The following is a 72,089-nucleotide window of genomic DNA, read 5'->3' as shown; positions in this document are numbered from 1 at the left end:
GCATATCTATTCTCTAGAAAATGAATGGACAACATCAATTAGTTGCCTTTGCTATTACAGACCAATAAAATAATGCACCCTGAATAAAATATTACAATCTTGACCATGATAAATTAGAATTATGTAATTGTGCGCACCCCTTTTAAAATGTGTCAGCATAGGTCCTAATGTCAATAGACCATGATATGACCTTAGACATAATTTTTTTTTTAAAAACAATATAATAATAAGTATAACAAGAGCTCTGTGCGAGCAGCAGTCCCTGCCTTTTGGATTCATTTGATGGATGTGTTTTGGAATGAAACTTGCCTGTCTTCTAGCCCTCTTGGCCTCATTTTCTACCCAAAGACAATGAAATAACAATTTTAGTTCTAGAGAGAAGAATAACAACATCTGCGTACTTAATTGTTTAAGATATGTGGATCTTGCAGGGTTAGTTCCGAGCTTTAAAGAGACGAAGCAGGAAAGAACTTGCGCTCTATTGTAATAATATAGAGATTTTTAGAAATTGTTTCACCTGAGTGACATAGATGCCCTGGGGTTTCAATTTAGGCTTAATAACGAGCTCGTAGAAAGATTTAGTATACAGCTGATAGCAGGGGCCTCCTTCCACAGGGTTAGCAAGGTCTCCAATTATCACATGAAACCGTTCTTGTCTGCTCTACAGCTCAGTCCTGACAATTTCACAACATATACGTCAGACGAAACTCTAAGCTCTGTTTCCGACGAAGTATCCGCATATAGAAATTTTGCACATAAATTACAAGTAAATCTTCAGCTTTCAACATTTATTACCAGCTCCAGTCGGCTATTACTAAAAGCTTCTCGGTTGACAACCAGATTTTTTTTGCAGAAATCGACAACTTCCTGCACATGAAATAATAAGTTAGTTCAAAGGCGGCGGGAGAAAGCGAAATAAAGCAAAACCAGAAAGGGGAAAACAAGAAATACCTTATCAATATCACACATGACAACTTTCTTGACGCAATTGTGTCGCAGTATCTCCCGTGCGGTCGATCCTTCGCCGCCTGCCATTATGAAAGCACTTTGAGGCGGTAAGTGCTTTAGGCCACATGCCTTTTCCGAGATGCTCGAATCTAGAAACTTCGGCCGCCTTACAATTTTTTATTTATTTTTGGCTCACGAAATTCGGAGTAAACCTCCAGGAAATTGTCACTAACCAATCATAAAATGAAAAAAGTATTTAACAATTAAATTTTAAATCAGACTTTATATCAACCTTTATGAAACTTTGGAAAATATCATAGTTTATTGGCATAAATTAATAGGGGGGGGGGGGGGGTAAAACGAAAACATTAGTTCCCTGCCTTTAAAAGGCAGGGACTAATAAAGAGCCTAGGCGCCCAAATGCCTAGCCAGGAAGTACCTATGTTCCCTCATAAATTAGAATGAAGAAAGTTTATTGTAGTAAACAATTCTTAAAAAGTTTATTGTAGTAAACAATTCTTTTTTAACAAAGCTGAACAACAACAAAGCATAGAAACATCTCGTGCAAGAGCCTTTAGTAGTGATGGCCCACCTAGGCGACCATGGCTTGGAGAATTCCCTTAGTCACATAAAATATTATGATTTAAGCCTGCCACAAGTAAAAACAAAAGTACTAATCGAACCAAATTTTGAAAGGGGAAAGTAAGTCTTTTAATATAGTCTTTGATATTTATTCAAATGGTACCTACCCCTCCCCTAGGCGGCTTGATTGCCTTGGGAGTATACTTGGTATACATGGCATGTTTTTTAATGCTTTTTCTACTTACCTCCACTCACCCACCCAAGCGCTAGCATAGAAAAGTCAATGTGGCAGCAATTAAACCATTTTTATGTGCTTTGTTATGCAACAAAAATCTGCCATACCCAAGTCACGTAGAAGGGAAAAGAGGAAGGGGTAGTTGGCATTAATTTGAGTGATAAGACATATTGCAGCAAATTTAATCATGTAAGGACATTGAACTTTATATATATTAGGGATGTGATCAAATTTAGGTGGGGAAACATTTTTAGGATTAGGTGATAAAGACTAGCATGTTGTTTCAAAATATAGGCTGTAATCAATATCTTGTGGAGTTAAATGGGAATAAGACATAGAAAGTTGGAGGTGATTTAAAAGAGAAACTATATATGTATTCATAAAAGGGTTTATATATTAGTTTTATTTTCTTTTGACTTTATTTTGACACATGAATTTGCAAATTATGCTTATAGTGAATATTGATATATAAGCTAGTTATAGTTATTTAAATATTTCAATGGTAATATTGATATGTCATTCATTCTAAAATATTTGACTATAGCATAAAGGGATTATAGATATTTGGGGATGTAATGGGTAGATATATATATTATATTATTTAGTGATTATTTTGAGTGAGAGTAGTATATATAGGATAAACAAGAAAGGCACTCAACTTTAAATATGTTGATAAATAATTTGCCTGGTCATTACTAATGTTATTAGCCTTAATTGATGACAATCTGAGTTTGATGTAAGGAGGTATGGGATTAGAGGATAATTTGATTTAGTTATTATTGTACAATAATTTTAAGTATAGTATTAATAATAATGTTAGCATTTGGATTAATAATTCATGTTTGCATTGCAATCCTCAGTGCTATCACCGCTATGTTAACATAATTTGAATCACACCTGCACATCTGAGTGTCTCGGTTTGGGTGCAGAAGAATAAGGGCTCATGATCTAACTCCAAGTGGAGCAATCTTGATCCATTAGCGAACTTAAACAACTCCAAGTTTAAGCATGAATAATGTATCCTCTTATCGAATCGACAAATTCAGAATAGTCAAGCAATTTCTGAATCTTCATCATAAACTGTAATATTAGAATGCAACTTACACATTTAGCTATACAGAGTAACATACAAGTATAACTGCAATTGGATAGGAGCGTAAACCCTTTCATAGTGTACACCAAATCGTTCAACTAAATAATAAGCGTTAACTTATCTTTAAAATAAAAAATAAAAAATAAAAAGGGTTGTGTTCCTCCGTTAGAGTTCAGGGCATAACATTGTGTGTGTTTTCCTAGTCAAATTTAGGGCATGCCAGGTTTTTCCCATGAGGTTTTCGCTCTTTCCCTGCTTTATGGGAGATTTGCATCTTCATTATGTACATGGGTACCCAACATGGCCTAGGAGCTGGGACCCATTCTGCATCTTCATCCTAGTTTTGTAAGCTTAAGGGCATTCCCCTAAGTTTCACTTAAGGGAGGGTGTTGGTGTAAATAAATATTTACATATTACATTTACTTAAGTTTACTTAGGTTAATGCATTATTTATTTAATTTGCATTATTTTATTTGTGAGACACTTAGGAGTTTGTGCACTCCTGTGAGTTGTCTTGATGACATCACAGGGGTCCGCACCTCTTTTAAGCACATGTTGTCTACAACACAGGAATCTTCTACACACATATGACACTTAGTCATTCTTATCCATTCATCTAAAATGTTCGATAAGGTGCTTAGTTGTCTTATCTTCTGGTTGTTTCTAGAGACATTCTAGGTGCTTCTTGAGAGGCCTTTATATACAGGCACTCCTAATGTGTTGAATATCACATTCTAAACAGAGAAATGTATTCAGACATACTTTGATTAATTGATCATATCCTTTTTTGGTCTACTATGTGCTTTTGTTTGAGTTCTTAGTTCCTGGGTGAATTTTTCCCTTAGGGAAATTCTTCCACTATCAATTTCAGGTGAGTTGAAATTTGAATCACTCTAAAAGAGAAAATATAGGTCTAAAGTCAATTTATATTTTTGATTGTTCTAGCTATATGTACTATCTATAACATAGTCTGAGTTCAAATGAAAATAAGTTTATTTCCATATTTTTGTGGTGGGAACTAAACCCCTAATTTTTAGCATTTTTTAGCAACTAAAAACTTATCTATAAAAATTAAGAAAATGTATCATTTCCTATTCCAAATAATTATTAAAATTTATAATGCTAAACTTTCACCATTTCTACACATTCCATTAGTTCACTTCATTTTCAAATTCTAAATAATAATTTTAATTTTATGTCATTGAAGGTGAATAGTTATACTTTTGTTAACCTTTTCCTTTACAAAAGGGTGTCAAGTTTGTGCTTTTATCTAGGATTGGTGTCCAAAGATATACTAGGCTTTATAAATGTGTTGATTTTTTGGTTTGGTATCAAGATTGGTGGAGAAAAAGTTGGATTATATTTTGAAATGTTTTGAGTTATTTCAGAACTACATATTTTTTAGATCACCACATTTTGGCACAACATGATCTTGCATATACCTAGGAATTGGTATCTATTTCTGTATTGCAAGTATTGTCACCACTACACATAATTATGGGTACTAAATCCATGTAAGTGGAAAATACACATATAACAGTGGATACAAAGGAAAACCCATTTTTAGGGTATGGAACATCCATTGTTGGGAACATCACAACTTACTAAAGCTCTGATTATGAAGAAGAATAAAAGGGAAAGAAGAAATGGGCTAAGGAGAGGAAGAAAGAAGAAGAAAAGATAAAAGAAGAGAATATAAAAGAAGATGAAGAAGAAAGAAAGAAGAATAAAGAGGAAGCAAACAAGGAAGAAAATAGAAGAAGTTTATGAAATTAAGTAGAAGTGGAAGATTATAATGCAAGAATCAACATTCTTTTCCAATCTAAAACATGTAGAGTTAGACCTTCAGAGGGTAGTGTTTCAACATGAGGCTGACATAAATTATGTAGCCTTAATAGTTATACCTATTATAGCACAAACAAGTAGACCATCAACAATGATTAAAGTATTGTTAGCATTATATGATGTTGATGGTGAATTGAATGGATTGATGAGCTCATTGAGAAAATTGTTCTAGAAGAATAAATCTATGAAGTCTCTAGAGAAGACTCTAACTAAAGTCTTGGAGATGATGCAGAAGATAGTTAATGCAACTATAGTTAATCCAAACTTGTAGTCAAAGGCTAAGAAAATGGTGAAGACCTTTGATTAGGAATTCAAAACAATGTTTTGGGTATCTTCAACACAAGCACAAGTGAAGCATGATGCAATACATTTTGATATAGTGTGCACAAGTGAAAGAAATGATTTCAAGGAACTTGATGTATGCATCAAGGAGTTAGGAAAACACATTGATGAAGGTGAGAAATTGCATGGATAGTGTGTGTTGTCAAACAATTAGTTAGCAGATTTTTAGAATTAGATAAATGGTTGGATGAGTGATCTTGACACACTTACTATAAAGATATAGCTCCCTAAGGTGAACATTGAAGATTGTGGAACAAAAGTGCAAAAGATCCATAATCTGATTAGAGGTTTGGAGTCTAATAAATAAAATGTACTATAGAGGTTATCTACTCTTAGGGAGATCTTGTCACCTAAGATCAACATTTTTGAGAAGCAACTGGAGGAATGTCTTGAAATAAAGACTTCCTATGATGAATTTTCTTATATTTACTTGAGAACAGTCGAAGTGGCATCCTATGCACTTTGCACACTAATTAGTATTTTTGATACAATGAAGGAGAATTGGAAGAAGGAAGTGGAAAGACTGAAACTTGTATATGCATATTGCTTTTTCCAAAATATCAAGTTGACTAGTAGTAGGCCACCTAGTTTTTGTAGACAGTTTTTGACACCTTTTCAATTGATGTCAAAGGGGGAGTATTAATATGTAAGGAAAATTGTATGATTGTATTTTATATGTAATTGGTAGTATACTTATGTATCAATCTAAGGAGTGACAAGGAATGTAATGATCCATCAAAACATGAATAAAATTTTTATGTTTTGAAGGCAATTTTATGTAGTTACTTTTATTTGTTTTATTTTTGTATGACATCATTTTGGGACAGCCAATTTTCCTAAATGTTGCCATCAATTTTAAAGGGGGCAATTATTGGAAATATGGTTAGTAAGATGTCTTCAGTGCTGTCATTTATGGAAACATATAATCAATATTTCATTTATGTATTTAGAGGTAGAAAATTGTCTGAGTGTTAGATAGTTAGCAGAAGCACAAAGACATATATGATGTGTATAGACAACACATTTTGAATTAGATTATGTCCAATTGAGGATAGCTCTATAAAAATGTCATGATAACACGGTTAAGTATATAGATGTATATGTAGAGTATGACACATGTTACAGTTTAAATACCAGTATAGGTATTTCACATAGCAGAACTATTGTTAATTTGTGAAGTATAAGTAGAGATCTTATCTTGGGAAAATAATAGGAAGTTGATGTGATAATATATGACGTGTGAACTATTGTATGGATAGTTTTAAAGATATATAAGTCTTATGCGAAGTGAGATCTAATGTATGATTAGAGAAAGTGTGAATTATAATAGTAAGAAAGTATTGTACGTGTATCTACTCTTGTGAAGAACATATCTATATAATTGCATGTAAGGAAAATGGGCTCTTCTTGCATGCATTTTATTTATTCTATGAACTCCTAATAGGGTTGAAGCATCTTCTAATAGGGTTAAGCAACTCCTCATAGAGTTTAGGCTTCTAACAAGGCCTATTCCTCTAACAAGGACTTGAGATACTATATATATTTCATAGACTCCTAATAGGGTCAATATCCTTAATAGGATACTTTTTTCCAGTAAATCATCTTGTGGGTACCATTTCCACTAGGGTTTTCCCTTAGTCAGGGTTTCCCTAGTTAACAAATAATGGTGTTATGAGTTTTCTATTTTTATGGCTATATTTATTGTTCAACATTGTTGGTTTAATTTCATATGTAAGTTCTAAAGCAATTAACAATATTTAGTTGTGGGCAAAAGATTATAGAATACTTATTCAACCCACCTCCACAACCCCCCCTCCTCCCCCCTCTTATTATTATCTATTTCTCACAAATACTTCTATGCACTAGCATCAGAAATCACATCAACACTATGTATGGACTAACCAAGGACATAAATAATAGTGACATGAAGATATAACCAATATCAACAAATAATAAAGCACATAAATGAGAGCACAAGACACAAGGATTTAATGTGGTTTAGCCAATTTCTAGGCTACATCCACCAACAACAAGTTTATTGTTATTTTTATTGAGTGATTACAATTTTCAATCCCTTAAAACACAATATTACCACATAAAATATTACCATACATAATAAAATCCCTAACCCTAAGCCATTTTATAGAAGCTTTTTCCACTTACAAAATTAGGGCTAGAATAAGTTGTCTAATAGGAAAAATAGCAGCTCATACCTTTTGCAATATAAGGTCACTTTTTGCTTTGGGGTTGTCGACCCTAAAATCTCCCATAGGGGCATTGCCCCTCAATCCCATCGTATACTACAACATGGAGCGGACTTGGGTCATTGCCCCTTAACCCCATCTTGGGGGTGTTGCCCTTATACCCTTGTAGAAATGATCTGGGGATAAATTGCATCAAATAAAACTCCAAGTCTAATAATGCTCCACATCACAATAATCTCCCACTTGGAGACTAATTAGACTCCATAATAATAACCTCCCACTTAGAGACTAATCATAGCATCACTAAGCCTATACCTCTCACTGAAATATCAAACCTCCCCAGACTCTATTGTTATTTTATCTTTTTCAATCTAGAAGATCAACCGAAGCTGAAGAGCATTTTAGATTCTCCCTTGTCACTGCCTTAGTAAACATATTTGTTAGATTATCATCTATATGTATCTTCTCCATCTTTAGTTTTCCATCATCGAAAACTTATCAAATGAAATGGTTCCACAACTGTATGTGTTTTGTCTTTTAATGTACAACAAGATTCTTGGCATCATGAATGACAGTCTAGCTATATCTGAACAAATAATTATCCCTTAATGGGTGCCCCAATTCTTCCATAAATAAATAAAGCCATATCATCTCCTTGGTTTCCTTTGTAGTGGCTACATACTCTACCTCTATGGTGGATAAAGCTTTAACCTTCTACAAATGAGAAATCTAACTCATTCTTGTCTCACCAATAGTAAATTTAACCTATAGTACTCTACTTGGTATCAATATCCCTTGCCATATCTAAGTCAATATAGCCTTGCAGATCAGTAGTAGAGACCCCAAAATGTAAACACTTTCTATATGTTCCTCTCAAATATCTAAGAATCCATTTGACTTTATTTCAATGCTCAATTTCTTGATGATTAATATACATTCTAACAACTCCCACTACATTTGCAATATCTAGCCTAGTACATACCATAGCATACATCAAGTTTCCTACAACTGAAGTATACACCTTGGACATCTTATCCTCCTCTTCTTATTTCTTTGGACACATCTCCTTATTCAACTTCAAATGAATAGGTAAAGGTGTGCAAAGAACTTGGTTATTCTCCATAGAGAAAAATTGCAACACCTTTGCAATATAATCAACCTGATATAAAGTTAATTTTCTATTTTCCCTATCTCTACACATCTTCATACGAAGAATTTGTTTTGGTGGCCCCAAATCATTAATAGAAAATTAATGTTCTAACTATTTTTTTAACCCCTTAATGTGATCCATGTTAGACCCATTAACAAGCATATCATAAACATATAAACATAAAATAATGTAGTTTCCATCATCTAACCTCTAGGAATAAACAACATGGTCAAAATTTCATTGAGTATAACTATGATCATGTATAAAACTATCAAATTTAAGATACCATTACTAAGGTGCTTAGTTCAAGCCATATAAACTTTTCTTCAATCATCACACTAAGTTCTCTTTACCCGTAACCTCAAATCCCTATGGCTATTCCATATATATCTTTTCATCCAAATAACCATGAAGAAAGACTATTTTAACATCAAGTTGATCCAAATAAAAATCTTCAGTAGCCACAATACTTAAAACAATATGAATAAAAGTCATTTTAACAATAGTAGAAAATATCTCATCAAAATCAATTCCCTTTTTATGTGCAAATCCTTTTACAACTAACCTGACTTTAAATATTTTCCTACCTCGATCCTCTTCTTTTAATCTATAAACACATTTATTTTGTATAGACCTTTTACCTATAGCCAACATACATAAATCCCAAATCATTTTTTTTAGCATGGATTCCATTTCTTTGTTCATTGTAGAGTCCCACTAAATCTTTGTATCTACTTGCACAACTTCATTATAACATTCAAGTTCACCAACATCTATTATTAAAATAGAGTAAAAAGAGGGAAAACATATTTCTAGAGGTATACTTAGGCTTGTTAAACATCTAAAATTCACTAGGGTGCGGTATTTTTTCTTGTTGTTGTTGTGGAGCATGAGGAACTACTGAAACATCATCTTTTAGAGTATCATCTAGCACTACATAATAATTTTCTTTCTTCTCGTGCTACTGCAATAGATCTTTATACAACACTTTCTCATTGAATAGGACATCCTCGCTTCTTACAAATCAACAATTTTAAAAATCCCAAAGCCTAGAAATAAATACATCAATGTCATATCCAACAAATACACATTTATTAGAGTAACTTCCAGCTTGGTTCTACTTTTAGAATCCATATGTGTAAATGGTTTACCCAAGGTTCTAAGAAAATAATAACTCAACTTCTTATCGGTCCATGCTTCCTCTAGAATACCAAATACCAAAAGAGTAGAGGGACTTTTATTAATCAAATATATAGTAGTATTGATACCCTGCACCCAAATGTTTAAGGGAAACCCAACATGCAACCTCATGCTCCTTGCACTCTCTTTGCATGCTCAATTATTTTCATGTTCATGTGCTTGTCCACTCAATTTAGTGTGAAGTTCTTGGAATAGTTTTCTATTTGTGAATACCATTAGTGGAGTAATAATATTCAAATTCTTTGTTGCAATACTCACCACCATTATCAAGTTTGAGACATTTGAGATTTTTACTAGTCTAGTTCTCAACCAAGCATTTCCATTTCTTAAAAGCTTCAAATACATAAAATTTATTTTTAAGAAAATTATAAGAATTTTCCTAAGGAAAAAATTCACCCATGAACTAAGAACTCAAACACAAGCACAACTATGGACCAGAAAGAGAGAGTATGATCAGAATGATGATATATTCAATATTCCATGTGAAAGTACACTAGGAATTCTTGTATATAAAGGCCTATAAAATACATCTAGAATGCCTCATAATTAGCATCATGATAAGTTGTACAACTAGGCACATCTCCACTAGATATGGGTTATCCTCCATTAAGCACAGAAGTAAGTTTGGTGATGAGACAATAAGCCTACAAGGGTGTGACACACAAATTAGTGTTGTAGACACCATCTGCTAAAATAGAGTTGCATACTCCTATGTTGTCAACATGAAAACTCAAAAAGGTGTGCAAACTCCTAAGTGTCTCACAAAATAAAGTAATAAAATTATGCAACATAATAAAGTAATGCATTTATCTAAGTAAACTTAAGTAAGTGTAAATACTAAGTACGTATTTACACCAATAGAAATAAACCCATACCTTTCTAGTTGCATAATAAATAAATGCAACATAATAATGAGAGCCATCAATGGAAGATACCAGAGCTAGTCCCCATACATCTGTATGTATGAGCCCTAATTTATCATTTTTTTCCTTCCCACTCTTCACAAAACTAACTCTCTTTTGATTTCCATACACGCAACTTTCACTAAAATCCATATTAAGACATTTCAATAATGTTTAAACTTTATTTGAATCAAGTAATTTCATACCTTTCCCACTCATGTGACCGAATTTGTAGTGCCATAGTGTTTTATTGGAATGTATAGCAACTATTTGTTCTCCCTGCTCAACTGCACTAACTGTCCCTAAACATTAAATGTTCTCTAAAATAACAAAGTAGAAGGAACAATATGACTTGTAAAAAGGTATAAGTTTCCTAATTTGACATCTTTTTCTTCTATAAGGGATCCTTTTCAAACCTTCCAATTTTTATCGTTAAAAGTAACTACACAATCATCATCATTGAGTTGCCCTACTAAAATTAAGTTTCTACTCAGTCTTGGAACATGTCTTACCTCATGTAGTAGCCAATGAATCCCATGTTGAAAACCTACAATTAGAGTTCAATTTTTGTTTATTCATTTATGTCAAAGCTATGGATGAGACATATTACTACATAATCTAAATGTCATATCTGTTTTGACTGATGAAGAGGATTTGAGAAGTTACTATTAACAATAGCACATATAGGAAAACTTGAAGTTATGCAAATGAAGTTACAATGGACATTTGAGTAGATAGACTTTGTTAAAGAAAAGTAATTGTTTATGTCAAGAAAGATAAGCTAAACTAAACAAAAGAGTAAAATAATAGGTACTGAGTAATGCTAGTGTCAACTGAGCTATAGTTAGTTGCGAGAAAATCTAGTGTTGACTAAAAAAGTTAGTGGATGCCAAGCTAGAAAAGCTTTATAATGATAGAGTATTTCAATGTTGATCAAGTATCAATGTTTCGAGTGATAGTAAGAGAAAAAATTCAAGGAAACTATAAGATCAAGCTGATTTAATTGATTTCTTGGGAGATGTAAAATGTGTTGAAAATAAGATTGATGAGTTGGATCATTAAATTAAAGAAGCCGATTAGGTAGAGATCTAATAGATGGATTCTAGCAGATGATCAAGTTGATGGACATATACATTGAATTGAGTTGAATTTGATCATAAACTCTAAGATCTATGGTGGATGCAAAAAATGGTAAAGAATGAATTTCCTATTTAAAGAGGTAGAGAACCAATCATTTGGTGTCATGGACCTATTCAAGCCTAGTCAAGTCTAACAATGTGTGTATGAGTGAGTTTGTAAGTAAAAAGAGACATTTAGAGAAACATTGATCAAGAATATACACGAGTATGACTGTGAAGCTAAAAAAGAAAGCTCATAGATATGATGTTGTTGTTCATAAGTGAACTAGAGAAGAATGCTTAAGTGTTGATGAGAAGAGTGGACTAATTGCTTGAAGTGCGTCCAAGAAGATCAAGACTAGAGATGAAAATGAAAGGCTTATCAATGAACCAACATAAGGATCGAACAGATATTTCAACTATCAAAAGTGAGTTGTAATCACATAGATCAAACCTACTATTCTCTTTCATATAATTGTAAACAATTTTTATTGAAATAATTTTAACAAAGGTTGACCTAACAATCATTTGAAGACTTAATAGTCTATGCAAATCCTTTAACTGGGTGACATTCTAAATGGAATGATCAAATTCCTCTTACAAGGCCACTCTTAATAGGTTGATTAAATCCTCTAACTAGGTCACATTTAACACTCTACATTGTAACCTTTAACAGGGTTGGCTCCTAATAGAGATCACTTTGAAAGAGTGACATGTTGCTAGTGGTTTTTCTCGAATTGGGTTTCCACATAAAATTCCTAGTGTCAAATTGTGATGAATGTTTTATGAATGTTTACATTTGATAATGTTTTCATATCTAATACAAGTTATGTTTATGATAGTTTAATAGTACAGAGACCAAGAAATAGTAGGATAAGTAGAATAATGAAGTGTTTAATGTTTAATTGTTCAAGTGGTACATATAGATGTGGAGTAACTAATTGATGTGACAACTAGTATTTCTCTTCACCTAGTTTTTGGTAGGGTCTCCATAGGCCTTTCCCTTGAACTAGTAGGGTTGCTTGTTACCCTACTCTTATTGGGATCATATCTATGAGATTCTATTCCCTTCAACTAGTCCACACCAACTATGTAGAACAATCATTCATTTACAACTCTCTATGATTGCTTTGGCCTTATTGCTTCCTCTTCATTAACACCACAAACAACCCAACTTCATTTCAAAAGACACTAGGATAGTTCCCAATACTTTCTACCACATTTGGAATTTAAACCCTAAAAAAGTTCCAAGAAACACCCAAAATTACACAAAATTTCTTACAGAAGGCTACAAGCAATTATCCCTCTTAATGATGAAAAACTAGAATAATATGGAAAAGTCCTTAATCAGGGGGTAATATATTCACTAATATTGACACCCTTTTAAAAGAACTTAAGGATTCATGAGGTCTCAATCTCTAAAGCAATCTATATTGTACAACCTATATTAGTGCCTCAAAAAAAGGGTTTCCAAGGTAATTGGACTAGTCTAACAAGAAATAAGTATTACCCTCTTTAGGGCCTCCATCACTACCACCCACTAATTTGGGGATTCTCCAAACATTCTCCTACCACAATCCACCCTGTTATTGAAGCATTTCATGCATTCAATCACTCCTAACACCTCTGCTACATACAGTGATCCCTACCCATGCATCACTAGCTCAACTAGGGCATCACTAGAAAAACACTTCCATTGCTTCCTAGAGCTACTCCTATACTGCACAAAATGTACAAGGAGTCATCTTCCCAATCACAAAAAACCATATAGATCCTATGTTAGAAATAGACAAAACTAAGAGGAGGGGGTGAGTATTTTGCAAACTTTTTCCCATAACTAATTATTGTTAATTACTTTATAACTTGCATATTAAAGTAAACCAACAATACTAAACAATAAATATAACCATACACATAGACAAATCATAACACAAATATTTTTTAATTAGGGAAACCTTGGCCAAGGTAAACCTTGGTGGTAGTGATACCCACTAGATGATTCACTAAACAATAGGATCCTGTTAAGGGTATTGACCTTGTTAGGAGTCTATGAAGTACATATAGTGCCTCCAATCCTTGTTAGAGGAATAGGCCTTTTGAGAAGCCTCAAAATTTTTAGGAGTTTCTACAATCCTATTAGGAGTTTGTAGATCAATTATAATGCATGCAAGAAGGGTCGACTTCCCTAACATGTAATTATACAATTTAGTTCCTTCACAAAATAGATATACATACAATATTGGCTTGCTTTTGTAACTCACAAGTGCTCTGATCTGACATTAGATTTCATAGTTCACATGTCACATCTAATCATGCAACTTCCACAATATGTATGCATCACATACATTTGTTGTGCAACACAATTTTTCCACTTATCTGCGCAACATAAGATCTTTACTTATATCTTGCGTATTCACAAATTATTGCTTAGTCGGCTTCCATGTCTTCACATGCTTGACATACTATAAAATGATATCCACATAGTTAGATTAACATGACTTAGTAATTATTTTGAAACCAAAATAATTCCTAAAGTTGTACAACACAGTTTTCTGTTATGCTCATTTTTGCACTATTAAATACCAACATAATTAGACTTGATGTAACTTGCATCATACTAATCGTAAAAACATGTACACTACTATATAACATCTTGAAGTTGTTTTAAAAATTTCCTCAAATATTCATAAGATAATTCTGTGTGCATCATCTATACTATTAAGATTTGTTCACTGTACTGCTACAAACTTCCAATACTTAGACAATTTTTCATCTCTAAATGCATAAATGAAATGTTGAGTATATGTTGCCATAAATTACAAGCATCAAGACATTTAACTGACCATATTTCCAAAAATATCCCCCTTTGGCATTAATTGAAACATCTTGGAAAATTGGGTAGGTACCAAAATGATGTCGTACATAACAAAAACAAATAAAATAACTACACACAAATTGCCTTTAAAACATAACAATTTTTTTTCATATTTTGACAGATCATTACATTCCTTATCACTCCTTTACATTGATACATAAATAAGCTGCCCCTTACATATACATTTACATCTATATAATTTTCTTCCAATAATACTCCCAATTTGAGATCAATGGAAAAGGTGCAAAAAAAGAAAGTGTTATAAAAACTTGTTGCCTATTGTTGATCAACTCATCATTCTGGATATGAAATCTACAAAAATAGTCTTGAGTGTTTCCAATTCATTCTTCCAATTTCATTTTATTTCATGTAATATAATTATTAGTGTGCAAAGTGCATAGGATGCCACTTTAACTATGCTTAAGTCAATAAAGGTGAAATTGTCATAGGAATTCTTTGTTGAAAGACATTCTACAATTGCCTCTGGAAAATTATGACCTTGAGTGCCAAATATTCTCTGAGAATAGAGAATCTTCTTATTACCTTCTCCTTGTCAAATTCAATGCTTCTAAGAATATTGTAGATCTTCTCAATCTCATTCTCAAAATTTTCAATTCTGATCTTTCATTGTTGGAATCTTGTAGTGAGTGATTGAAGTTCACTCATATGGCCGTTGATTGTTGCATCGAAATTAGATAAGTAAGTGTAAGACATTTCATAGTGCCCATACAACTTCCTACCTTCAGCAATACACTATCATATTTCCTTGATGTTTCCATTAAGTGCCTTCAAATCATTGTGCAAATTAGTGCACACTATATTGAATAGTATTGCATCATGATTTCTCTATACTTGCGATGCTCCTACTTTAGCTAAGGTTGTGAATTCCCTATCAAAGGTCTTCACCAAATATTTTTTCTTAGCTTGCAAGTCTAGATTTTCTATAGTTTGGAAACTATCTTCTACATATGCTCCAAGACTTTAGCAAGGGTCTTCTCCAAAGACTTTATAGATATCTTTTTCTCAAGGTGTCCATTATCTCTTTCTAATATTCATCATCAGATGGAATAGGTACTACTACTAATGTTCTAGCTACTAATATTACTAAAGATACATTAGTCTTTTTCATTTGTTCCTCTATACTCTTCTTTTCGTCGGCCTCTTTCTTCTTCTTCTATCTTTTTATTTTCCTCTTCTTCTTTTTGCTTCTTCTCCTATTTGTATTTCCTCTTCTTTTATTCATCTTTTTTTTTCTTTTCTTTTCTTTACTTCATTTTCATTTAGTTTCTTTTCTTTTTCTTCCTTCTTATTTTTCTCTTCTTCTTCTTCATAATAACTGGTATAGGCAGTGATATTGAAAAAAATATTTTCCCCATACTTTACAAATGGATTCTCCTTTATGTCCATATTTATGTGCATTCTATCCACTTGCATGTATTTAGTACCCATAAAAATGTGAGGTGGAGATGGTGGTTGCTACGTCCCTTTTGACTCTTCCTCTTCACTGGAAGGTGTATATGCCTATACATATACTTGACCATCAGCCTTTGGTTGTGCACTCTCCTTAGGTACTGAGGACATATATTTTACTATGGCCTCCTTTGTTTCTTACCTTACCTCCTCATAGTTTTCTCCCATTAGAATAATTTCTCTTCTTTTGTTTCTTATCAAGGGCTCAATACCCTTAAAATTTTTCTTGAATTCCCTGTTTTGATCCAACATCACATAACTTATTTATGGATTTGATCCTCATATTCAGATCTTTTTCTTCTACCCTTCTCTTTCTATTGATCAACCTATTGTATAGGTCTTGAGGAATCATATATTGAATGCTATCAAATCTCTTATTCCTAAAAATCATATTTCTTATTATGGAATTCTGTAATTGCCTCCTATCCATACTCCTATATACATGCTATAAAATTTATTTAACTAAACAAAACTATCGTCATTTATAATCAACATGTTCAGATTCTCTACCTTTAATTTCCATGCCATATTACCTATGGCTATATTTTCTTCCTACACATCCTACTCAATAGGTTTATCTTCATCATCATCATCCTCAACTGAGCTTTGATAATTTCTCACTTGTATGGTTTTCCTCCTTTTTCTAGGCCCACTATTGATATTCTTTACTCTTTTCTTTGCTTGAGGTGCAACTTATTGCTTAACCTTCACTAGTCTCCGTGACTTCCTCTATATAGTAGGTGCTTCCACCTCTTAATTCTCCTTACTTGTTCATATCTTTCTTTTATAGGTTGCACTTGACCAACTATTTCATATGATGTAATGGGAGCTTGTGCACATGGTTTTTCCATTGTTTCTCCTTCTAAAGGTCCTGCTACTACAATAGGTGCTACTGCCAAAACTTCTATCTACCCTTTGGTCTTCATCTCTAGTCCAAATCCATTTATCTCATTGAATTCTTGCCTGGTCATGCCAGATTCCTTTAGTATGGAATCTATTTCCTTCTCTAGTTTCTTCTTACTCTCCTTACTATGAATCTCAAATCTGCAATCCTTAACCTTTCATCATATGTTCCCCATCTAGGACATTTTTTGTCTTTCTTAGATTAAAGTATGAACTACACATAGCCTTCAATAAGTTCTACAGTCATCTCATAGCCCATTGTCTCAATGAGGTTCACTCTAGGTATCACTGCTTCCATGTAGGTGTTGTCATTTTCTACCTTGAAGCAAAAATCTTCCTTATACTTCTTTACCATAGAGGGAGGTATCCTATACCTCAATTTCATCTTAGACTAAAAATTCTTCATCATTCTATCAATATCAATGTCTCTGACTCTTTTTAGATTTAGATCTGTAGCTTTGAGTTACAATTTTCATTGCGCACTCACTGCTATACTACTAAATTACTCCAGTAATTTTTTCAATAACATAAAATAACACATGAGTCAATAGGGACTCAAATCTAAATATTATGCTCTTCTTTCATTTATCTTTGCTATATTGTACAATAGCTGCAATTTGACAATATTGGACAAATCTACTTTTCTCCTTTCAATGGCCATCCCATATGTTCTATAAAGGAATCTAGTTGGTACAAAATTTACCCTTGATCCATGGTTCAACTTGTACCATAAAATTTTGGTCAACAATTTGACTCCTTTATCCTAAATAGGATCAACCCTCATATTTCTTTAGTTAGACTTGGTTTTTCAAGTTTTTATCCACTATTTTCCTGAAGCTTTTTTCATTAACATGATTATAACCTTCATTGCTAAATCCTATGATCTTGTGGATTCGGTCATTGTTAATGACAATCTATGCATCACCTAACCAGAACATATCATCATCTACTCTCCTCAATATATTTTGATTCCACTCATGAATGTGAAATTCTATGTAGGATATATACTCCACCATATTCAAATCTTCAAGGTGTGCATTTTACAAATTTAGGGATAAGTCATTATTACACATGACTCCTAAGTCCTTATGAATCTCCTCATCACCTATACTCTCAATTTTTCTATGTATATAACTCCTTATATCGTCTACATGCAACACATTCTCCAAAACTTACAAAAATGTGCCTACAGGATCATCTAATAAAGAAATAAATGGGTGTTTCTTGAACTCATATCTTGGTCTATCACTAGTTTATCATACACTCTTTGACTAGCCATTCCTTTATAACTATAAATACTTAAAGAAAATGGATTCGGTACTCTGTAAAATACCTCAAATTCATGATTTTAGGGCTTCTACAATTTTCATCTTCACAAACTTGCTTCAAAATTCAATTTCTATCAAATCACTCTTCAATTTGATCAAGACATTTCGCATAAACAAATGTTACATCAAATCTTGTTCACAATCCTTAAATCATTTCAAATCGCACTACACAATAAATGTGTATCAATCACAAACTCAAAATACTATCTTTGTTTACTAGTGACCTTGATCTTACACTTCCCTCTTACCGTGATCACATCAAGACTTGCATACTAAACCATAGCTTTCTCTCTATGTCTTCTACCTTTTGTTAACTGTGCAATCTCTAACTTAGTTTCTAACATCATTTCTAACCACTGATGCTCTGCTACTTTTGCAATAACTTAATTCAGATAGGTTGATCTAAAAATAATCTACGACTTCAACTTTCCATTAGGTGCATTAAATAATTTCACTTCCAATACTATTTGTGAACTCTTTGGATTAAAAGCCTCACAAATACTTCTTTAAATTCCTCAACATGTTCCTTGACTACTTCTTTCTAACTATTGTTGTCCCCATTTTGATTTCTTCTATCATTCCTATTGTTGTTCCTTCTATGATTAGGGTTCCTAATAAAGTTCCTTCTAACCATACTATAGAATCTTGTTGCTTGTGCAAAGTTATTGCATAACTGACATACATGTGCATTTCTCCTTTGATTATTCCCATTCTAACTCTTAGGTGCTTTGCAATTCCTTGTAATATGTCTAGGATTGTTACATTTATAACAAAAAAACAACTTTTTCTCACCATTATGTTGTGAATTAGTATTATACAAACTTTTTTGCAGTATTGAATATTGTTAATTACTTTGTAACTTGGATATGAAAGTAAACCAACAATGCTAAACAATAAATATAACCATACATATAGACAACTCATAACACCATTATTTTTAACTAGTGAAACCCTAGCTAAGGGAAAGCCCTTGTGGTGATGATACCCACTAGATGATTCACTAAATAATAGGATCTTGTTAAGTATATTGACCCTATTAGGAGTCTATGTAGTACATATAGTTTCTTGAGTCCTTGTTAGAGCACTAGGCCTTTTTAGAAGCCTCAAACTTGTTAGGAGTTGGTAGATCAATTACAATGTATGCAAGAAGAGCCCACTACCTTAACATGCAATTATAAAATTGAGTTCCTTCACAAAAGAGATATACATACAATATTGGCTTCCTACTATAGCTCACACTTTCTCTAAACTAACATTAGATTTTGTACTTTACATATCTTATCTAATCATGCAACTTCCACAACATTTGTGCATCACATACATTCACTGTGAAACACACTTTTCCCACTTATTTGTGCAACATAAGATATTTAGTTACATCTTGCACATTCAAAAATTGTTGCTAGGTCAACTTCCATGTTTTCATACGCTTGACATAATATAAAATAATATCCACATAGTCAACTTAACATTACTTAGTGATAATTTTGAAACCAAAATAATTTCGAAATCCATACAGCTCTATTTTCTACTATGCTCTACTCTACACTATTAAACACCAACAAAGTTAGACTTACTGTAACTTGTCTTGTACTAACCATACACACATGAACACTAGTACATATCATGATGAAAATGTTAAAAACCTTTCTTGAACTACACATAAAATTTTTTTTGTGCATTTTCCATACTGTTAAGAACTATTCACTCTACTCTTGTAAATTATCTAATACATAGATTTTTTTTTTTTTGTCTTTGAACACATAAATGAAATGCTTAGGATATGTTTCAATAAATTACAATCATCAAAACATCTAACTGACCATATTTCCAACATCCTATGGTAGGAACTGGAGTTATGACTCCATTTTGCCTTGTGGTCTAGTTAAGGAAAACATGCAATCAAGAAACAAAGTTATTTATTAATGAAAATTAAACCCTACAAAAAATAAAAATAAAGTTATAGGGAATCTCAAATGGAACTTCTCTAAAACTTAGAAACACTACAGTTTGAATTCCAATCCATGTAAATGCCAAGATCCATAAAAAGCATAAAATTGTAACTATTATCTTGTTGGCAGTCCATACACACCAAAATGGTTAAAACTCCCAACTATTTCAAAAGGTCAAGGATGGTCTTAAATAGAAATCCTAAATCCAAATCTAACTATTTCATATAGTTCCCAAGATCCAACTAAAACTTTTCTAAAATGCAATAAAAAGTTATCAATGTTGTCAATGACAACATTGACAATTTTTTTAGCAATTTTTACATCTTTTAGTTTTTGATCCTGAAACTTGATCCAAAGGTTACCAAACCTTACCAAAATCCTTAAATGGATACAAAACATGTAAAAAATACCTTCAAAAACTTATTTGGCTATTCTACCCTTCAAAACACAAAGATTCCCTATGTGACCTTGTCATGAAACAAGAAGGAGCTAGGCCTCATTAGGCTTTTTAACCTTAACTTACCTCAACCTAGGACTAGGTTAGCCCTATTATTCAGATAATGTTATGGCTAGAATCACTACAAGAAAAAATAATTGGGATCCCTAGGTCTTCCATGAGCCTACCCAAATTCCCCTACACCATACTCCCCCACAAAAGAAAACTATGTCACTCATGTGGACAATAGGTCTTGGGGGATGTATGCCTTGTCAAAGTCTACCTCAACAACCAAATTGCTTTATGAATCTGGCTTTCCTTTCCACTTGATGAGTTTCTCCATGCACACCTTGTTCCTAGCTACCTTCTTAGCTCTAGAGTTCAACACTTGTTCAAATTCCAACTTGCTTAATTAAGGTACTACTAGAGGGTCCAGATCAACACTAAGTTCAACACTTGTTCAAATTCCAACTTGCTTAATTAAGATACTACTAGAGGCTCGAGATCAACACTAACTCCTAAACTATTGTAAGGTAGTGTACACTTGAATTCAACCAAATATTTGACTTTGAAAATACGAGAGATGGAAAAATTTGGAGGCAAATCAATTTTATAAGCATTGACACCATATTTGGATATGATTTTTCAAGGCCCCACTCTTTTCATTTTCAATTTAGTTGGCACTCCCTTTTGCAACTTGATTTTTTTCAAATGCACCATAAAATAATCACCAATAGACAACTAAATGTCTTTCCTTCTTTCATCCATCTTGGCATTCAATTTATGTGTATTATCATGGATAGTATTCTTGATTTATTCTTGGATTTATTTAATGGTTTGGGAAAAATATTCAGCATGTCCACTTCTTTGTTCCATTCCTCCAAGATCCCTCAAGTCACATACACGCCTCAGATGCATCCCATACATAATTTCAAAGGTCTTCTACATGTGGTCCTATTCCTACTATCATTGTAAGTATAGTCCTATTGGGGAATGATGACATCCATATTTTCTCATAGTCCTTAGTTTGACACCTAAAGAGATTACTTAAGACCCTGTTAACCACCTCAATCTGACCATTAGTTTGAGGATGGTATGTTGAACCAAATGAAAGGTTTGTACAAGTCTGCTCCATAAATTCTTCTAAAAGTATCTCATTAACTTCACATCGCTATTTGAAACAATGCTTAATGCACGTCCATGAATCTTTACAACCTCCTTAAAGAATAGGTGTGCAATGTGGCTAGCATCATTGGTAGTCTTACATGGAATGAAGTGTCCCATCTTACTAAATCTATCAAGAACCACATAAATACTATCATAACCTTATTTTTTCTTGGGAAGACCTACTATGAAGTTCATGCTCATACATTCCTATGGCCTATTTGGGACTAGTAAGGGCTGATATAGCTTTACTTATTCCACCATTAGCTTTAATACATACCATACACTGTTCAACATACCTAGTCACATCTCTAACCAATTTAGGCCAATAATAGAGCCTTTGAACTAGTTCAAGAGTTTTTCTCACACGAAAGTGTCCACTTAGACTCCCATAATGTTTTTATTGAATTAGGTTCTCTCTTATGGATATCATTCATACACATAACCTTTTTCCCTTTAATAACAATTCATTTTGTAAGGTAAATTCAAAGAACTTGCTATAGAAATGGTTCTCAAAATTAGAACATACATTATATGCCTCTACAAAATATTCATTCTCCTTATAGAGACTCTTGAAGCTCTCAATCCCAATGCTATACAACTAAAATTCTTGTACTGTTAACACTCTACTACTCAATGCATCTGCCACCTTGTTCATTTGCTCTTTCCTATGCTTGATTGTGAAGGTGGAAGCTTGGAGACACTCCATCCACTTCAAGAGTCTATTACTCAATTTCTCTTGAGTAATGATTTAACTAAGAGCTTGATTGTTGGTAAACACAAAACATTTCTTGGGCAATAGGTAATGCCTCCACTTCCTAAGTGACTGAACTAGGGTATAAAGTTCTATGTCATAGGAAGAGTATTTATTTTTGGCTTCATTTAGTTTTCCACAAAAAAATATTAGTAGACTACCTTCTTGACTCAACACTCCCCCTACTCCTAGGCCACTTGCATCACACTCTATAGTAAAATTTTTCTCAAAACTAGGTTGGGTAGCTACTTGCTTCTTTAACATCTCAAAAGATTTCATTTCTTCTAAGCTCCACTTGAACTTAGACTTGTCCCCACCCTTTATGGTATCTAGAAAAGGTGCACATATGCCACTAAAATTTCTAATGAACTTCCTATAAAAATAAGCTAGACTATGAAAACTTCTTACCTCAGCAAATGTAGTAGGTGGTGGTCAATTAAGGATAGTAGCAACCTTCTCTTGATCCATCTTCAATGACCCATTTAACACCACAAATCCCAATTACAAAAGATCTTTCTTGAAGAATTCATACTTCTCAAGGTTTATAGAAAGCTTCTCCTCATCAAGTATTTGCAATACTACCTCCACATGTTTTATGTCCTCCTCCTTTGTCTTTGTGAAGATGAGTATATCGTCTAGTTATACAACCAAAAATCCTCTAGTGAGGTCTTTGAGCACCTCATTCACCAGCCTCATGAATGTGTTGGGAGCATTAGAGAGACCAAATGGCATCACAGACCACTCATACAACCAATCTATTGTCTTCCATTCATATCCTTCCTTGATCCTAATTTGGTGGTATTGACTCTTTAAATCCAACTTTGTGAAGTACATCACCCCTCCAAAACATTCCATGAGATCTTGAATCCAAGGTATGGGAAACCTATACCTAATTTCGATCCTATTTATAGCCCTTGAGTTTGTATATAGTCTCAATTTTCCTCCCTTCTTGGATGTTAATACAATAGGGACTACACATGAGCTTATGACCTTATTAATCAGTCCTTAGTCCAATAGTTCTTGTACTTGTCTTGCCACTTCCAAGTTTTCATCTTGAGTGAGCTTGTATGTTTCCTTGTTTGGAAAGGATGCACTAGGAAAAAAGTATATTTGATAGCTTATAACCCTTCTAGGAGGTAAAGTGGCAAGAGTACCATCAGTCACAATGTCTTTATATTTCTTAAGCAATGCTTGTACTTCTATTAGTAGTGGCTCTTTGACTATCTTCTTCTCTCCTTTGGAATTTAACACAACTAAAAAAATTTGGCTCTCATCATCCATGAGATCTTTGACAAATTCCTTCCCTTAAGCTCATTAATTGATAAGTAGGAGATAATTTCCATAGCATGTCAAATTGTAACATCGCTATCAGGATTTCACAATGTTAATTTCCTACTTATCAATTGACAAGCTTAAGGGGATTTGTAATAAATGGTTCATAAGTCACAACACTTGGTGAAGGTTTTTCAAATGGGTTTTCAAGATTTGGGTTTAACGATGGAGGAAACTCTATAGTTAAGCGTGCTCAAGCTAGAGTTGTACTGGGATGGGTGACCTCCTAGGAAGTCTTGGTGGTTCACCCTTATGAGCATCACCTAGATCCAATAAGTGCTAGGTGTTCCATTTATTCTCATGAGAGATGGATTCATGTTAAATCACTACTCATGAAACATGGGTCAATGAGTTTGACTCAAAATCACATAGTTAAATCCTGATAGCGATATCACAACTTGACATGCTGTGGAAATTATCTCTTACTTATCAATTGATGAGCTTAAGGGGCTTTCTAATAAATGGTTCATAAGGCACAACACTTGGTGAAGGTTTTGAAAATGGGGTTGCAAGATTTGGGATTAACAATGGAAGAAACTCTATAGTTAAGTGTGCTTAGGCTGGAGTAGTACTGGGATGGGTGACCTCCCGGGAAGTCCCATTGCTTCACCACTATGAGCATCACCTAGATCCAATGAGTGATAAGTGTTCCATTTATTCTCATGAGAGATGCATTCATGTTGAATCACTACTCATGAAACATGGGTCAATGAGTTTGACTCAAATCACATAGTTAAATCCTGATAGCGATATCACAAATTCCTCTGCACTACATAGGAACACACTAGGTACCTTGGGCAATGGTTCTTCTCCTTCCAATAAAGACTAGATCTGAAAAATTATGCCCCCTTTCTTGAATGACATGGAGTTTTCCTTCCCATCATATATTGCCTCTCTATCATACTACTAGGTTCTACCTAAACAAAAGATGGCAAGCATCCATGGGCTAGATATCACACAATAACCTATCCTTGTACCCTGGTATGGAAAAATAAACCCAAGTCTATCCATTGACTAGTATACTTTGATCCTAGTTGAGCCAAGTCACCTTGTATGGATTCACATGAGGTATCTTAGTTAGCTTAAGCCTCTCAACTTCCTCCTCTGATATTATGGTATCAGTTTAATCTAAATCCACCACTACCTTCCAGGCCTTTCAAAGAACCTTACATTTGATTCTAAATAAAGATATCCTATTCGTAGGCTCATCAAGAGCTAGTTTCTTTATTAGTACCCTTCTAAACATAAGTTTCTCACCTTTTTTAGACTCTATGTGATCCACTTCACTCTCTTTGCCACTAGAGTTGTTTTCTTGAGCATAGGCCACTCTCTTGTCATGGTTTGAAGAAGAAAGATTTTTAGGGCATCGGTAAGCTAGATGGTCTAGTTGACCATAGTTGTAACACTTCATACTAGAAGAGTATGAGTTTCTTCTTCTAGATAATCTTCCTCTATTTGAACCTCCTTGGTTACCTCTTCTTGTATTGTAACCTCCTCTAGGAATGCTTTTAGTGGTTTTCTCAATGAGCTTGGTCTCACCTTGGTTCCTCTACTAATTACCTCTTCCTTGGTATCCTCCTCTTTGTCCCCTTTGATTTATGCCCTTGCCTTGATCCTTGAATTTAGATTCACCTTTCTTTCTAGTCGTCTCTTCCACTTTTAGGGCTATTTGATGACACCTTTGAATAGTAGTAGGTGTCCAAGATCTTATCTCCTCTTGGATATTCCATTTTAAACCACCCAAGTGCCTAGCCACCTTTATTAGATCTTCCTCTTGATTCTTGGATCTAAAATATAATCTTTGAAACTCCTCTATATAAGAGGCCACATCCAAATCTCATTGTTTTAGTCATTGTCTCCTTTTGTGGAGTTAAATCTCATTGTCCTCTAGTAAGAAATTTTCCCTTATTTTCATTACCATGGCATTCTAATCGGCTATAGGATTCTTGCCTATCCTAATCCTCTCAACCTAGATACATTTTTACCAAGTTAATGTTGATCCTCTGAGTGTTGACTTGGCCTCTAACATCCCTTCACATTCAAAATGGTTCTCCATCCCATCTATCCAATCCATCACTACATCTATGTCCATCTTCCCACTAAATAGTGGCGCACCTTCTAAAGCCTTCCCACCTAGGGCTTTTATGGCCTTCAAGAAATGTTCCTCATTCAGGATAGGGTCTGGCTCAAGGGCAATATTTTATTTTTCTATCTCCTTTACGTAACATTGCTATCTTGTTCCTTTTTCTTATCTACATCAGCGACTACATCCAACTGTACCTTCACCTCTACTAAGGCTTCTTGAAGGAGTCTATTATTCTCCTTTTTCTCATCAACTTCCTTAGCAAACTCTACATTAGTCACCATACTTGAATCACCCAATCACTCTCAAGTAGCTACAGATATACACTTCCTCCCCAAGTCATTAACTTTCTATAATACCACTCTGATGTGACAATTAGTCATTCTCCCAACCTACTTTCTCCTAGGGTCTCCTTAGGCCTTTCTCTTGATCTAGTGGGCTTACTAGCTACCCTACTCTTCTTAGGATCCCATCTATGAGATCCTAGTCCCTTCAACTAGTGAACACCAACTAGGTAAAACAATTATTCATTTACAACTCCTTAGGCTTTCTTTGACCTTATTGCTTCCTCTTCATTCACACCACAAACAACCCAACTTCACAACTAACACCCCAAATAAGGATATGAATATCTCATAAGACACTAGGAAACTTCCCAAGACTTGCTACCAAATTTGTAATTGAAACCCAAAGTTAGTTCCAAGAAAAATCCAAAATTGCACAAAGCTTCTTACTAAAGGCTACAAGTAATTAGTCCTCCTAATGATGAAAAACTAGAATACCGTGGAATATTTTTTAACAAGGGGGTAATATATTTACTAATCTTGACACCCTTTTCAGAGGACTTAAGGATTCACAAGGTCTTAATCTCTCAAGGTATCCATATAGTAACACCTATAGTAGTGCAAAAAATTAGGATTTTTGAGGTAATTGGACCAGTTTGACAAGAAATAAGTATTACCATCCTTAGGTCATTCATCATTGCCACCTACTAATTATAGGCTTCTCTACACATTCTCCTACCATAATCCACCATTTGATTGAAGCACTTCAAGCATTCAATCACTCCTAACACCTCCGCTATATACTAGGATCCCTAGCCATGCATCACTGACTGACCTAGGGAATCACCACAAAAAAAATTCCCTTTCTTCCCAGGACCCCTCCTTAACTTTATATAATGTACAAGAAGTGATCTTCCTAATCTCAAGAGACTATGTAGATCATACAATGAGAAGAGGAGTTATGACTACATTTTGCCCAGTGGTCTAGTTTAGACCAATGGGTAGTCAAGAAACAAAATAATCTATTTAAGAAACTTAAACCCTACAAAAAAAAAAAAAATTATATATAATATCAAACATAAATCCTCTAAAAATTATAAATACTATAGTTCCAAACTCAACGCATGTAAATGCCAACATCCATAAAGAGCATAAAGTTGTAAATGGTATCTTGTTGACAGTTCATACAAACCAAATTGCTAAAACTCCTAACCCTTTAAAAAGGTTAAGAATGGCCTTAAATGCACATCCCACCTTCACATCTAAAATTTTTATATATTTATCAAGCTCCAACCAAAAAATTTCTTGAATGGAACCAAAAGTTCTCAATTTTGTCAATGAGAAGATTGACAAATTTTGAGCAACTTTTACATCTTTTAATGTTTGACCCTCAAACTTGATCCAAAGATTACCAAACCTAACCAAAATACTTAAATGGATACAAAAATGTAAAAAGGACCTTCAAACACTTATTTTTCTATTCTACCCTTAAAAAAAAAAGATGCCCTATGTGACCTAATCATGGAACTAGGAGTAGCTAGGTGTCATTAGGCTTTTTAACCTTAACTTACCTCAACCTAGGACTATGCTAGCCATATTATTCACCTAGTGGTGTGGCTAGCACCACTAAATGGAAAAATCATAGGAGTCCTAGGTATTCAATGAGCCTACCTAGGTGCCCCTAGACCAATGATTCATTTAGTTCCAGTTATTCTAAACATTTCTAACATCCCATTTTGCAACTTAATCTCAACTTTTCGCTTTCCAAAAATCTTAGAGGGTACATTATCCCCCAAATAAATAAGTCCAAAATAACCTTGGACATAATCAATAAAATAACCTCTATGGGGTGTAGCCTAAAATGAAGCTTGATAATCTAAAACCCAAGAATCATCAACACTTTTTAAAGAAAGAAGCAAAGCATCCTCTTCAAATTTATTACTTAACATATTTGCCTCCTTATTCTTGTCACATTTATCTCCTTCATTGTTCTTTTAATTCCAACAATCTTTCTTCATATGCCTTGGCTTCCCATAGTAACAACAATCTCTCAGTCCTCTAGATCGAGACCTCTTCCCTTTTGATTTTCCTCTTGATTTCCCATAATTTCTAGAATTACTTCCTCTCTTAGTCATTCTACCTCTTGTTTGTGCCTTCAAAGAAATTCTTGATGTAGATCCACCTAAGGTTTTCCTACAACTTTCATCATTCACAATAACACCAATCACATCATCAAATTTTAGGGTATTAGATCTAGAAACATAATTACTCACAACCATTACTATGCCATTTCAACTTTAAGGAAAAGAACACAAAATCAAGAGAGCCCTAATTTCTTTAGAAAATTTGACATTCATAGAAGATAGCTAACTATTAGTTGTATTGAAATTATTTAATTGGTATACAATAGTTCCACCTTCTACCATCTTTATATTAAATAAATGCTTCATGAGAAATACCTTGTTTGAAGTGGAGAGGTTTTCACACTATTTCTCCAAGGTCTCCATCAACTCTTCTATTGTCTTATATTTTTTTAATGCTAAATGTCAGTAATGGTGCCAAGCATAATAAAATACTTCCATGTAACTTTTTTTTAAAATATCCTAGTCCTCATCTATCACAATTCCCTATTTCTTGGCATTTCCTTCCAATGGCTTCCAGAAATCCTTTTAATAAAGATAGTCCTCCATTTGCATTTTCCATAACTAAAAGTTATTCCCATTGACCTTCTCAACCTTCAACTTACCCTCATCTTCCTTAATTCCCACTCAACTATGAGATTCCCCTTCTATTGTGAGACCTTTCTATAGAGGATAGGTCAAAAAAATGACAATAGTCTAGCTATAAAATAAATGTTGGTTGTCTAGCTCTTATACCACTTGCTAGGATTAACCATAGAGAGGAATAATATTTAAATGTAGATATAACCAATATTAGAAAATAATAAAGTGCACAAAGGAGAACACACGACACAAGGATTTGACATGATTCACCTAATCCTTGGGCTGCATCCACCAATATCAACTCCAATATTATTATTATCCAGTGATTACAATACATAATCACTTATAGATCAATATTGTTGCAAGTAGATATAATACCACCATACATACTAAAATCTCTAACCCTAAGCTAGTTTATACAAGGCTTTGCCACTTAAACAATAATGACTAGAATAAGTCATCTAATAGAAAAAACAACACCTGACCTCTTTTACAATATAAGGTTATCTTTTGGGTTTGGGGATACTGCCCTACGACCCCAAAAGGGGCACTTCCCTTAAAACCCTGTAGAAATGATTTGGGGATAAACTATGTTCAAGAAACCTCTAAGTCTAATTAGGCTCCACATCACAACACACTACTCATAGATACTATATATTCAAACATTCAAACATTACATTATAATGCAATACTTTGGTAACAAAATGTCCTTCCTTTATACCCAAATAATTCAATCTATTGGCCTTGATGCCTGATACTTTTCTAAATATTTTGATTTAACTTTTTCTATGTGTCATTAACATCTAGGATGTCATCCCAAAATTGTTAATTCAATTTTTGGAAAACCAAAACAACCCCTTAACCAAAAATGCTTTTATTCTACATTTTCCCTATTTTGTCTATTCAGTCTTATAACTGGTTGAATACTTATACCTATGTATGTACATATCCAAAAGTTAAGTATTGTTACATGTATATTCTTTAGTATTCATACTTTCTTTATCTAATATTGTAGATGCTCATATGCCTCTATTGTGTTAGAAATATAAGAGGAGTAACTAAGAGGGGAGGGGTGAATTAGTTACTACAAAAATAATTCCAAAACCCTTTAGATGTCAATACAAATTTCCCCTTAACTCATAGCTCGGTTAGAACTAGATATTTATCGTAACTTGGTTAACAAATAAATCTTAAGATAATGATGTGTATTAACCTTTAGTAACTTATTTCATAAAGATAAAGAAATAAGAAAATAACATGAACAAATGATACACCAAGATTTAATGTGGAATTCCAATTTTGGAAAACCAACAATGCAACTAGTTACAACTTTTCACTCTTTTGAAGTGAGCTTTGTTAGGAGTCAACACTATTAAATGTTACAAAACACACTCTTATGTGTGACCTAATTAAAGGATTTAAATAACCTTGCTAGGAGTGGCCTTGTTATAGGTCTTAAGACACTTCAGTCTAGAAATTTCACCTGGTTAGAGGACTTATAAAATGACTATTTATATCAAATCTATTAAGAAATTTCTTCATAGTTACAATTGTTATCTTAACAATGATTGGCCTAATTGATGAAGCAACTGAATTGCAAATCTCACTATTCTGCCTTATCCTCTGGATCCTTTCTAATTAGAATATTCTTCACTATTGCTTGGATAATCTACTCTAATAAAAAATTCTTCTTTATTTGCATCTTATCTTCTCTTTTTGGCACTTTCTCTTTATTTCAATCCACCTCTTAACCTTCCATATATTGAAACCTGATGTCAAGTCATCTTAAATACACTTTCAAATAAAAAATAACATCCACTAAGTTGGCTTGCATAAACAAACTAATAAATACAACTAATCTATTATAGGTTGGCTAAAACTATGTCACTCTGTTACCATTGAGTTCCTTGGTAACCAACCTGACTTGGTTTACACTAAACTCCTTTGGTAACTAATCTGACTTGGTTTACATAGGAATCCTAAACTTACATCATATGAAATTATGCTCAACTAATACTAGAGTCTTTTGAACTTTATTCCAATTGGCAGTTCTCAATTAGAGTATAACATTTGTGCAAAATTAATAACAATATAGAATTGAATAATTATTATCAACTATCTCCCTCTTTGACATTGATTGTAACACAACATGTGATTAAGAAAATAAAAATTTGAAGAAAATATCCTTAATTTGAGTCTAATTCCTCAACCATGAGAACTCCCTCTAAGATTCTCCCTCTACCATATTATCTTTAGACTCTATTAAATCAATTTCTCTCTCTTTTAGATTATTGCCTTTGATTCTTTTCTCATTACATCAATTTCTCCCTTGATGAATATATGACATGATTCTCTCCCACTTTGACATCAAATGCCAAATACTTGACACAATGATTTTATAATCTACCTGATGTACTAATTCATATGCAACAAGCTTTGACTCCTTTTCATAAATTTGATAGATCTTCAAGGTAGTTTGGTTGATGCATCACTAATATGTACTCTAGTGAGCATCAGATAGGGGAATGACCCCTATCTTTCCTCTTAGATATAAAAATGCATCCTTAGGTAATGGTTTAGTAAATATGTTAGCAACCTACTTTTTTGTGTTTACATATTCTAATCTAACCTCTTTATTTTGAACCAATTCTCTAAGAAAATGATACTTGATTGCAATGTGTTTTGTCTTGGTGTACATCACTAGATTTTTAGCTATATTGATTGCACTTGTGTTATGACAATAGATGACCAATAGATCCTTGATTTATTCCTTCATTCTTGATAAAAATTTCTTGATCCACATTATGTTGGAGAAATTAATTGTTACAACAACATATTTTTGTTCTACTATAGACTAAGACATGCAATTCTACTTTTTTCATGTCCAAAATAATAACCCTTTTTTGAGAAAGAATTCTCCTCCACTGGAGCTCATCCTATCACCAATGCTTTCGGCCCAATAAACATCAGTAAAGGATTTCAACTTGAAGTTTACTCCCTTTTTGTACAATAGATCATAGTCTTGAGTACCTTTGAGATATCTCATAATTCTTTTGATTGCCACTATATGTTTTTCTTTGGGATTTGTAGGTAACCTTACAACTATACTAACTACTAATGTGATATCAAGAATTGTATGAAAAACATACTAAAGTTTCCCAATGATACATCTATAGGTAATCTGATTTACCTCTTTTGACTCATCATTATTGGATAGCTTATGTACAATAGAAATAGGTGTTCCAATTGGTTTACAATATTCTATTTGAAAGGTCTTCAATATCTCCTCTATCTGCAACTTGGCTTCCTCTAACTTAGACTCGATTAGACCTATTTCTAACTCCGGTTGCTCTAGTTGGAACTTAGTCTCCTCTATTTCTAACTCAATTCCCTCAGTCTATGACTCAAATCCCTATATCTAAGATATAAAACATGTAGATTTAGTGAATTCTAAGAAAGACATATCACTTTAGTTTGATTTCTAGTCCCAACTAGGTTTCCTTTACCATCCAAAAGATCGACCTTGCAATTCATGAATTCTACCTTGAATCCAATGTTGTTCTAATATGCCACACATAGAAGGTTATGTCATAGTCCTTTAACCTAGTAGGCATTATTAGATTTTATTCCATCAATAAATGCAATGCAACCTTTTTTGTTCAGATAACATGGTTCATTATTTTCAAATCTAACACTTCCACCACCATAGTGCTTCAAGTGTTCAAACTTAGTTTTATCACCACTTATGTGATAAGAACACCCACTATCTATTATCCATGTGTCATTCTTACTAACATGAGAAATAAGTGCCATTTTTTCATTATCCTCGTGATCTAATTCATCTTTAATAACAATATATACAATTTCATCTTCATCATCATTGTAAAAATCTTTAGCAATATAACAAGATTTCTTACCTTTGTCTTTGTAGTTATTATAATCTCTCTTGCCTTTGAACTTGCTAGATTTTATATTATCTTTACTTTTCTTGTTTCAACACCTTGTAGTAATGTGACCATTCTTCACAAGAAAAAAATCAATGGAGATTTTCTTTATATTTACCTTTTCCTTTGGGTAACCTTCGTACAAGTAGGGCTTCATTGGTTTCAAGGTCCTCATCATATTCTTCTTCTTATTCATTGTCAAACTATTTGCTTTTTGATTTTTCTCCCTTTCTACCAAGATTTAGTTTTTCTTTGAACATTGATTCTATGTTGCGAGATCCAGGAAGATAGTTATCAAATTTATCCAACTCAAAAGATATTAACCTTCCCACTAGTGCACCCAAAGTTATATCACTTTTGGGTTCACATCTCATCTCTTGAATATTTGAAACTCTAATTCCATAAATAGGAAGAAGATTTCTTAATACCTTTTTGACTACTATTGCATCTTCTATTTTTCCTCCTCAATCTCTACTTGCACTCACACTTGCTTCTATTCTTTCATTGTATTTTGTAATGTTTTCATCTTCTCTCATATTCATCTAATCAAACTAGCCTCTTAAACCTTCTGTGTTGGCTCTCCTCACACTATCATCTCCTCCATGGATCTTTTGGATCTTGTTCTACATTTTAGGACTAGTAGGAAAATCTTTGACTTCATCAAATTTATCATAATTGAGAGCAGAAGAAATGTCAATCATCATTGTGCTATGATTATTTTTATCCACCATCTAATCCACAGTCAAAGGACTATGAGGTTCCACATACTGGTTCTCTAGGAATTTTAGACTTGTATCTACAATGGTTCCCAAATGCAGCTTCATGAGATCATGTCATGCTTTAAACTTATCTCTATTGAACTTAGGAATCTCTCTTCTATAAGAATTCTTGATCTTTAGTTTAGGTCCTTGAAACCTTTCCTATAAGCACCAAGATCTCTAATACCAATTGTTAGAAATATAAGAGGATTAAGTGAGAGGGGAGGGGTTAATCAGTTACCAAAAAAAATTTCAAAACACTTTATATGTCAATACAAACTTCTTCTTAACTCATAGCTCAGTTAGAACTAGATATTCACTATTAATTAGTTAAAAAATAAATCTTAAGATAATGATGTGTATTAACCTTTGGTAACTTAGTTGCAGAAAAATAAAACAATAAGAAAATAACATGAACACATGAGACACCAAGATTTAATATGGAAACCCAATTTGTAAAAATCACCAATGCAACTAGTTACAACTTTTCACTCTTATGAAGTGAGCCCTATTAGGAACCAAACCTGTTAAACATTACAAATCACAATATTAGATGTAACCCTATTAAAGGATTTAAATCATCTTATTAGGTGTGGCCCTCTTAGAGGTCTTAAGAAACTATAGTCTAGAAATGCTACCTAGTTAGAAGATTTACAAAATGACTATTAAGTCAATTCTAGTAAGAGATTTTTTCACTACTACAATGGTTAGAGAGTAACAATGATTGACTTGATTGACAAAGAAACTAAATTTCTGATCAAAATCACTGTTCTAGCTTATCCTCTAGATCCTTCCTAATCAAAATATTTTTGGAGCTCCATGGATACTCTTCTAAATTAGATATCCTTCTTTAATTGCATCTTATGTTCTTCTATTTTATTTTTCATTTTCTCTAAATTTCAATCCAAATCTTGAACTTTCATATATATAAAACCCACCATCAATTCTACTCAAATACCCTTCAAATAAAAAAATACCATCCACTGAGTTAGCATGCATAAACCACCTAATAATAAAACTAATCTTCTATAGGTCAGCTAAAATTGGGTCACTATATTCTCACTAAGTTCCTTGGTAATCGACTTGACTCAATTTATGTTAAACTCCTTTGGTAACTGACTTGACTTAGTTTACATAGGAATCATGAATTTTCATCATTTGAATTTATGGTTTGCTAATGCTAGAGCATTCTAGACTTAGTTCCAATTAGCAGTTCTTGATTATAGTATAACATTTGTGCAACATCAATGACAATATACAATTGAATAACTTCTATCACACAGTGATCTACACTTAAAAAAATAGGATAAACGTTCACAATTTCCCTTTGTGACACTTAGAAAATATTCTAAGACTAAGCATACAAAACTTCATAATATAATTTTACTTCTTCATACCAGGTATATTTTTGCATAAAAGAAAAACCTAACATATATCCATAGCCAAATTTCTAAAAAGCTTCCCTTTGGCATTAATTAAAATATGTAGGAACATTGGCTAAGTTACAAAATTACAAAATTTAAAAATTATAAACTAATTCAAATGGTGAACAAAAAGATTCAAAAGAATGGACCATATTTATTCCTTTCCATATTCGACAAATTCAACTCCCCCTTTCATTATATTCTAATGTATATCTCTGTTTACATCAGTACATTACAATTTTCATATACAAATTACAAAACTTCAAAATTGTAAACTAATTCAAATGGTGGATAAAATGATTTAGAAGAATGGATCATATTTATTCCTTTCCATATTCTACAAATATTACTCCCCCTTTCATTATAATCTAATGTATATCTCGCTTTACATCGATACATTACAATTTTTATTTATAGAGACTCTCTCCGTGCCTTTGACATCAATGACAAAGGTTACTCAAAAAGAGATATATATGTCAAAATTGTTCTTCTAGCTTGATGTCTTCAAGTTAAACTTTTGGATATAAGAGTGATGAAATTTTAAAAGTGTTTCTTTAGGCTAGAAAATTCCTTGTTTCATAGATCTTTTAGGACATCAATTATGTTCATTAAGGATAATTATCTATAAGATGCTACTTCTGCTACTTTGATATCTGAGAAACAAAATTTGGCATATGATTATTTAGTTTCTAGACATATATCCAATTAATTATAACTATAAAATTCCTTTATAAAATTCTCATTTTTATTCTCGATATTTTTTCTCATTTATCTGTATTGACTAAGGAAAAGTACTTGCCAATTTCTCATTAGAAAGCTCTAAATTTTTTTGTGTATTCTTGCTTAATTTTATTGATTCTTAAGAAATATTTCTAACTAAGAATGATGAAAAATGAATATACTTGTGATGTAGGAGCATCTTGGGTTGCACTTCTATCTTGCATGTTTGGCGAGTTTCTTAGTTACTATCGAGTTTCAATGCCTTGCATTTATGAGTTCTCTATGCTTGCCAAGTTTGCAGTTGTTGCCTAGTTCCTTTGGTTTCCAAGTTCATTTGGTTACTAAGTTCCTTTGATTTATGAGTTTGGAAAGTTGTATAATTTTTTTTTGTCCTTTGTTTGTTGAGTTGTTTGTGTGTAGTTTCTATTAGGAGTTGACCGTTTCTCTTAATTTTGTGATTAGTCTTTGCTGAGACCTAACTTGTAGCTTGTTTTGGAATTTAATGTAAAGGATTAATTAGTTTTAATTTGCATAAAGCCAACTTGTGGCCATGCATGTATTTAATGGGGTCTTGTGTATAGTCTTAGGTAAAGAAGTAGCATAGGAAGAGCAGAAGTAAGTTGAAATGAAAAGTTTATCATTGTGGATTGAATATAAATGTTGGCCATAACCCAGAAAGCCTTATAGCTAGGATGTATTTGGTGAATCTATAAGGCATGTTTGGTTTTTCTGTCTTCTTTGGTTGTTTTTATTTGTGTTTTTTCTACAATGTTTACTCTCACGGTCAGTTTGGATAGCTGGGTGTGCCTTTTTCCCTAGTTGTTTCATCTCTCCCTATGTCAGGTGGTATCAGAGTAGAGGTTCATCCTTGTAGAGATTGGATCATATATTACCCTATGTGAATTTTATTTTTTGGTAGCAGTTCTATGAATTTAACCTAAAAATTGTAGAGGCTAATGATGTTGTAGGAACTTGATTGTAAAGATAGTTTGAGGTAGAGGAAATATTGATAATGTCATAGTAGATACATTGAGACAAATTTTAGCTAGATTATATGTTGTAGAGACAACCTAGAGAAGAGGAGAAAATCTTGATGATGTGAGTGATGATGAAGTAGTAGCACCAAGATGATGAAGCAACAACACCAAACTCTAATACTAAACCTAAAGAAGATCAAGATGAGGAAAGGTTGTTGAAAGTATTATCTAGGGAAAATTCAAAATAGATTATAGAAGTTGTTCCTTATGATGGAAAATTAGATACCAATGTTGTGTTGGATTAGATGTCTAAAATGGAGAAGTTTTGTGACTATGAAAAAACTCCTGATAATAGTAAAGTAAAGATTGTAGTTACTAGGTTGAAAGGTCATGCCTCACTATGGTGGGAGCATTTGCAAAATGATAGACAAAGGAGAGGAAAGGAGAAGATTAGGACTTGGATGAAGATAGTGAAAAAGGTAAAGAACAAGTTCCTTCTTGTCGATTACCAAGTTATCTTGTTGAGAAAGATGAAAATTTTGAGACAACAAAACATGACTGTGAAGGAGTATACTAAGGAATTCTATAGATTGGACATTAGATCCAGACATGTGGATGATGATATTGAGAAAATTGTAAGGTATATAAATGAATTGAGATCTAGGATTCAAGATGAGATAATTTTTCTAAGATTGGAAAGTGTGGAGGAAGCATATCAGTATGTCTTGAAAGATGAGGAGATCTTCACAAAGAGGGATGAACAAAGACAAAGAGATAGAGGTGCTAGATTCTAGAGAGTAGAGGTAGATCTTATGAAGACGGTGGTAGATCTAAAAGTTTTTTACAAGATAAGGGAAACTCAAAATGGAAGAATGATGATAAATGCAAGATTGAGTGAAAAGGTGGTGATTTTTACTAAGGAGGTACTAGTTATTATCGAGGAAGGGGTAAGTCTTATTCTAGGGGTGGTTTTCATGGTAATTATTTTAGATGTTGTAAAGAAGGGCATATATCTCTTGAGTGTATATCCATTGAAAGTGTGCAAAATAACAAAAATGTTGTGGTACAAAGAGACACTGAGGGTTCACCAAGTCAAGCTAAGGCTGGAGAAAATTTGATGCTAAGAAGAACCATATGTAATAAGGGCAGTGATAAGGAACTAGTCCTAAGAAGAATTCTTTTTAAGGGTAGATGTAAGATGGATGAAAACTTTTGGAAGGCAATCATTGATAGTGGAAGTTCTACAAATTTGACATCAGAAGAATTGGTTACAAATTTTTAGTTGCAGAGGTTGGAGAATCCTAAACCTTATCATGTTTCATAGATTAAAAATGATCATAAGATATTGGTAAGTGAACAATTTATTGTCAAATTCAAGGTTGGACATTATTTTGATCATGTTCTATGTGATATTATGCCTATGGATTGTTGTCATATTCTATTGGGTAGACCTTAGAAATATGATAGATATGTTATGCATGATGGAAGATTGAATCAATATAGTCTTTTGGTTAATGGGAAAGAGAAAATATAGTCTGTTGGAAATGAGAATGGAGTAATTGAGAGGGGGAGGGGGTGAATCAGTTACTACAAAAACATTTCACAGTCCCTTAGATGTCTAAAATCTTGATCTTGTTTACAGATTACTGAAACTTGATAATGCAACAAATACTAATAATTATTAAGAACTGGAAACCAAAACAATTCAGCAATCATGAACACTAAAGACACCAGATTTAACGTGGAAACCCAATATGGGAAAAAACACCAATGTAACTAGTTACTATTTTTCACTCTTCTGAAGTGAGCCCTGTTAGGAGCCAACCCTGTTAAAGGTTACAAAACTCACTGTAGGTGTGACCCTATTAGAGGATTTAATCACCTTGTTAGGAGTGGCCTTGCTAGAGGTCTTTAGAACAATTCAACTAAACTGTTACCTTGTTAGAGGATTTACAATAGGGCTGTTAAACCCACTCTGTTAAGAGATTTTGAGTTCACTGTTACAATGGTTAGAAAGCAACAATGAAGTGACCTGATATAATGTGCAACTTATCTTTGTTGATTGCAGATCTCTATTATGCTTGACTGGATCCTTACTAATCACATATAACTTTGCAGATCCTTCAACACGTTTGATCCTTCATCAAACTTCTTCAATATTCACTTATTCCATATCCATACATTCGCACTCTTATGCATCCAAACACTTACTTCTTACGAATTCACAACTTGATCTTTCATATATACCTTACAGATTATCTTAGTCGGCTCTAATCACTGATCAATAATCAAACAAATACAATAGTCGGCTAAAATAAAAAATTACAAACCAACAAATCCCTTTACTGGCCGACACTGCTTGGTTAATACTATTCACAAAATAATTCCTGTGTTAACCGACTGAGCTCGGTTAATATAGCGAACTCCGTGACATCCCTTCAATCGCTGAGAGAACTCGATAAGTATAGATGACCGAGTGAGCTCGATAGAAACTATTTTTGCCAAATTCCCTTTGGACACCGAGTGAACTCGGTAAACACTGACTTTCCTTTGCTTACCTTCCTATCTTGGTAAACACTAACTTTTCTTTGGTTACCTTCCCAGCTCAGTAAACACTAACTTTTCTTTGCTTATCTTCCCAGCTCGGTAAACACTTTGTCACAGTTTCCTTCCATCACCGAGTGGGCTCGGTAAGTACTGAACTTCCTTCATTAACCAAGTTAGCTTGGTAGAAGCTGTCTTTACAATGTAATATACATCAATGCTCGGTAGACTCTGTAAACGACTATGCTTACCTTCTGAGCTCGGTAGACTCTGTCTGATGACTGATATGACATTTGTGTAACATCAAAGACAACACTCAATTAACCAATTGTATCCAACAATCTCCCTCTTTGGCATTGATGGCAACACAACATGTCATAGCAGAATGAAATTTGAAAACAAGTCCTTCTCTTAGTGTAGCACTATATGTCAACATAATACTTTTTCTTCTTAGATAGAAACTTCTCCCTCTTTTAGTAATCTCCCTCTGTGAAGGAATTGTATAACAGAAAGATATGACAATTTTATCTTCCCTTTACAAATGCTTACAAATTTCAGAATAGGTATTACAGGATTTAATCTCCCTCTTTGACAACACATGCTAAAGACAATATAACACAGTAAACGCTTTTTTTTTTTCTTTGTGCCAAAAGTATTTCTCAACTAGATTACATTGTACCTCATGTATAGATTCGTATGCAATGACTTCAATACTCTGTTGCATCAACTTGATTGATTTTCAACTTGTCATAGGTTGATGCATCACTTAAAACTTTATTTTAGTGAACTTCAAATAGGGGAGTGATCCCTAACTTACCTCTGAGATACAAGAATGTATCCTTAGGTAATGGATTTGTGAATATGTCAGCAATTTGTTCCTTTGTATGCACATATTCTAGTCTGATCTCTTTGTCCTGCACCAATTCTCTGACAAAATGATATTTTATTGCTATGTGCTTGGGCTTGGAATGCATTACTGGATTCTTGGATATGTTGATTGCACTAGTATTGTCACAGAACATAACAACTAGTTCTTTGATTTCCATCTTCATTCCTTGTAATAATTGTTTAAACCAAACAATGTTGGAACAGTTTACTGCTGCAGTAACATACTCTGCCGCTATTGTGGATTGGCATGTACAATTCTGCTTTTTGCTTCTCCAAGAAACCAATCTCTTTCCAAGAAAGAATGCTCCTCCACTTGTGCTTTTTCTGTCATCAAGATTTCCTGCCCAATCAGCATCAGTAAAAACTTTCAAATCCAAATTACGTCCAAATTTGTACCATAGCCCATAATCTTCAGTTCCTTTCAAATATCTCATTATTCTCTTGATCGCCATCAGGTGAGTTTCTCTTGGTTTTGCTGAAAATCTTGCAACAATACCAACTGCGAGAGCAATATCTGGCCTGGTATGAACTACATACTGCAATTTTCCAATCATAGATCTATACAATGTTTGATCTACCTCTTTGGATTCATCATCTTTTGTAAGTTTCAATCCAGTACACATGGGAGTACCAACAGGTTTACAGTCCTCCATACCAAACTTTTTCAATATATCCTTGATGTATTTTGACTGAGTGATGAAGATGACATTTTTATTCTTTTGGATTTGAAGACCAACAAAGAATTTTATCTCACCAAACATAGATATTTCAAACTCCTTGTTCATTTGTTCTGAAAATTCTTTGCAAAGATCATCATGCCCTGTGAAAACAGTATCATCTACAAATATTTCTGCCAAGACAATCTTATTATCTGGACCTTCCTTTATATACAAGCTACTATTATCATTAGCTCTTTGAAAACCAATCTGAATAAGATAATTATGCAATCTTTCATACCATGCTCTAGGAGCTTGTTTCAGACCATACAGTGCCTTGTGTAATTTGCAGACCATGTTCCTTTTATCTGGATCAACAAAACCTTCAGGTTGTTCAATGTAAACTTCTTCATCCAGTATTCCATTGAAGAATGCTGACTTGACATCCATCTGATAAACTTTGAATCCTTTGTGAGCAGCATATGCAAGTAAGGTTCTGACTCCTTCCAATCTTGCAATAGGAGCAAAAGTTTCTCCATAATCTATACCTTCTTCTTGTGAGTATCCTTTGCATACCAATCTAGCTTTGTTTCTGGATACCTTACCATCTTCAGTCAACTTGTTTCTGAATACCCACTTGGTTCCAATTATATTCTTGTCTTTGGGCCTGGGTACAAGAGTCCATGTCTTGTTTTTCTCTATCTGTTCTATTTCCTCATTCATTTCCTCAATCCAACTATCATTTGCCATTGCATCCTTAATACTTCTAGGTTCAAAATCAGCAAGTAAACAAGTATTTTTCAACTTACTTCTTGTCAAGGTTCCTTCAAATTTGTCTCCAATGATCTGATCTAGTGCATGATGTCTTCTGACATATTTTTCTAATACAGGTTCCTTGCCTCTTGAATGAATTTCATTATTATCCTTCTATTCTTTAGATTCTTGCTATTCTGGCTCGGTAGATATTGGCTCAGTTGATTCAGACTCGGTAGACACTTGCTCGGTAGTGTCTGAAAGTTGCTGAGGCTCGATTTGAACTATTTGCAACTCGATTACTGAAGACTCAGGAGTTGAGGATTTTTGAGTGAACGGTATACTTGGTATAGTATCTGGTTCAATGTAAACAAATCTCTTGTAGTCTTCAGGTACCTTTTTGCTTTCTTCTTCTGATTTGTCTGCAAACTCATCAATTTTCACATGTGCACTTTCTATGACCTTTTGAGTGGATAGATTTAAACATCTATATGCTTTGCTTTTGCAAGAATATCCCAAAAATATTCCTTCATCACCTTTTACATCAAATTTTCCTTTTCTAGATTCTTTCAAAATATAACATTTGCTTCCAAATACTTTCAGATAACTTACATTGGGTTTGTGGCCATACCATAATTCATAGGGAGTTTTGAATGAGTCCTTTTTCAGCTGTACTCAGTTTAATGTATGAACTGTAGTGCTGTTGGCTTCCTTCCAATATTTGATAGCAATGTTCTTTTCTATCATCAGGGTTCTTGCACAATCCATAATGGATTGGTTTCTTCTTTCAGCTATTCCATTTTGTTCTGGAGTTCCTGGTGCTGAAACCTGTCTTTTAATACCTCTTTCAATGCAGAAGTTATTGAATTCATGTGAAATGAATTCACCACCTCTGTGTGACCTTAAACATTTCAGTCTTTTCCTAGTTTCTTTTTCTACTCTTGCCAAATACCATTTAAATTTTTCAAATGCTTCTGATTTATTTCTTAGATACATGACAGTCATCATTCTTGAGTAATCATCAACAAAGAGAATGAAAAATTTCTCTCCAGTATAGCTTTCTATTCCAATAGGTCCACATAAATCAGTATGCACAATTTCTAATATATCTTCAGATTGATAGTTTTTACTTTTAAAACTAGTCCTTCCCATTTTACCAATCTGATAGTTCTTGCATAGACCAACCTCAGGTTTCTTAATGTTAGGAATGCCTCTTACTTTCTTGAATTTGCTTATTTTTATCAAATTATAAAAATTGACATGACACAACCTTTTATGCCATAACCAACTCTCTTCAATTTGAGCAATAAAACATGAGCATTCACCAAGTTCTAGATAGAATAAGTTACCTTTAGTTTGGGTGCCAGATCCTATCAGTTTTCCTTGCTCATTCAACAGTCTTTCCTTTCCATGCATGAATTCCACCTTGAATCCAGTATTGAGTAATTGTGCCACACTTAGCAAATTATGTTTGAGAACTTCAACCCAATAGGAATTGTTACAAACAAGTTCTTTGGTTAGATAGATTCTTCCTCTTCCTTTTATGAAACGAGGTTCATTATTACCAAACCTTACACTGCCACCATCATAATCTTCAAACTGATCAAACTTAATTTTATCACCAGTCATATGATGTGAGCAACCACTATCTATAATCCATGTATCATTCTTACTTATATGAGAGATAAGAGAAATTTTATCTTCCTCATCATTGTTAGAATCATCTTTAACAACAATATAAACAATTTCATCCTCACTATTATTAGAATCTTTAGAATTTTCAGCCATGAAACATGATTTCTTACCTTTGTTCTTGAATGATTTGAAATCTTTCTTGCTATTCCATTTATGATCCTTCTTTTCATCATTGTTCTGCTTGTTCGGGCACCTAGCTGCAATATGACCAATTTCTTCACATGAAAAACATATTAGAGGAACTTTACCTTTATATTTTCCTCTGCCTCTGGAGTATTTTCTTGCTAGAAGAGCTTCAATTACTTCAAGATCACTGTCTGAGCTTAGATCTGATTCATCTTCACTTTCTGACTGAAGTTTCTTTTTGTTTTTCTCCTTGAGTGAAAGTTTGGCCTCAAATGCTGATTCCATGTTCTTGGAAGCTGGAACATAGTTGTCAAAGTTATCTAGTTCAAATGCAGTTAATCTCCCAACTATGGCCTCAAGATTTATCTGATGATTTGCTTCACATCTTTTTTCCTGAATTGTAGACACTCTGATTGCATAAACGGGAAGCAAGGTTCTGAGAACTTTGCTTACAACTATTTCTCCTTTGATGTCACCACCAGTTGCCCTGATTGCACTTACACATGCTTTAACTCTTTCAACATACTTTGCAATGTTTTCATCCTCTCTCATCTTCATTTGATCAAATTGTCCTCTTAGACTTTCTACTTTTTCTCTTCTCACATTGTCATCCCCTCCATAGATTTCTTTTAGTCTGTTCCACATGTCAAAGGTGATTTTGCAGTCCTTAATGTCATCAAATTCTTCATAGCTGAGAGCAGATGCTATGTCTATCATCATGTTGTTGTGAGTTTTCTTTTCAGCAATATCATTGATTGACAGTGTGCCAGAAGGTTCTTCATATTCTTCTTCAAGGTATTTCAGTCCAGTATCACCAACAGTAGCCAGATGAAGTTTCATCAGTCCTTGCCATGCTAAGAAGTTATCTCTATTAAGTTTTGGAATTTCTCTTTTGTAAGACATCCTGATCTTTTGCTTAGATCCTTGAAATCTTCTCCTGCAAGTACCAAAAGCACTGATACCAATTGTTGGAAATGAGAATGGAGTAACTAAGAGGGGGAGGGGGTGAATCAGTTACTACAAAAACATTTCACAGTCCCTTAGATGTCTAAAATCTTGATCTTTTTTACAGATTACTGAAACTTGATAATGTAGCAAATACTAATAATTATTAAGAACTGGAAACCAAAACAATTCAGCAATCATGAACACTAAAGACACCAGATTTAACGTGGAAACCCAATATGGGAAAAACCACCAATGTAACTAGTTACTATTTTTCACTCTTCTGAAGTGAACCCTATTAGGAGCCAACCCTGTTAAAGGTTACAAAACACACTGTTAGGTGTGACCCTGTTAGAGGATTTAATAACCCTGTTAGGAGTGACCTTGCTAGAGGTCTTTAGAACAATTCAACTGAACTGTTACCTTGTTAGAGGATTTACAATAGGGCTGTTAAACCCACTCTGTTAAGAGATTTTGAGTTCACTGTTACAATGGTTAGAAAGCAACAATGAAGTGACCTGATATAATGTGCAACATATCTTTGCTGATTGCAGATCTCTATTATGCTTGACTGGATCCTTATTGATCACATATAACTTTGCAACTCCTTCAACACATTTGATCCTTCATCACACTTCTTCAATATTCACTTATTCCATATCCATACATTCGCACTCTTATGCATCCAAACTCTTACTTCTTACAAATTCACAACTTGATCTTTCATATATACCTTACAGATTATCTTAGTCGGCTCTAATCACTGATCAATAATCAAACAAATACAATAGTCAGCTAAAAGAAAAAATTACAAACCAACAAATCCCTTTATTGGCTGACACTACTTGGTTAATACTATTCAGAAAATAATTCTTGTGTTAACCGACTGAGCTCGGTTAATACAACGAACTCCGTGACATCCCTTCAATCGTCGGGAGAACTCGGTAAGTATAGATGACCGAGTGAGCTCGGTAGAAACTATTTTTGCCAAATTCCCTTTGGACACCAAGTGAACTCGGTAAACACTGACTTTCCTTTGCTTACCTTCCTATCTCGGTAAACACTAAATTTTCTTTGGTTACCTTCCCAGCTCGGTAAACACTAACTTTTCTTTGCTTATCTTCCTAGCTCGATAAACACTTTGTCACAGTTTCCTTCAATCACCGAGTGGGCTTGGTAAGTACTAAACTTCCTTCGTTAACCAAGTTAGCTCGGTAGAAGCTATCTTTACAATGTAATATACAGCAATGCTCGGTAGACTCTGTAAACGACTATGCTTACCTTCTGAGCTCGGTAGACTCTGTCTAATGACTGATATGACATTTGTGTAACATCAAAGACAACACTCAATTAACCAATTGTATCCAACAATTATGCCTATGGATTGTTGTCATATTCTATTGGGTAGACCTTAGAAATATGATAGATATGTTATGCACGATGGAAGATTGAATCAATATAGTTTTTTGGTGAATGGGAAAAAGAAAATATTGCTGCCTTTGATTGAAAGTCCAGATGAAGTTAATTATACTACTATGAAATTTTTTATGGTAACAGAAAGCAATTTGAAAATGAAATGAAGAAGAATCAAATCTATTTTTTCATAAATCCTAGGAGACCAAGTTGCGCCAGTAGCAACCAAGCATTAAAAAAAAGTGTTAAATGAGTTCCAATCAACAATGATCAAGTGACATAAGCTAGTGGTAATTGACTGACAATAGAAACTGGTAACATTGACTGAGTACCAGTGGAAATTATAAAATTATTGAATGAGTATAAAGTTATGGTTGTAGAGGATATATCTAATGGTTCACCTCCGATGAGAATTACAATTCATTGTATGGATCTAATTCCTAGAGCTAGTTTTCTGAATAAAGAACCATATATATTGACACCTACTAAAATGAATAACTTAAAAAGTAAGTATATGAGTTGTTGCAAAAAGGTTTGATCAAAGAATGTTTGAATCCATGTGTTTTAATTGTTGTATTAGCACCTAAGAAGAATGGATAATGGAGAATGTGTACCAATTCCAAAGCTATTAACAAGATCACAATGAAATATAGGTTTCCTATGCCCAAGATGGATGAAAAAATGGATTATTTGAGTAGAGCAACATATTTTAACAAGATTGATTTGAAGAGTGGCTATCATTAGATGACAATTAAAGAACATGATTAATGGAAGAGTGCTTTGAAGACAAAATATGCTTTGTATGAATGATTGATAATACCTTTTTGGTTAGACTAATGAACCTAGTACTTTCATGATGTTGATGAATGAAGTTCTCAAAAGATTTTGGTCAATTTAGTGATTGTTTATTTGGATGATATTATGATATTCAATATGACTAATGAAGAAAATCTTGAACATATTAGACAAGTATTACAGAGATTTAAAGAGGAATAATTGATTATTAATTTGAAGAAATTATCTTCTATGCAATAGGAGATTATGTATTTTGGGTTTGTGATTTCAGCTGCTAGTTTGAAGATGGATCCTAAGAAAGTTAAAGAAATTTTGGAGTAGTCAACACTTGAGAATGTGGGTCAGGTAAGATCATTTCATGGTTTGGCTAGTTTTTATAGGAAGTTTATAAGGAATTTTGGTTATGTTTGTAATGCTATGACTGACACAATGAGATGAGAAAAAAAGGAATTCAAGTCGACACATGGAGTTGATAACAATTTTGAGACTTTGAAACAAAAGGTTGTTGAGTTACCTATATTGTCTTTGCCTGATTTCAAAATGGCATTTAAAGTTGAATGTGATGTAAGTGGTAGTGCAATAGGAGCTGTGTTGATTCAAGAAGGTAAACCTATTTCTTTCTTTAGTTAGAAGTTGAATGATGCTAAAAGGAAGTATTTTGTATATGATAAAAAGTTTTATGCTATTGTTCAAGAATCAAAGAAGTGGTAGTTTGTGTTGTATAATGATCATAAAGCTTCACAATACTTGTGAAGTCAACATAAGTTGAATTAGAGACATATGAAGTGGGTTGAGTACTCGTAGGGTTTCACATTTCTGATTAAACATAAGAATGGATTCATTAACTGAGTTGTTGATACACTGAGTAGAAGATGATCTTTGTTGAATGAGATGAAGGTTGAAGTTCTTGGTTTTGATGAGGTGAAGGATTTGTATGATATTGATCCTTATTTTTTTGAGATGCAGAGACAATGTAGAGAACCTAGTTTAGTAGAACAACCAAGTAAGTTTGATTAATATTTTATTCAAGAAGGCACATATTTAAGAGCATTTAGTTGTGTATTCCTAATAGTTCTATGAGGTTGAATTTGATAAAGGAAAAGCATAGTGGTGAATTGACTAGACATTTTGGAATTGATAAGACATTGAGTGGATTGAAAGATAGGTATTATTGGCCAAAATGTACAAGGATGTTCAAAATTTCATAAAGAGTTGTGGAGTTTTTTAAGTTGCAAAATAAGTAAGTCAAAAAATTGGATTGCATACACCTATTTCTATTCTTGAGAATGTTGGAGTGACATTAGTATGGATTTGTTCTTGGATTTCCTAAGAAAATGAAGGTGTATGATTCTATATTTTTTGTTGTGCATAGATTTTCTAAGATGGCTCATTTCATACCTTGTAAGAAAACATCAAATGGTGAGCATGTTTCTAAGGTTTTCTTCAAAGAGATTGTTAGGTTACATGGATTATAAGGAAGACTTATTGGAAGAAGATGGGTACTGAGTTTAAGTTTGGTTCTACATTCCATCTAGAGATATATGGATAGAAAAAGGTTGTGAATAGAAGCTTGGGTAATGTGTTGAGATGTTTATTTGGTATCAGCTTAGGATGAGTTTTCATATAACAATTCTATGAATATGAGTACATGGAAGACACCTTTTGAGATTTTTACTAGAATGTAGCCTAATGGGATATCAAATTTAAGAGATGTTGCCAGTGAAGAGAAGAGAAGTGTTGTAGGAGAATATTTTTCTAATTTTATGAAGTATTTGCATTAGGAAGTAAAGTGAAGATGGAACAAAGTAATCTGAAGTATAAGGAGAATGCTGATAAGTCTAGAAGACATCATGATTTTGAAGTTGGTGATAAGGTAATGGTTCATTTAAAGAAAGGAAAATTTCCTATTGAAACATACATTAAGTTGAGGATGACGAAGTTTGGACCTTGTAAGATCTTAGGAAAGTTCGACAGTGGTAATGATTATGAAGTTGAGTTACCTAATGACATGGATATATCTCATATATAAAATATTGTTGACCTATCTAAATATCACAAGATATATTATGAAATTATTATATCAAATAATTATTCCAAGAAGTAGATTGAAGAGGTTAAAAAAATGTTGGATTAGAAAGTTGGTAAGAGCACAAGAGGAAAATATTAATATGAGTATTTGCTAAAGTGAAAGAATAGACTAATTGAAGATGCCACATGGATTTCACCATTTGAGTTAGATTCATCTCAATTTGTGACATCACAATTATTTAGGAGAATCATTTCTTTCAACCCTAGTTGTCAGATGCAGGACCATCCTGGGTTGCATGTTTTCTGAGTTTCTTAGTTACTATTGAGCTTCAATGCTTTGCATTGTCAACTTCTCTATTCTTATTGAGTTCACAATTTTTTTTAAGTTTGTAGTTGCTTCCAAATTCCTTTGGTTTCTAGTTTCAATTGGTTGATGAGGTCCTTCATTTGTCAAGTTGTTTGTCTGCAATTTCTTGTTGGATCTAACTTTTGTATTTAATTTTGTGATAGGTATTTTTTGAGAGATGACTTGTGGATTTTTATGGCATTTAATTTAAAGGTTTAATTAGTTGGTATTTTCATCAAGCCTACCTTTTTCCTTGGATGTATTTAATGGGGTCTAGGAGTATGTGCAGGATCATGGTGTGCAGAAAAGTGGAGATCTAAAAAATAAGTAGTCTAGAAATGCCTCAAAGCATTTCAAAATCTCTTCTAACTTTTTTCCCACCCATACTGAGATTAAATGAAAAGAATTAGTACCTTTATAAGTCCTACTATATCTTTTGATACCATCCCTATATGGACAACTTTAAGAACATTTGGAAAATGTGTTTTTGGCGTGTTCTTGTATGTTTTTACTTCAAACATGTAGCTGACAATTCTTTTTTCACCAAAATTTGATGAACTGAAAAGGATTTCTTAAAAATTTTCTTAGTTTTCCATAAATGTAAGGTTTTTCAAACTATGAGCTTAGTAAGTAATTATTACTTATTTTCTAATGGAGTTACATATAAAGTGTTGATTGATACACTACATGAAAAAAAACAATAACCTTCAAATGGTACAATAGTTTTTTAATTCAAAAGATGCATCACATTCGCTTCTTCTAATATAAGGAAAAAAAAAAAGAAAAATTAATTTTTGTAGAGTTTTAAATTAGTTAAGGTGGTCAGACCCAAGAGTTTTTTTAATTCAAAAAATACTAAAGTAGAAAATTAGTAATTATTTATTTATTTAGAATAAAAATACACAAAAATGTGTCACATCCAAGCATGAGTATACTTCTTCTATCTAGAATATTATTTAAAAATATTATCAGTTGATTTTGATTAAGGTGGTTAGACATATGTCTATATTTTTGTGCTAAGATTTTTATGCTATTACATTAAAATTCAATATTTTAACCTTATAATTTTTATTTTTTTCACATTAGGCCTAGTAGTTTAGAAACTAAATTCAATTTCCTAGGGATTCTTTTCTATCAAATTTTTGATATAAATTTTATAGCAAGTAGAAAATTGCATGTCAAGTTGACATAACCTTGATTTTCTTATTTTTTTTACCACTTAAGATCATAGTTTGGTTGACCATGATCCTGTAGATACCCCTTAGGTAGAGTCTTAGGTAAGGAAGTGGTGTAGGAAGAGAATAATCTAGTTGGAATACTAAGTTTATTATTGTGGATCGAATCTGAATGTTGGCCATAACCCAGAATGCCTTATACCTAGGCACTTTTGGCTCTTCTATCTTCTTTGGTTGTTGTTATTTGTGTTTGTTTTCCATTGTCCATGCCTTTGGCCCTTGTTTTCTCATCCATCCCAATTCAAATTTTGTATGTTTGTAGTTCCTTCAAACATACTTATTACATCTTGTGGAAAACCAAAAATTTATGATTCAAAGGTGGTTTTGAAGTACTTATACATGTAGATTTTTCTGCCCTAGGAGTCATCTGCAATATTACTATTTACTTATCCTTACTAGTTCCTTCCTCCTACTTAGGTCTATTTTTAGTTGGTTTCATGTTGTAAATGAAGAGAGTAATGGAGCAGGGAGGGCTGAATCAGTTACCACAAAACAACTCCTTGTCACTAGATGTCAAATAAAACTTTTTAGTGATAGTGTAACTCTTTATCCAACTCTATTAAAACTAAGTTCTTTTTCTAACTCAGTTAACGAAGTAGTCTTAAAGATAGTTAATTTTTTTAGACCTCTATTAAATTAGTTGTATAAACTTAGAGCATGAAACAAATAACATGAACATAGATGACACCAAGATTTAACATGGAAACCCAATGTAGGAAACCCACAATGCAACTACTTACAATATTTTCACTCTTTTGAAGTAAGCCTCATTAAGAGCCAACCCTATTTGAGGTTTAAATACACACTATTAATTATGATCTTGTCAGAGAATTTAGATGACCTTGTTAGGAGTGACATGGTTAGAGGTATTCAAACACTTCAATCTTGAAATGTCACCTTGGTAGAGGATTTATAGTCTGACTATTTAGTCAACTCTCTTAGAGATTTATTTACTTCTAGAATGATTAGAAGGTAACAATGATTTGACCTAGTTTATGAAGCAACTTCTTTTGCAAATTTAGATCTCTTCTTTGGCTTGACCTTTAGATCCTTACTAATTAGAATATTCTTTCCAAATTATCTTCCACACTTCTGTCCTCTGCCTTTTCCTTTGATCACATATCCATCTTCTTCTTTTTTTAAAACTTTCATACTTGATTAAACTTCTTGACCTTTCTTATATATCAATAGCTTTTACAAGTCATCTTGAATAGAATTTTAAATAATCATTAAAAATCCAATAAATCATCCTCAATTAGTTAGTTAATTAATAAGTGTAATATGGTAATACTTATTAAATACTAGGATTAATCACTCGATTCAAATTGACATTCCTCTAATGCCCAACCAATCAATTAATACTAATTATGCTTGGTTTATACATGATACCCTTCATTTCCTGACTTCTTAGTTAATATTGAATACTAGATTCCTTCATTTCTAGACTGCTCAGTTAATATTGACATTGGTGTAATATCAATGATAACATACAATTTGAAGAATTATTTCCAAAAATATCGCTCTTTGGAATTGATGGAAACACAATGTTTCAACATACAATGATAATAGTATGAGAAATTAGATAATATCCTTAGTTTGTTTATAATTTTCATTTATAACAACTCCCTCTGTGATTTTGTCTAGAATTGTCTCAATAGCTTCCAAATGAATTCTCCCTCTTACATTTGTCATCACTTTTCTGTGTACTTTTTCCATTATTCTCCCTCTTTGTTCTATATTCTATAATCTATATACTTTCCTTCTTGAGATACTAAACTATCCCTCTTTGACATCAATTTCGAAAAGGTACATACCTTGAAGTTACTATGTACCTTTTGTACTAATTCATATGTAATATATTCTACATTTTACACCTAAAGTGTGACAATCTAAATCAACATGATAGATCTTCAATGAAACTTAGTTGATGCATCACTATCTTGCTCTTTAGTAAGTATCAGATAGAGGAATAAAGCCTACTTTACTGCATACATATAAAAATTCATCCTTAGGTAATGCTTTAGTAAATATTTCTTCTATTCGCTCCTTGGTGTTCACATATTCAAATATCACCACTTTTTCTTTAACCAATTCTCTTAGGTAATGATACTTGATTGCAATATGTTTTGTCTTTGTGTTCATCAAAGGGTTTTTTGATATATTGATTGCAATCATGGTATCACAATAGATAATCACTAGTTCCCTAATTTCCTTCTTCATCCCTAACAATAATTTCTTGATCCATATTAAGTTAGAAAAATTAAGTAATACAACATACTCTACCTCTATTTTTTATTGAGAAATACAATTTTGCTTCTTGCTTGTCCAAGATACTAATCTCTTCCCAATAGATAATGTTCCTCCACTAGTTTTTTTCTCGTCATCAATGCTTCATATCCAATATACATCATTGAAGGTTCTTAACTCAAGGTTTCCTCCTTTCTTATAACATAAACCATATTCACCAATTCCTTTTAGGTACCTTAAAATCCTTTAAATTACTACCATCATGTGATTTTCTTTGGGATTTTTAGAAAACCTTGCAACTATACTGACTACTAATGCAATATGAGGTCTGGTGTGTACCACACACTAAAGTTTCTCAATCATTGATCTATAGATGATTTAATTTAGCTCCTTTGAATAATCATTCTTTCAAAGTTTATGCCCATTACACATAGGTGTTCCAACTAGTTTGGAATCTTCCATTCCAAATGATTTTAGTGTTTTCTTAATATACTTTGATTGATTTATGTATATGACATCCTCCATTTGATGAACATGTAGGCCAACAAAGAATTTTATCTCTCCAAACATAGACATTTGAATAAAATTCCTCTTTTTTTTAGAAAATGATTTGCATAGAATATCATGTCCTCAAAATATGACATCATCTACAAATATTTTGTCTAGCAATATCTTGTCATGTTGTCCTTCCTTTATATAAAAATTACTATCATCATTTATCTTTTCAAAACTAATTCTTACCAGATATCCATGTATTATTTTGTTCCATTCTCTAAGAGCTTTCTTTAGTCCATATAGAACTTTGTGTAGTTTTCATAACATGACTCTTGTGTTTGGATCAATGAAACCTTCAAGTTATTGAGTGTAGACTTCTTCTTCAAGGATTCCATTTAAGAAAGCCTATTTTTCATCCATTTTATATAATTTGAATCCTTTACATGCTTGAAATATCCTAGTAGTATTTTGACACCTTCAAGTCTTGGAATAGGGGAAAATGTTTCTCCATAGTCAATACCTTTTTCTTGTTCATATCATTTCCATACTAGCCTTGCCTTGTTCATTGTTACTTCTCCTTTTTCATTTAATTTATTTTTGAATCTCCATTTTGTACCAATCACATTCATATCCTTAGCTCTAAGTACAAGAAATTGGGTATTATTATTTTCTATTTTCTCAATATCTTCATTTATTACCTCTATCCAACCTTCATTTTATAAAGAATATTTTACAGATCTATATTCACATTCACTAAGAAAGCATGTACCTTTACATTTATTCCTTGTCAGTATGCCATATGAATTTCCTCCAATTATTTGTTTAGATGCATGATGTCATTTGACATATTTTACAAGTTTAGGCTCTCCTCTTCTTGTTTCTAAGCTAGGTTCACTTGTTTCTCCATGCTTGTGATCATTTTCCTTTTGCTCAGGCTCCTTTGTGTGTGACTTGATTTCTCCTAGTTGACCTGACTATAACTTAAGTTTTATTTGTTGTGACTTGTGTTGAACTCTCTAAACTAACTACAACTCGAGTTGTATTGTTAGTACTTTGGTAGGTTCACTTTTCTATTTCTTGGCTTCAACTTTTTGTGAGTTGGGTAAAGTATCAGGTTTTTCCTCATAGTAAAAAAGACTTTCTATAGTTTGCAGGTTCCTTGATGCTCTATTCTTCACTTCTTTCTACAAACTCGTCAATGTTCACATGTGCATTTTTTATAACTTTGTGAATTGCAAGATTCAAAAATTTGTATGCCTTAGTTTTATTGGAGTAACCTAGGAATATACCTTCATCATGTTTTGCATTAAGCTTTCTCTTCCTCACATCTTCCAAGATATAAAATTTTCTTCCAAATGCTTTGAAATAAAAAAGAATTGGACTTATACCTAGATACCATAATTCATAAGGTGTTTTGTATGTACTTTCTTCAGTTGAACTAAGTTTAGTGTATGAATTGTTGTGTTGATTACTTCTCTTCAATATTTTGGTGCAACATTTTTCTCAATCATTAGTATTCTTGCACACTCCATGATGGATTCCTTCTTTTTTCTATGCCATTCTTCTCTAGTGTTTTAGGTTTTGATACTTATTTGTTGATTCCTCTTTCATTGTAGGATTCATTGAATTTATTTTATATGAATTCATATGTCATCTATTTGATGTTAGATATTTCATATTATCTCTTGTTTGCTTCTCAATTCTAGCCAAATAAAATTTGAACTTTTGAAAAGCATCAGATATATCTTTTAAGAACATTATACACATCATCCTAGAATAGGCACCAACAAATAGAATAAAGTATATGTCTCCACAGTAGCTTTCTATACCTATCTAACCACAAATATCTGTATGAACTAGATGTAAAACTTCTTTAGAATTGGAATTATTACTTCTAAAACTTATTTTACTCATATTTCCAATTTGACATTGTTTTCACATGGCCAACTTAGGTTTCTTTAGATTTGTTATGCCTCTTACTCTTTTGTTCTAGCTTATGGTATCTAGAATATTAAATTTAACATGACACATCCTTTTATGCCATAGCCAACTTTCATTTATTTGTTCCAAAAAAAAAGGAATTTTTTAGTGAGATCTAGGTAAAATAAGTAACCTTTCATCTGATTTCCAATCCCAAGCATGTTTCCTTTACCATCCAATAGCTTAGGTTTTCCATTCATGAATTATCCCTTATATCCTATATTGTTTAACTATGCTATACTATGTAGATTATGTCATAGTCCTTCAACCTAGTAGGCATTGTCACATTTGATACCTTCAATTAATGATATGAATCCTTTTACTTTTCTTGGCGCTCAAAATTGTAGCCCAAATTTTTAGCACTGTTGAGAAAATTGAGCCCTGTAAATGCTTTTAAATGAGATTGTACCCGGCTATAGCTTTGAGGCCCCTAAGGTGTTTAATATTTATAACACTCTACATTCAGTGCATCTAAGTGTTCTATGAAGTTAAATTGACATTCCGTGAAGTCCTATTTTGAGCATTTGCTAGATCTGCATTTTAACCTAAGTGTCAAATAGTGACAGAAGGCCATGTTTGCAATTGAATATCTTGCACCCATAAATGGTTTGTGATTTTAAACTTTGGGAGTGCCTAGTGTCCATACTTGAGAGCCTATGTTTCAAATTTTGAGTCATTTCGAGTCCATTTGACTAGGTTTTGAAACCCTCAAAGTTGGTCAGTTACTATTTTCATGCTTTTGCAATTATTCTAAATTCTGGGAAGCCCTATTTGATTTGTTATAACTTTGACCCAATTGACAAAAATCTTGAATTTCCTTTTGTGTTGCATTTTAGACATTAGAGACTTGTTATGTTTCAAGTTTTAGCTCAAGATGAATCCATTTGATCAGTTTTCAAATGCGATTCCAAATGCAATTTCTAGCTTTACTGGTGTCAACAAATGTAGATTATTTGGTACCCCTGTTTGTGACATCTTAACTTGAAAACCATGATTGGTAAGATTGAATGGATTGTACCACTATTTTTTCCTCTAAAAATTCTTTAAGAGTGTCAGTTTGCAAGTCATGAGGAATCCGTCTGCACACTTTTCCAGGTCAAATTCATTTGCAAAAAAAATGTTTGTTGTCAATGTTTCCAGTTTACAAGATTTGAGTAGCCCACTTTGATAGCTCGCTAGTAGCGCCCAATTATTCATCATGATCCCAAATAGTAGATTCTCCCAAGTGTCAGTTTACCCAATTTTTGAAGCCAATTCCAAACGCATTTTATGGTTTTCTAACATGTTTGTTTGCAGGCAATTCTAAGATGGCAACTTTGATAGTGAATATCTTTTGACCACAAATTCATCATGAGATGAGATTCGATAGGGTGCAAGTATGCAGAAAAAAGATTCAATATGTCAAATTTCAAAGCCTAGTCAGAGGTTTGGGTCAGTTTTTGAGACTAGTCAATGGACCTCCTGGCACAAAAGTGACAGTTTGCAAAAAAAGGATAAAATGAGTTTCAAATGTTGGTTCAGTGATCGAACTTGATTGTAATCAATTCAAGATGATAAATAGATCAAATCAACATTTTAGTTGTTCAAAAATGAAATTTTTTTAGTTGTACCCACTTTGGGGTCCAACTAATTTCTTCAGGCATGGATGATTACGAATATTAAATAAACATTATCATAATTCAAATTATGATAATGCATGATCAAAGTTCATTTTATACATATAGTTTTCACCTATTTTCCAAATGCAAGTTTTCAATATCAAGCCAAAGCACTTGAGTATGGACATATACAAGAACATATCCAACAAAACGGTGTAGAATTCAAATAATGTTAAATCCGTAAGAGAAAATGCCCAATATAAGTTCATCATGATGTGGTAATGAAAACTAGGATAAGAAGAACTAAGTGCAATGTTTGCTACACTTCTAAAATTGGCCATAATAAAGGTGGAGTCAGCTCTTTGATGTTTTGATTTCCTAAGAAATCAATTATAAATGTGTGAATCTCTAGTCTTGCTAGATTTGGTCAATTTATAGCAATCTTTGGAACTCAACAACTATTGTACTAATACTTTATAGGGGAGAAAAACCTTTCAAAGTATGAAAGGGAAGTTCTATTATTGTTAATGAATGTAATAGGAGATATTTGAGACACTAGGACATACGAGAGTAGTGGTTCCTTCAACTACATTAATATATGTATGCAACCTGCCTCCCAAAATAGATGACACATTACATGCAGAACATTTTTGGAACTATTGGTTTGTAAAGAAAGACAAAAGAGCAGGTCATCCAAAGAGATGGATATACAAAGGAGCAACTCACATGAAAATAGTATGCAAGGAAGGAATAGTCGCAATCTCAATGCTTAAACAGTGGTAGACAAGAGGAGCCCACACTGGCAGGATAGTCTATGCAAGGATTAGTCTAGGGAATCAACTTTAAAAAAGAGGGGGGACCATGTTGAAAAAGGCCTTAGCAAATAGGGGAGGTAGTCAATGAATTTAGAATGAGGCACGTTGAGGTTCTAACCCATATGAAGAGGAGAAACGATTAGTAATGAAAGTGATTTCCATGTAAAATAAAAATAGAGCCTCACGCGAACAAAAGTGAATGAAGCATTCACATGAAAAGGAGATCATGCCATGGAAGTCACTGCCAAACAAAGCTTTACATTTTTATAGATCATGCAAATACATAAGTAAGGCTGGAGTGATTCACACTAGAGGATGCACTCGTGAATATGGAGCTAGAATTATGAGTAAGGCAACTGCGCTTCCTAATATTAACAAGAGCAAAATGGGTAACGTTTTAGCAAAATTAATTTTGGTAGAGGCACGAGATTTTTTAGTCCATATCGATTTAGATGTTGGTCTTAATCTTTTCTCCAGAGCTAAGGAAAAGGGAATGTTGAGCAATGGATAGGATTGGCTATCCTCTATCCTAGATTCAACTCGACTAGCAACATATGAAATTAACTTACTTCAAGGGGTGCTTGGCCTACGACGATGACTTCCAAAATTCAAAACAACTCAAAGAATTTATAGGAGAGTGGAAAGGTGTTTAGGGGCGATTATCCCACATTCACTGAGTTGGTAGTTTTGAGTAGTTTAAATAGAATTCCACATGCAATATAAAATGTATAAAGGCAAGCACTTTTGGAAGCTGTGGTTGAGTGTGGGTCTTAGTCAATAGTTGGAGGTGATATCAGCCAAATTTTACATGAGAAAGAAAAATGATGACATGGCATGCAAAATTGAGATCGTACAAGATCACACCACATGGTGAGATGGATGATTAGCGCATACCCACAAGATGGAGATGCACACTAGTTAAAAAGTGTGGGAATATAGAATGGTCACATGTGGTAGCATGGGTCCTAGGTGTGGTGATGTGGAAATCTAGAGAAAGATTAGAGGTGAAGCATAGAATCGTGACACATGTCACAATCTGATGATCTATGCACGCCTGCAATACAAAGTTGCAAGAAAGTTAAAAAATGTGGGCTTGCGGGATGTTGCCACATGGCATCAGGCCTAGGTCGATGATGATGTGGCATCTGATGAATAGAGGTCAGCCAATCATGAACTACCACATTGCAAAAGGGTGGTCAAACAAAGGTTGACCCCAGATTTGTAGGATAGGGGAAATATTAGAGTAATTTTTTCTTTTTTTCAATTGTTTTTTCAAATGGGTGACATGCAAGTTTTTTAAAATCAAATAGGGTATTTAATCGAAAGTCATACTTTATATTTATTTAAATTTTTCAAAATTTAAAATTTAAAAAAGTTGCAAACCTGAACCTTCTATGAGGGGAGTGATTTTCAAATCGACTTTCTAAAGTTTTTTGTAGGCTAACATAGCAATATTATATATCGCTGGAATCGTGAGAAGATAAAATTTCTGATTATGGAGTTCATTTTTTGCACAGGTGCTCACTAGTTTGAGTTATAGTAAGACGTGTGAAATTTGAGGCCTTCTCAATGGAATTGGTAAAAATTGAAAATCTAATTAGAAGATCAATAAAACTTGGTAAGAATGCAGTTGGAGTTCACTTTTCTCACATTCACTTAGTAAAAACTTGAATTTTACCAAGCATTTTAGTGGGTTTTCAAATTTTGATGACTCAAAAGGTTTTCATCATTGAATAGAAGATATTTTCAAATTAGTTATAGAAATGATGAAACCAAATCAGTTCAAAATGGGAGAAGAAAGAAAGAGGTTATTCAGTTGTAGAAGATTGAATTCCAAGTGGACACATGTCAGGCATAGATTAGATCTGGGAATTCATCTTCTTCTATATCTTTCTATTTCTCTTTCATTGTAAGGGTTGGCATTTTTCTCTGGGTAATACCAGTAGGGTTCCAATTTTTCACTATTAGACCACTCATGGTTCTAGTTCTTTGGAGAAAATTTTCTCATTGTTGTGATACCAGGGTTTTGGATCCAGTTCTTGATGCATTCCCAATACTGAGACACCATTTCTTTCAGAACATTCTCTCTTGTATGAACAACATTAAGAAGGTTAATACATATAGTTTAGATCTATTAGGTTGTTTCATGTTTTTCATTTCATGCGTATGACTATATAATTTCAAGGAAATAATACACAGGACATCAAATGGTTGAGTTTCATCTTGAATCTTTTCTCCATCGGTGATCTTCAATGTTTTATAATCTTTGACATAGAGCTTAGGTTCTAGTTGTAGTCCCTTAAGGCTATATGTTATTTATTGTTTCCTGTGACTCAAAGGGTTACGTAAATGCTTCAGGGAAATCAACAGGGTTTTGAAGTTACTAATGGGGATATCATGTGAGGATGGGGTTTAAATTGAACATTGATGTCTATTTACAAGTTGAATAGATAGATTAGATATCTAAAGATACACATATGTCTCAGATATTCATATGTATGTTTGTGATTCATGGATTTACCCAATGGTTAAGGCACTGATCAGTCATAGGATCATTAGGTCCTATTGTTGCATATGAGGGGTCTTCTAAAATCAACATTATTAATTAAACATGTTTTACCCTTTTATGTTGAGGACCTATCAAAGTTTAACCCCCACTCAGCTTGTGCATTTTGTAGAGTTGTAATTAGCTACTGTATTTCTTTATTACTGTATAAGGCTTTAGGAGATATAAGGGGTTTTCATCTACCTAATAGATTTAAGGATATCTTTTTGCACTGGTATGGTATCAATTGAATCTGAGGTCCACCCGCCTAGGTCTTGCAGAAACTGATGTAGAAGAAGGCTCTAGCCTTATTGTTGGCCCAGTGTCTAAAATGGTATGTTGAAAATGGGAGTTAGCTTCCCCTAGATATTTCATATTCTCATTGGGATAATTGAAAACCTTCCAACATTTTGAAACACCAACACCTTTTACATAACATTGTTCACTATTTCAAACCCTTACACTTCTACCATCATAGTGCTCTAAATGTGCAAACTTAGGTTTGTCACTAGTCATGTGATGAGAACAACTACTATCTATGATCCACATATCATATTTGCTAACATGTGAAATAAGTGTCATCTTTTCATTTTCCTCATAATTAAATCCATCCTTACTAACAATATAGATTACTTCTTCTTCATTATCATCACTATTAGAATCTTTAGCAATGTTACAAGATTTCTTACCTTTTTCTTTGTAGCCCTTATAGTTGTCGAAGTATTTCTTGCCTTTGAAGTTGGTATTTATTCTCTCATATTTATCTTCTTGGTTTGGATAACTTGTTGCAATATCACCAACCTCTTCACATGACAAACAAATAATTTGCCTCTAAAGTTACCTTTCCCTTTTGGTAATCATTTTGCAAGTAGGGCTTCAAGGACTTCAAGATGATCATAAGTATCATATTCTTCTTCACTATCAACCTATTTTCCTTTTGAGTTTCCTCCTTTTCTACCAAGAGTTAGCTTGGCTTTGAAGGAAGAGTCAAAGTTGCTAGCATTAGGAGCATGGTTATAAAAGTTGTCCACTTCAAAAGTAGTCAATCTTCCCACAAGTTTATCCAAGGTTATATTAGTTTTTAGATTGTATCTAATCTCTTCAATCGCTAAAACTCTAATTGCATAAATAGAAAGAAGGGTCCTTAATATATTGTTAACCACTATTACATTGGTTATTTTTCCTCCCACAACTCATGGTTTCTTTAATTCTTTCACTATATTGGACAATGATTTTACCTTCTTTCATTTCCATTTGATCAAACTTGCCTCTTAAACTTCTTCCATGGCACGTTGAACATTCTTATCACCTCCATAGACTTTTTCAATTTCTCCTACATGTCAAATGTAGTTGGACAATCTTTAACTCCATCAAATTTAGAATAGTTGAGAGAGGAAGCTATATCAATCATCATTATATTGTGATTTTTTCCTCTTTTATCTATTCCACAATCATAGGTTTAGGTGGTGGCACATATCTATTTTCTAGGTACAACAAACTAGTATCTCCAATGCTTGATAGATGTAGCTTCATCAATTCCTACCATGCTAAAATGTTTTATTTATTAAGCTTGGGAATCTCCCTTTTGTATGACATTTTGATCTTCAACTTAGGTCTTTGAAAACTTTCCTACAAGAACCAAGTGATTCGATACTAATTCTTGCAAATGAAGAGAGCAACGAAGAGGGGAGGGGTGAATCAGTTACCTAAAACTAATTATTTGTCCCTAGATGTCAAATCAAACTTTTCACTGATAATACATTTTTTTATTAAACTCGATTAAAACTAAGTTTTTGTTGTAACTTGGTTAAGAAAGTAGTCTTGATGGTAGTTAATTTTTTTTAACCTTTAGAAACTTAGTTGTAGAAACATGACACATAAAAAACACAATATGAACACAAATGACACCAAGATTTAACATGGAAACCCAATTTAGGAAAACCACCATGCAACTAGTTACAATATTTTCACTCTTATGAATTGAGCCCTAGTAGGAGCTAATCATGTTAAAGGTTTCCATACATACTATTAAGTATTACCTTATTAGAGATTTAGATCACCCTATTAAGAATGGCCAAGTCAGAGGTCTTCAAACATTGCAATCTTGAAATGTCACCTCGCTAGAGGATTTACAATCTGACTATTACGTCAAAAATATTTGAAATTTATTTACTATTAAAATGATTAGAAGGTAATAGTATTTTGATTTGATCTATGAAGCAACTTCATTTGAAAATTGAGATCTCTATTTTGGCCTAACATCTAGATAATTACTAATTAGAATATTCTTGGCAACTTATCTTGCACACTTTCCACTCTTCCTTTTCCTTAAATCACATATCCATCTTTTTTTTTTCACTTTCATACTTCATTACACTTCTTTCCCTTTCTTATATATCATAATATTTTCAAATTTGGCTTGAATACCTTTTTAAATAATCATTAAACATCCAATAAGTAATCCTCAATTAGTCAATTAATTAACAAGTGTAATTTGTTGATACTCAGTGAATACTAGGATTAATCACTCTGCTAACACTAAAATTCCTTTCATGTCTGACAACTCACTTAATATTGACTATTCTTGGTTAATACTAAATATCCTTCATTCTTTGACTACTTAGTTAATACTAAATACTAGATGTCCTCCATTATTCTTAGTTAATACTAACATTTTTATAACATCAATGAAAACATATAATTTGAAGAATTGTTTCCAACAATTATGTGATATTTTTGTATCCATCTAATCTCTCTTTTCTTTTTCCTCTCTCTTTCTTGCTTCTTTTTCTACATGTGTTGAAGAGATTTTTTTGCACTATGTGCTAGTGTTGTCAAACTTTGTTGTGGCCAATTTAGGAGTAGAATTTGAGTTGACTTATCACTGCATTGAAGACTTTTCTTAAGTTCAATATTCTTTTCATTACCTTTTTTCTCATCCTAATCATTAGTTCTAGAGTTGTCTATAATGTTGTTAGTAATTAAATTGCCAACATTGAAATCTTGCTAATTTACAAATGAATTCATGGATATGCAAATAAAAGGGTACTCACTAGTACCAATTATGATTATTTCTCCCTCTATCATCATACTATCATTTTGTTCATCTAGTCAATCTATTATGTCCATAATTGTGTTGTCTAATTGTTTTGTTGAAAGTATTTTATCTTTTGTTTTAATCTTAGTAGTAAATTGTGGTTGATCCACTCCGATAACAATCTCTTTTATTACTTTAAGAACTTCTTCTATTGATTATTTTTTCACCTCCTCATATAGGCCTCTCATAATTTGTATAACTCATGTCTTCTTTCTCAACAAGGGATCCAATGTTTTCTTAATATTTTCAAGTTGATTTTTATTTTCTAGAATAATTTTTTTAAAAATAGAATTCTCCCTTATCTTATTTTCACCTTAATTTTCTCTCTGCTACTTGACCTTTAATCTCTCATATAGTTAATTTGGTATGCTTCCATGAATATGTACAAAATGTTGCTTAAAATTTATCATATTTCGAGTCATTTCATTTTCTAAGTGTGTTTTCTACAAAGGATCATAAAAATCATAATTATTATTCAATTGTGTCAAATTTTCATCCTTGGTAATTGTTTGATTCATTCTTTGTATCTTTGGCTTCCAACATTTATTTTTCTTTTCACCTCCCTATTCTTTTTGAGGTTTATCTCAAGGTTTAATCTAGGGTGGAGAAATTTTTCCTTTCATGTTGTTTTTTGGTGTCTCTTTCTCCTCCTTATATATTTTTCCTTTCCATCATATTTTTCTATTAATTTTCATTGCTTTGCAGGTCTAGGTTCTCTAGCCATTTTCTTTGTTCAACTTAGACTTCTCACATCTATGTTCCTCTTTTTCTTGTTTAACTATAATCTCTTGTGATACAACTACTATTGATGTAGTAATTATAAACTTTCAAGTAGAATGTGTAGACTGATATATAATCCTCACTTCATCTTCTTCTTCTATAGGATGATCTTAACATGGTAATTAAGGTGTAGTTGTTGCTGGTGGAATAAGTACAAGTGGTGGTATACATGTTGATAGGGCACTTGATAAAGGTTGTAATTACAAAATGTTGCTTTGTCCATGCAATACCCTGCCTGGAGATCCTTGGAATAGGGATGAAATACAAGTGGAGATAATTTTTTTTTGAACAAGTATGAGTGCACATGACAACATCATACATGGATCACATAGATCACAATGGAAGACTTAACCACCATTCCTACAACCAATGAATCTCCAAATGCCACTACTTGAACTAACACACTCACAATAGAAAATGGAAATCCAAAACAAAAAAAACACAAAGAATCTATGAACTATTAGAGCATGTAAACTTAAGTAAACCCAAAGGGTACTAGAATCACCAAAAAATGATCCCATAAAACTAGTGGAGATGCCTGATGTTTTTCACATGAGGACCAATAGTAGACAATTTTTATTGTGAAGATGTGCAACATGCCCCGCAAAGAAATGCATTTTTACATGAGGATGTGCACCAAATGGCATGAGAAGCTACTTAGCCCAAATAGCTTAGACCCTCAAAAATGGTGTTGGGTTTCACGTGAGAAGGTTCCAAAGGTCACACAAGGAAACCAATACACCATGAAAGATCTTGCATTCTTGTGCAAGAAAGTGTGATTTCACTCATGATTCTGAGACAACATGCCAAAACCAAAAAGGTAATGAACTAAGGGATAAAGTTTCTCCATAGTGGGGAGTACCAAATCCATAATTTGAGGCATAAACACCTGAACACAATACTGAAAGATGGAGACAACATCTAACCATCTAAGAAGCATAAAGGGGAAAGTACATAAGGTAACATCATAGTGTACTTAAAACAACATTGCAATAACTAAAAACAACATCACAATGTGCAGAACAACCAAACTAAGTATGCAGTTCCTTCCAACTATAATAGCATCATAAGACCATCATGGGCCCTAGCCATCCCCCATGCATAACATCCTAAGCTAATAGTTAGATCATTGGTACTATCACATAAGGATGTCACTACTAAAACATGCTAAAACATAACCATAAGGAAATCTAGCATGCTAGGAGTAAAGCATAAGATAATCCTACAAATATGAGTAACCTCAACTATCATATGCTAATCATCATAATAAGGAAATGCGGCAATAACTGACATCATCTAACATGATATAAAAGCATTCCAATGAAAGCATAGATCATAAGAAAGCATACTCTGGAACCTGAAGTACCAAGTGAAAAAATCCAACAACGGTCACATTAGGACAATAGACCATCTTTGTACACAATTCCCTAGTAGTGGTATTAATAGCTATGCCCCCAAACCACATGGAACCTATAGGTCCACTCCCATTGTGTTGATGCTGATAATGATCCAACAACAAATACATATAAATAAAATGTCCATGGTTGACATGCACTAGATAGTATGATGACTAAAACCAAGAACATAGACAATGCAAGTACAATAGGTCTTGGTCAGACACTTAATGGGCTACTAAGTAGGGGCTAATATCAAGGCGAGTCACTTGGCATCAACAAGCCCAAGCTAGTATTGACAGCTCACGCTATTGGATATAATTTATTAAGTGTGTATTCTCTTTGATGTCATGCAAATTTCATATTATTATTAGTTAGTATATGCCAAGCTCACTCGTGTAGTGAAGATAGTTTTCTATGTCTATCGAGCATTCCTATGATTGCCTAGTTTAGAAGGCAGTATCTACCCATTTCACTTAGGCATCAAATGAAAGTATGCAAAAGATGAGTGTTAACTAAGCTCACTCAGTTGATGAAAGAAATTTGGATGGAACCAATGCTAATTGAGCTCATTCAATTGCCAAAGTATTTTCACAAGTTTGCAGTGTTAAGTAAGCTTCTATTGGTTAATAAAGGGGATAACTTTTGAATTAGTTTATACCAAGATGGGTCGACTAGTGAAGGATTTTCTTATTTTGGAATATTAAGCTTAATTGATTTATATATTGATTCCAACTGACTAAGATGATGAATATTAATTATTCTAAGTTATATTTGAGATAACTTGACAAAGTGAAAGATATAAGTATAAGGTCAAGTTGTGATTTCAAAGTGTGAGTGGATGTGAAAAGTATGAAGTTGTTATCAAGGATTTAATGATGAGAAGAGGAATCAAATTTGAAAGATAAGCAAAATATCCTTATTGAGAAAAAAAGCTATATTCCATCAAGAAGGATCAAGTACAAGCCAAAATAGAGATCTGTAATTAACAATTTAGTTGCATTCAAATCAAGTCATATCATTGTTTCTCTCTAACCATTGTAGCAGTGATCTAAATCTCTTAACAAAGTTGTCTTAACAACTATTTACAAATCCTCTAACAAGGTGGCAATTCTATTAAATTCTCTAAAGACCTCTAACAAGGCCACTCCTAATAGGGTGATTAAATCCTTGAATAGGGTCACACCTAATAGTGTGTTTTTTAACCTTTAACAAGGTTGGCTCCTAATAGGGCTTACTTCAAAAGAATGAAAATAGTAACTAGTTGCAACTGATGGTTTTTTCCCAAATTAGGTCTCCACATTAAATCATGGTCTCAAATGAGTTCATGCTATTTTTGTTTATGTTTTTGCAACTAAGTTAAAGTAATGGTAATCAAAGATAACATCTAAAGTCTATATGCTAAGAATTTACTAAGCACTTACCAAGTTATATCATTTTATCTGTGTTTACCGAGAATCAACAATATTCAATTTTTAGTTTGCATTTTTTGTACTAGCATTTAAGGGTTCTGGGATTTATTTTAGTGGTAACTAATTAACCCCTCCCCTCTCAGTTACTCCTCTTATATTTCCAACACAAACTTCCCAATAAATGAAGCACATCTTGAACCTTTTTATTGTCTTAAATTTTATTACCACTCACGCATTTTATTTAGTTATCACTTACTTAAAACTTCCTCTACTAACCTATGGTGCCATGTTCACTAGGCTGCAAGATAGAATCCCCCTCTATATGCTACCTTAGCCTATCCATACTCATCCAATGATGAGTACCCATAGGCATGCATATTCCCAACTTAACCCCAATGATCATAACTCCTGGAAGTACCATGTAAGATTCAACCTCACAACTCACCTAAAAAATGTATTCACATGTACTCGTGTGTCATGCACCACCATCACAAAGACCATGAAACAAGGACTGGATGATAACACAAGAAAAATATCACTCAATTGAAAACAACACAGGAGGATGAATTCTACACAAATCCCAAAAAATAATAAAACCAAACACCATGTACTAACTCAACTGACCTCAATTTGATAGTATAACTTCTACATGAATCCCAATGATGCAACAAGAACAAACATCATGAGCTCACTCAATTGGCCTCAATCTGAGAGTATAGAGTCTACATGAATCCTAGTGTTCATGAAACAATAACAATGGTCCAAAAGAAATAGTAACACCAAGTATAAAATCACTCAACCGAACACAAAGTCGGGAGTATGGATGCAACATGCATCCCAATGCAAACATAAAAGTCCAACAAAGATATAACTAACATCCAAATAGATGATCTAGGTCCACAACCAAACTCATGCCAAGCAAACTTGAGAAAATAGGGGAGCATGCAAAATGAAGAGAAAACCCCCAAAAATTTGAAAACTTCAAAATTAAAACTCATTTGGTCTTTTGGCACAAAAGCCCTAAAAAATCCAATAAAATTTGGGTTCAGACATCGTATGCAAAAATGGCCAACATAACAGCACCAAACCCCAAACCCCCATCCTAAAAATAGGCAAAATGTTCATAGCGAATCAACCGGGTAGAACCAACAAATAGAAATAGAGGGGAGCACTAGTTCTTAGCCTCCTAGAAAATGGCTACCAAAAATAGAAGCTAAAATGGAGCAAAAAAAAAAAAAAAGGCTGAGCCCTACCACATAGCCATAAGGGAAAAATGGGAATTTCAACCATAAAATAAAAATCTCACAGAAGTAATCAAAAATCATGGCAGTTCATGGTCTCCCCGAGCTAGATCCAATGAGCTCAATCTCATGATGGTCCCATGACCATAGCTCCCACAACGAACAAAATATTAAATCCTCATGAAGAAGATTTTTGGTTTTACTCTCAAACTTTCTAATTCAAAAGTGAGAAGTAAGGAATTAAATTCTGTCTTGGATACTTATTCACTTTTTTAGTGAATAATCGATTAGGAAAAATAACCAACCAACCTAATTAAACCCTGAATCAACCCAAATTTAAATAGGCTATTCTATTCCTCATAATAGGAACTCATCTATGTTAAAGTGCCAGAAATTAAAAATAAAATAAAATAAAGTCTAAAAACCCTAGAATCATACAATTTCCTTAACAACCTTCTTGACAAATGTGAACCTCTAAATGCACAGACATGCTTGCTGGTCTAATCACATAATGTAAATTAGTTTAGATTTAATAATCACCAAAAGGATTAATTAAACAATTAAAAAAAGGATACATCAACTGTATAGAGATGACATTGGTAAATATGAATAGCTGAATCATTACCTCCATGTGCCATTGCAAGGGATATAAATCTTGCACACTAAAAAACACAATCAAGTGCAATTGCACATAATAACATAGCTAGAGAAATAAATGTATTAAATGACTAATTTAACCATTTATTTCATTATACCAAAATAGTCCATTTACATCACTCACATTTGCATATAGCATAATGAAGTAAGAATAAAGTAAATAACTATAGCAATAAATCCATCACATGAACTTGATCAGAGATATGTCCTAATATTGGATAACTAGATATCATCATAAAACACACTATCATCTCAAAATGGCATCATCATGCAAATATGATCAACTGAACAACATAGTAGTCTTAGCATCTATGATACTAAAATCAAAGTGTAACATTTGACCCTCATGTCATCTCAAATGTAAAACATAACATGGGCAACAAGTATGTTGAGGATCAAAGTATAACAAGGCAAATTTTTGCAGCACACAACCAAAGAATCCAACATGGACAATCCATTTATAATTATTTAAGCATTTAATAATGTTGATTACACAACATGAAAAGGAACTTAAAACACATAAGTGAACATAGTCATAAACATGACTAACCACTACTATAGGAATGTAGTCTAGTGTAGCACAGTAATAGGATATAGTGCTATCTCTGCACACATCTTTGATAATCATGGAAAAAAATCATGATACCACATCAATCTTGGTAACCATTGTCACAAACCTTAGTGAACCATAAATCACATTATAATATCATTAATCAGCCAAAAACATAATCAAAGAAACTAATATACCAACGTAAATCCAATCACCTCAAGGTGTACACTCATGGTCCCAAACACGATCCATCACAAAAAAAGATCAACAAGGTCGCATCAATCAGGATGACTTATAGAAGTCAAATGGGAGAGGCACTATAGTCCACTTTATCTCATCTTTACTGATGTTTTCTTAACTTCTATATACCCTTCCTTTACAATTTGAGTGTCTTTAAGCATTTTCTTAACTACACTTTCCATTTCCTTATTCTCTATCTTACTTATTTGCAACTAATGTGTTTTTGTCACTCTCTCTTTTTCTATTTCCAATCTATAACAATCATCATCCATATTAGATTTCAAAATTTCTTTTGTATATTCATATATCACATCTTGTTTAACTTCATAACCTAATAGATCTACAAATATAACTCTTGGTTCAACTATGTCCATGTCTATTTTATCTATCTCTACTATAAAATATGTCTTCCTTGTACTTCTCTACCAAACTGTTGGTTATTCTCACTCACTTTTTCATTTGAGACCAAATTTTTTTCATCAAACTAGTGATAGCATTAGTCATGTAATCCTCAAAAAAAGGATATGTAGTAATGGTTTACTAAGTCCATTCTACACTAGTCAGTTTTTAATTCAAATTGAGGCATATTAGGAAATATTTAAAAAAATGATAGAATAGATAAGTGATCATTAATCCAAATCTATATGCAACATACTTGTTATTCTTTATCCTTTCTAGGTTGTGTTGGCTCCTGATTTAGTAGTTTTGAAAATGACCAAGAAACCAAATGAATGTATCTAAGGCTACCAAATTCCTATGGAAGATACACCTCACTGCAATCTTGGGCCAACTATAAGGCATAAATCCTTCTTTACTTAAGACTCGACAAAACCTAGGTGGGTGAACCTCAAATCCAATTAATATGGTACTAGGGAAAAACATATTCCTGAATCTATTCAAAGTAGATAAAAGTCCTTATTTCTCCTAATAACCAGTGCAGTAACAAAGAAGTATAGTAAAAAATTACAACTCTATGAAATGCACAAGCTGAGTGAGGGCATCACATTTAGGTTCTTCAACATAAAATGTAAAGATGATTTAAATTTTTTTTTGATTTTATGTGTGTGGGAAAAACGGATGAAAATCAAGTATAGACAACAAACTAATGATCCTGTAGCTGATCAATGCCTGATCCATTGGGCAATTCATGAATCTCCATCATGCATTTTGGATATCTGATTATTATTCATATATTCAGATATATGATCTATCCATTCACCTTGTAAATAGACATCAATGTTCAACTTAAATCTCATTCTTACCTGATATTCTCCTCAATAAACTTGCAACCCTGTTGAATCTCTGAAGAATTTACATAATTCCTTGAATTACAAGCAACAATGAAGCAACATACAGACTTAATGGATTGCACTTATGATCTAGGCTCTTTGTTCAAAGATCATAAAACATCACAGCTCAACTAAGAAAGGAGACAAGATTTAAACTGAAACTAAACACTTGTTGTTCCTTGTATTGATTTCCTTGAAACAATACATAAAAATGCATGAAATTAACTCACAAAGAACCTAATAAACTAGACTATATAATGAGAAAATGTTGTAATACAAGAGAGAAAATGGTGAGGATGTGAAGCTGATGGGATGGGAAGGGGGTACCATAGCCAAAGAAAAAGCTTCATGGTCTGGAACTAGCACATCCCGAATCTTCCTTTCAGAGTTCATCAATTTCAAAGCCAATTCTATTGAGTGTTTTTATTCTAGAGAAGCTTTCCAATATTTTCCAACCACTAGAAAGAATGAAAGAAAGAAAGATATAGAAGATAGATGAATTCCTTGATCTGATCTATGCCCAACATGTGTCCACTTGGAATTCAATCTTCTGCAACTAAACAACCTCTCTCTTCCTTCTTCCATTTTGATGTGATTTGGTTTCATCATTTCTTTGTAACTGATTTGCAAATATCTTGGATGAAATGATGAAAAATTTTACTTGTCAAAATCTAATCTACCTCATTAAAATGCTAGTGAAATTGAGTTTTTCCTAAGTGAATCTGATCAAAATTTGACCTTAACTACATTTTCACTACCTTTTAACCACATTCAGATCATTACTTTATTAGAAATCACAACTGAACTTCGATACCTGAATGCAGTTGCAAATTGGGAACTTGATAAAAAAAACCTCTTATAGCTCAAACATACTACTTCCTATGCAGAAACTAACTCCATAATCAAAAAAATTAGTTTTTCTCGATTTTGATGATATATAATATCGTTATGTTAGCCTCTCAAAAATGCCCAGAAAGTCCGTTTGAAAATGTCCCCCTCTGCTAAAAATGTCTGATCTATAACTCATTTAAAATGTAAATTTTTCAAAAATTTAAATCAACCTAAAGTTCAGACTTTATATTAAATGCCCTTTTGAATTTAATTTTTTTTTACGTATGCCCATTTGAGAAAGGATTTTAAAATAATAAAATTTTATAACTTCAAATCTTTCCCCTTCCTTGAATCTGAAGGTCAAACCTCTATTGACCAAGCCATGTGATACTTCTTGATTGGTCGACCACTGCCACCTATTCTTCCACATCACCACTTAGACAACACTGACCAGTCACTAGCATGTTACTACATGCCGAAACCCACTACCATGCGGCACTTGCCTGCATGTTAGTATTATTTATCTAGTGCTCTTCTTGGAAATGTGACCTACACGTGTCACCATCCGAGCACTTTCGGCCTAAGCTTGTTCTGGAATGCCACCTCACTCCTCCTGGGACCTGCTACCACATGGCAGAATTCTACTTACCTGTATTGCTTAAACAATGTGCATCTTATTATTATGAGCTTGTGCCACCCCTGAGTTTTGGACACATGGCAAGATCTCAAGTAATTGCCCCCAATCCTA

This window comes from Cupressus sempervirens, chromosome 10 (assembly GCF_028749045.1).
Source record: "Cupressus sempervirens isolate cs-2001-9-10 chromosome 10, ASM2874904v1, whole genome shotgun sequence".
Classification (NCBI taxonomy): domain Eukaryota; kingdom Viridiplantae; phylum Streptophyta; class Pinopsida; order Cupressales; family Cupressaceae; genus Cupressus; species Cupressus sempervirens.
Note: the sequence above shows the minus strand (reverse complement) of the source record.